Here is a 57,278-nt window from a genome sequence, read left to right as displayed (position 1 = left end):
ATTTGTAAAGCATTGTCACACGACTATTTTCCTTACAGACTACGAGATCGAGGAGTTTTGTTTTTCTGTTTATCTTGGTTTACACCAAACATAAATATATAAATACAGAAGTTTGTTGAATAATAGTCTTATGAACTTAGTTCATTATATTGATTTGTTGTTAAATGGCGTTCTCGTGCTAGTTGTTGCGTATTGAAATATGTAGTTGGCTCACTACCTACGCAGTCAATATGAAGTTTCGGGAAACGGCTACCTTCCTGTTACCTATAAAAAGACGTACTTCATGCTTATCTCGAAAAGTCAACTGTTATTCTAAATCTTTGCATCAATTGGTAGAGGGGTTAGCTACGTAAAAGTTCGTATACTGCACGGCCGTTTCATGACCTGAGCAAGTTATCAATGCACTGAGTGGCTCGTTTCGCAGAGGTGCGAAGTCGAGAAATCAAGTGAACGAAATAGTTCGTATTCCCTTTTTATAATCAGCTAATGTAGGCACAGCTTTGTGAGGTATGTAACATTACCATAGCCGAGAAGTTAACAATTTCAGACTTATTGTGAGTGGCCTTATGTCTTTGGGAGTTGGCTAACTTATCACATCGGTTTTCTGAGTTCATTGCAAAAATGTCATGTTCCGAAAGGAGTCCTTGAGCTAGTTTCCGAAGGCGTATGTCGTCGCTCTTAAAAGCAACTTGGTTGCTATTAAAATTGTGGCTAGATGGTTGTCAACATTTGTAGTGGCCTGACATCTGGTTCCCAACTGAATCAAATCGAACTAGACAACTCATGCTATTGTTTGTCACTAGTTGTCGGGCGCACTGGTGTATATGTAGTTAGATGCATTGTTTGGTGGCTTAAATCCTCATAAAGTTGTGGTGAATTTAACGCTTTCCTGTCCTTTCAAGCGACCTGGATGTACTAGCTGTCGCGCTTATACTGGAGAATTGGTCTTTGACGTAGCGTGAGACACCAGTGCCTTCCTTGTACACTGATGATTAAGTCGGTTGGGTAGTTACTAGTTCGAAAATATAGTAATTAAGGTTGGACGGCGAATATGTACCACTGATTTATGGTGGACGACAGTGAGATGCCTTCGTGTGACCAAGTAGTTCTATCGATGCTGCCTTCTCAAGAGATAAAGGGCACTAGGGAAGATTAACATACGCCAACAGACCTGCATTACCGACCGTAATTTTCTCAATTACCAAGCAAAGCAATGAGATCATGAAGCTGGTACATTGGCTAAGTTGTAGTTAACTTACATCGGTGTCTTGAGGGTGTTGTCTAAACGCCTTCCACACTTTCTTATGCCTGAAGTGGTTGGATAAGCATAGACACGATCATTTTATAATTTAGTTTCTTAGTATGAGAAATATTTCCGTAGGATTGACATCTACAGGCCCAACAATATTCTGTAGTTGGTATTACAGATAATGCAATTCATTGGCTTGAGACGTCTTCAGAAACAGTTCATAATTGAGGTCACCGGCGGAAATTTTTCCTACTTCCTCCATAAAAGTAGGGAGAACCCACTTAACCGTAAGAAGTCTTCCGTTCTATTGTTATACGAACTGTACCTTATATGATGAATCATCATTTTACGTTTATCCTATTTTAAGACCATGTTCTCTTTTTTATTTCTTCGCAATGTTATCTCTATTTCGTAAGGTGCATACTGTTTTTAGTGCTTGGTCCTATTAGACTTTGATGTATATAACGTAAAACAAAAACATTATTTTGGTACGCTGTCGTCCCTGATTTCCGACATTTCGCCAAGTGATCTGTATGGGGTATTTAGGACCATGCTTTTGGTGTCCTGACTACTTTAATGGTAATATATGAATTCAGTTTGAGGTTGTGGACTTGGTGTAAATGCATTATCATAGTTATTAGACATTATGATATTCACATAAATCCCCACAAATCATTGAAGTGATTGTAATTTTTACCAATTTACCCCAAAGCCGTAAGCGATTGTAGAGAAATATGAAGGAAAATGTATTGTTTGTTAACGTTTCCATAGATAACTGGATTTTTGAGGAACAGGACACGGTCGTAAACTGGGGTTTGGAGATAGTTGACAGGAAAATATGAACCCAAGTTTTTCACTGTTTTCCATTCGTTAACAACAATTACCTGTGATCTTAAGGGTACTGGTTTTCACTGGTGGATTCAATCATATGTCTTAGTGCTGGTCCGATTCTATCCACAAAAGATCGGATCGTTCAGGGGCATCACTGTCCTTAGGATTACATGTACACCTTGCTGGTGAGTACTTAAAAGTACAAAATCTGGAATCATTTTTCTCTCAACTACTTCCAACCACCGCCTTACGTCTCAACATTGTGCACGTGATGCCGAGTAGATTAGACTAGTGGCCATGTTGCAACTTGATCGATAGAATTCGGTTAGCTCTAAATGGGCTAGACAGTCATGACATCGGCCACTTGTGAGTGATCAGTCAATTTTTCAAGTTATATTTGTATCACCCTAAGAAAGACTTGATTAAAAAAACTAACTGGACTGTCCTTTAAACATCTTCCCAAATTTATTCCACTAATTGTTGGTTGAATATATTGTTTGTTTTTTCATACGAATAGTTAACAGTTTTTAAAGTCATTTGTGCATTTTTACACGAATTACGTTCGAATTTTGTCAGCTTCTTTAAATAAATCAAAAACTGGTTACCAGTCGTCATTGTTATGATCAAGTTTAGTCGTGGATACCAGTTGGAATCAATCACTTCAGTGATGAACGCCAGTAATAAACATTTCCAAGTTCATAAGGACTTGTATTCCCACATGGATGATATTCAGTTTTATTTGATCAATCTGTGCTGGCATGTATATCCATCCTATGTACAAACCTTTACATTTCCTATAGTTAAAGTTCTAATAATATTTTTGGGAGTGTAATTAGAAATGGGATTCGAGATGTGTCCTAATCTTTGAGTTTGTACTTGAATTACATATGTTGGTCTCTAGACCATGATTCGAACTCAGTACTTATCTCTCCAAATTACGACACACAATCCACTAAGCTACTGAGCTTAAAGATGAAATGATGTATTGCTATCATTTAAACAAAATGTAGTTATTTTAAACTACTAATGTAATAGACAGTCATATGTTGTTGGAGCTTCGTGTTAATTGAACGACTTTAATGGATTTATCTATCAGTAATTATAAAATACAATGTTACTGAAGTATTTTGATAGTTTGATTAATTCGTCAATAGAAAAAAAACAAGATTCATTGCATTTGTTGGCAAACTTCTAGAAAATTACGTTTCACTTTACAGGCACTTACAGATTCCTTTCCTTTATCTCGGAAGAAATCTATTCAATAATCTCTGAAAGTGACCGGCAAGATTAAGATAGACCTACAAGATTTTGAAAAGTTATAATATGTAAGTTAGTCAAATTTCGTGTAATTAGTCCATCCTCCTTCTTAACCCTTGAGACACCACCGTAGTTATTCATACCTCCCCAGAATCAAACGGCTTGATGTCCATTTTGGTAGTGATAAATTTATACTGTTGACATATTCCAATTTATCTATATTTTGATAAACAAGCCAAATAGTATTGAAAAATACCCGGACTGCACCACTTATAGTCATGGTCTGGAATATATCTTATCTTTGTCTGGGACAAAAGAACAGTTGTATAAAAGTGCTAATAATTTGCATACCTAATTATTTGGTTCGCCAATCTCAGCTCTTATCTGTTATTTATCAGTTTTTTCTCTCTTTCTCTCCCTTTCATGACAGGTGCGGGGCTCAATTTACAGGAAACATGTGTGTATCTGTATTTGAGTAGGACAACAGTAGAATATGACAAAAAATATTGTTTATGTATAAATATACGTTTTAAGTAATCTTTTTGAAATGTATACTATCATCATTATTGTCAGTAGTTTTGATTAATTCATCTAAATATTTCAAATGATCTAAAATAAAAGATTCTATACAAAGTCTAAGAAAATGTTTACAACATAACTCCTCAACATTTAACAATGGTTCCGTAATTAAATGTTTCATGGGCATATCCATTATTGTTTCATTCATTACTGGTACACTAAAATAGATTGATATAAAAATCATATAATGAAACGTATTTAATTTACATATATATATAACATGTATGAAGGGTTGCACAGTGGTTAGCAGTGGAATAGACGACTGGCGTTTATTGATCTTAGTGACCAGTTAGTTGGATATGAAAGTATTCATAGTAATACCCACATCTAGGATTGCACCCAATTTCTTTCGCTCCAAATGCCCAACTGAATATCATCCAATGAGCTATTGAGTTCAAATATTTACCAGCTTGTGAAACAGGTATGAATTTTATTTCTTTAAGGATTTCTAGTCTCCCAATATTGATGGTAAAGATTACAATTAACTAGTTCATTTATGGCATATTTGTGTTAGCTCTATTTTGGCATCTAGTCAAAAGCTTTTAGTAATATGGGAGATTGAAACGTATTCAGTTGATGAGTTCCAAATAGGGCCAAACACTCACTCTGGATTCCACGGATAGCTAGTATCCGATAACACTAAAATCTTGAAACTAAATTACAATTAGAAGCAATTCATTTAGGTTGTACATATACCAATAGAGATTGACCAGCTAGAGTCCTTACCATCAACAACGGGAAAGTACAAACCCTTACAAATAAAATACATTTCTTAATTTGAGGTTAAATGTGATTTTTATAAATTACTAGACTATTCATAAGTTGCAGTGATGCACTCCCATGATATAGCGTTAATTAGATTAATGTCAAGCGGTTGGACGTAATTTCTGAGAAGTACTATTTTTCCTAGGTTACCAGATAATTGGTAATTGTAAGGCCTATATATCTAAAATATTGAGGGAACATACAAACCAAGTGAAACGAGACAGATCATAAGATCTATCACATAGTCGATGAAATACAATAATTGGTAAAATGTTTTTTGTGAGGGAATTATCCATTAAGCGAAGGTCATAGTCTTGGTCAGCATAGCCACTGAGTTATTATTATTATTATTTGGTTTTTGACAAGAAAAGCTTTCTACTCAATCCCCTGTTTTGATCAAATCCAATCGACTAAGTTTAAGTGTTTGAATTTCAATTCCTCGAATAAGATTCAGTCGATAAGACAGAATTTTCCTTATTTTAACTTATAATTCATAAAGATTTCATTACGACAGGCCTCATAAAGTAACTTCTATCCTTTTAAGCCGTACCTGATAACGTCTTAAGCCACTGATCCGCTATGATTTTCAAGAACTCAACCAACAGGTCGTGGAGGACTGATAGTTATATCCTATAATCACATACCCCTAACAAAAACTAACCTCTCTGATTTTCCCACCAAGATCCCACATTAGAAAATAGTGTCGCTTAAGCCTCTAGGATTAGATTCGTAAGATTTATTCAATCCAATGAAGAAAGTGTTTGAAAAATGTGACAAAAGTTGGATTACTACTACTGTGCTGGGAAATACATTAAAGAACCATGGTATTACTTAGATATCCATTGAAAATTAGGGAACTATGGACAGTTTTTTCACTTTAGTATGTGATTCTTAAGCAGTAAGACAAGCATCACCGTCATCAATAAATAACTCACACAATATAGCGGAGTGACTTAGGAAGCAAATGTGAACCAATGTGCGATGATTCAGTGACCTAAAAATTAAGCGCTCTTCGTGAACCCTGAAATTTCTTGGTTCCACCTATGGTAAGATTGCGAGAGAGCAACTGTTATGGAGGCCAGTCTTATATTAAGACAAAACATTCGTCCAGTACTCTACAAATTTCTATATTGGTCTAAATATAGTCAATTTATGACGCAAATTTCCTTCAGAACTTATTAGACTAGTTGTTAGATAAAGAGGTGATGGGGTTCTTATTGTTTACTTTTTATTGATTTAGTAAAAGCTTATGTATTGAATTTACTGTTTAGGATGATAATTAGCGACATATATATACAAAATTATCCAATTTCCAAGTGTAGATACTATTCACTGAAATATGTTCGAAGATAACTTTCCAAATTCTATTGAAGAACCGTTTTCTCATTACTTTAGAATTTTTACATGAAAAATTAAACAGATGGGAAGTCAGTATAAATGAATGAATATTTTTGGCATAGATTAACATAAATAACTTCAACAAAGAAGCTTTTGTTGAATCCATCGACTGGTTTATTAATGTTGTTTCCATAAAATAGAAAGCTCTAGACAATCTACTAATTAATGATTAACCGATCGTTTTCTGTTTTTGGATACATTGAATAAAAGTGACATTGTTGTGGAGCTTACATTATCGTTAAGGACAACATCATTACCTCTTTAATTCATGTGAAGGGGATGTTTTTAGTTATTCCACAAGTATCAGATCGACTTATCTTGATGGTCTTATTTGTACATGTTTGTTTTTGTAGGTTTTATTTTATACCGATTGAGAATACGTTGATGTTCTAGATCGATAAAATACCAAGACATCGGGAATTTCTGGAAGCGTGTCATCCAAATAATCAACAATAAATAGGCGAATGAACGTAGGTCCTATCTAACAATCCATATAGATAAGGCCAATCAACCACTAAGTCAGAAGTCAAATAGACAAGATAGTCCATAGAAATTAATGGGCAAATCAGAATAATGGAAACTACAAAGAGAATCAATCATAAATAAAGCCATCAGGATGGACTTTTTTTAACTCTTAAAACATAACTAAGAAGCTCACTTCTACATGAAGTAAACGCTGGTGATGTTATCCAGGACAACAATGAAATCTCTGCAATCAGTCCACTCAACTCAGTAAAATAAATAACACTGAGACCATTTACCTAAGCTGTTAATTGTCTCTATCGTTTCATTACTTCATCTACTAAGGAGGCCGAAATTTAAATAAAACATGTATATGTACTGCTTTTCCGATGACTATCAAGCTGTAATCAGTCAGTGACGATGATTATACTCAACAGATGGTAATCAATTAATGTAGTGGAAGTCATTCAATCAAATTACATTGATATAATACAGTGGATATCAACAAGCCAGTAAAACTGGTTATGATCATCTTTCAAACAATATTTCAAGAAAAAAAAACTATCAATGATTTAACTTACTTAGGTATCATTTGAATTATACTTTGAAATAAATGACCATGATTTATTAATAGTCGATTTTTGATTCGATTTAATAAACGTGTTATTCGTAAACCACGAATAAATTTATTCATTAAACCGTTTTCAAATTGTTTACTGATATCTTCATTGGGCAAATAATCACCTAAATATTTTTATAAGTGAAGGAATAGACTTTATTTAAGAGGTCTTTTTAAGAAGTTTGTTTAATTTGTCAGTAATTTTCTGTTACCAACTGATATAGTTAAATTGGGGGAAAAATAGCAGCAGATCAATCAAGGAGTGGTATCACCTTACAAAGTTGCTGATTATTTAGACTTAATCGTGTGAATAGATGACAAAGAGGAAGGTCAAAGAACACACTGAGTCTGGAATTGAAAGTAGATATGAAAATAATGAATAGTGACCGAACAGAAATGGAAACGACTTCCCAGGATAGAGTTGGATGGAGAACGCTGGTGGGAGACCTATGCTCCTCCAAGAGGGCTAATAGGCGTAAGTAATTAATGCCATTAGATACAGGTTGCCTGGTTAGAGTCAGCGCGAATGCCGTAACTAATGATTAGTAATATTGAATGAAATGACTTAGAATAGGTGATAATGGCGCGGATGAGTTTATTCTATGTCTTCCATTAGATCATGAGTTTAAAAATGACCCTATGCTGCTTATCAAAATATCTAATCCTTCCTCCTAAATCATACTGTCGTTTATGTTTAATCTTTTTCCACTATTGTTACTACTTCTGGTTTTACTACCCTGGGGTCTATCTTGATCCTTTCATCGCACCGTCAAGTTCTACTTATGACTAACAGACTGATTGGCTAGGTAACTATGAAATACCTAATATAGGTCAGATTTTTCACATTTCTATGAAACTCAGTAGTACACGAGCTGACTGCATTTCAAAATGTAAACCTTCAGGTGGCAGTTTAGTAGCTTGTATTGAAACATTCCTAATTATTAATCACCATATGGGTTGCAAGTAGGGATCGGTATTGAAGAATCATATATTAAGACTGAACAGTTATCTATTGCATTTTGGTTTTCAATTGTATTCTAACTGACGTTATTCTGTAATGAAAAATACAAAAATCAAAGATGGTTTGACAGTTTGTCTTTCTAACTTTCTGAAATATCTCAGCAAATAATAAACATAAACTTTTCCAGTTTAAAAACAATAAACGAGAAACCAGAAACTTAATGAGTACATTTCAGTTAACTTGTGAAAATCAGTAAATTTTTCTTTCATTTCAAACTGCTTTAATAGAAGAGAGATGGTCAAATTTCATACTTTCCTTTTTACTATCGATACATTAAGTCTGGATTAGTAAATAAGTAGGGATTGATAATTTGGTTATATGCAAATATGGTGATGTTTATTTAGATTACTTTTGTAGATATTTTGTGTAATTTGACCAATTTTGAATTATTTGATCAGTGATATATAGATTTGCACTACTGAGGTTTCCCCAAACTAAGAAGAAACCACTTATTAATTACTGGTTTCCAGTAATGATGAATAAATTTCCATGACTCATTTTAACACTTAATTGAATATTTAATAATTCAAAGAATGTTTTATGCAAAATATAACGTTGATGACATTTATTCAACCGTAAAAATTCATCATTATGGACTAGCTTTAAGTGAAGTTTTAAAACGGATAATAGAAAATTCTAACCTCCAAAGTTTCTAATTATGTAGTCACCATAAAAATAGTTTTGGTGAGACTATAATTTATGAACGACCTTTGAGCGACGCTAAGGTGACCTTGGAAGTGTCCACCTAATAACCAGGATGAAATGAGGGTTATAAACCTGTGTGAGAATTAGAATTATGATTTACAGTTAATGATTAAGGTTAGGAATTAGACTTGGCGTTTTCATCTGGAGGTACCTGAAAAGGAAATTGGATTAGAGGTGGTCTTAGTGACCTGAGAGCGTGACCGCAGTGCCCAGGGGACAACTGCTTGAGGTCGGTCACACACGACCTTCTTATCGGTAATTTTTATGTTAGCTCCGTACTTGTTGAGACCTTACCGCCGGAGACGGATATCCGTGAGATAAGGCGAGGCGTGCATTTTTAGGGTCGACCTTTTCTAACCCACCCCTCCTTGTGGGAAGGCAGCATCGCTGTCATGCTGGTTGTCTGAAGGAAACACCTTACTGCTGTCACACCTCTGTACAGTCAGCAGTACGACTTAGCCTTCGGACCTTGAGTTTGTTGCTTTTAGTCTTACCGCTCTTCAACCGACCTGTGTGATATGGTAGGACCTTGAGGAACGGTTGTTCCAGCCAGTATAGCTCGGTTGCTTCATTACGATAGGCAAGCCCGACCACCACGTCAAGGTAGCAACAACGTTGTAGCTGACTGACTGGCGTTTTCATCACTAACTGAAATTAGCTATAATGCCAAAACTCTATCTCAATGGATGAGTGAATTTCGTGCCAAAATCCGAAACCTATTATCTTATACATGATTGGTTCGTCTATAAATTATAGTCTAGCCATCCTTTTTTCCAACTCCCTATAGGGAAATGTAATCCTGCAATGTTAAAGAATTCGACAAACAACAGTAAAAACTGTTGTCTAGTAGTTCTCTAACATAAATAATTTCGTGTTATAATTTTCACTGGTTAATACTTTCCTTTACACGAATGTTATGTATTCAGTGGAATATTTCGTTTGAAAAAAATATTCTTCTTTTTTAACAAAAATTAAATAAAATAAACTAATGAACAAATAAGTAAAGATGGATAGTGACTAGCAGTGGAATCCAGGACGCGCATTTCGTCCTATTTGAGACTCATCAGCTGGACGTACCTGTATCCTAGAGTTGATGTTCAATCTTTGCTTTAAAAAGCTTATAATTTAAGGCTATAATCAAGGCAATCCGCAGATATACCAACATGAAACTGATCAATTGTAGTTCTAAATAACAATCGAAAGATACAAATAAAGCAACAACAGGTGAATTTAAACTTCACCCTATTGCACAAGCAGGTGGCTATCAGGGCTCAGTAGTTAACGCGTAGATAACGCGTTGGTATTTGAAGCAAACGGTACTGGGTTCGAGTCCCGGAGTGAACATCAACTCTGCGATGCAGGTACATCCAGCTGACGAGTCCCAGCCCCGAGTAGGACGAAACGTGCGTCCTGGATTCCACTACTAGCCACTATTCATCTTTGCTTAGAATGCTTGTGAAGCAAGACAATATCAAGGCAATACACACATATACCAACAAGAGAGACTGATCAATTACAGTCCTACAAGTAAAACAACACCAAAATGAATAAATAATACCTTCTAATTTAATTTCAATTTTCATTAAATTCATTGAATTCAAACAATTCTTTATTATTGTTTGTATCAATTCATCATGTCTATATACAATCATTCTTTTATTATTAAAACATTGTATATTATAATAATATAATAAATCTTGTTTATCTAATGTATTTGAATTGAACTGATCTAATTTATTTGTATACATTATTCTAATGGATAATTCATTTGCTAACATATTCATACATGTATAATAATTCATTAATGTCATTTGATTTTGTATCATATTTTCATATTGTTTTATATATTTCATTAATTGTTGTTTAATTAATAAAGATTCATTTAATTTCTTATTTAATAATGATGGTAGAATTTCATTCAATGTACAATAATTCCAATGAATAATTGGTAGAAAACATATTTGTTTCGGTATAAATTGATAATTAGTAGTATTAGTAGTAGTTATTGTCGATGATGATAGTTTTGAATTGTTAAATTTATCATCAACATCTAATAGAATATTCATTTCATGTTTACCTACTTTGATGTTTGCCTTGAAAAAGAAAAAAGATATTTACAACATTATTTATTTAAACACATAAACATTGGTACAAGGAGGCACCAAATAGATATGCGCCACATAAATCATTCGATTTGTGTGAGGGCGGTGATACTGCTCGGATGCCCAGACCGAATCAGGTGGTTTTCTTAGGGGGCCACTCCCCGAGCCTTTGACCTGGAGGTCTGACCCACAAGGCAATGGAGCATCGTGAAAAGATGCAGTCACATGGTAGCCGCTGACCAACGATTGGTTCACACGCCATTTTTTCCCTCAGGATCCTGGAGCCCATGTGGACCATTGGTTTGGGATCCGGTTAAAGCGCCGGACATTCGCTTTTCGTCCTCTCAATTTCGTAAACAACACCCCCACCACGGCAAGGCAGTGAGTAGGACTTCCCTGGCAGAGGCTGTATACGCATGGCCGTGTGAGAGCATTTCGAGATGGAGGGCGGGCCCACCTCACTCTCGGCCATACCATGGCATTTGGGGGCATTTAGAACAACACATATAAGCGAACGCTTCTACTTAATGTGCCATCACTTCGTTTGCTTAGTGTGACGTCAAGGAAGTTCAGGTTTTTGTTATACTCAGTTTCACCAATGAAACTGATCGCTGGGTGAACATTGTTGAATTGTTCTAGGAGTTTATTCTTATTGGTGTTTTGATCTACGATAATGAAAGTGTCATCAATGTAGCGAGAATATAAATTATTATTATTTATTTATTTTATTCTATTTTTGTTATCATTAGCCTTATTTTTACATCTAGTATTTGTTTGTAATTTTCCACCTCTTGCCGTTTGTATTCTTCACTATCTAATTATTTACACACATCTTATTACGTAACGATTTTAATGTTTTGTGATTACTATTCCTAGTCTATTTACCCATGTTCGACCTTCCATTCCCAACGTTTAACTATTGATAAGACTTTTGTTATCGTATTTTATTATTCTTACTACTATCAGTACACCTGTCTCCCTACTATCAACTTGTATTTTTACTTATTACGTATGGTGACCTATTCTATTTCATTGTGATTATTGACCCATATTGCTTTGATTAGTTTAACATTTTCGTAATAAATATTCATGTATATTAGAGTAAAGCCTGATGACGATCTAATTGAAAACAATTGTTCGCTTATATGTGTTATTCTAATTTTCACAGTGGGAATCTTTAAAATTCCGAAAATATATTTTACTGAAGGAGTTTAAGAGTTTGAGATAAGAAGTGACGACACTACACAAAGAAGAAATTCCTTTACAACAGTTATAATGCAGTGAACGACAACACTAGTGATGATAATCAAATATGTCTTAATACAACACTACAGAATATCTTGATAAAATTTGAGAATCATATTTACGAAATATACATCAGAACTGTTTCAAACTTTGTTGTTCTTTGGTTTCTATACCAATCACTCTCTGTTTATGTCCTCTTCTCATCGATTTTTTCAACCTTCTGACGCCAGGTATTCCATGTTCGATTAATGATATATACTATTTATAACTGTCGACATCAGTAGCACACACCATAATAAACGTGTTAAAAAGTGTTACTAGTAAATAAATAGCTTAAAATTTTTTATTAATCAAAAAAACAAACTTAAGCGACTAACTGGGACGTTTTCAATGTTTAGTAAATGTGTGTTTAATTCAACACATCTAGTTATTAGTTTTTTGTTTATTTAGTAAATAAGTGCTGGAAATTAGAGAGTGTAATTTTCGTAACAGATTTCACTATAAAATTGTATTACACTTGTGTATTTTATCTAGTATATTGAATTGCGCTACTACATCGGACATGTTCATAGTAGACGGTTAAGTGTCATTTCATGAGATTGAACAGAAATTCTTAGTGATGATGTCATTTCAAAAAAATTCACCTACTAAAATAAACAGGGTTAAAATCGTTGGAATTAATGGAAATAAAAGATGTATTGAACATTAAAAACGTTTGTTAGTGACTAATAGCGGAGAAAATATGAAATAATGGACAATCATTGCGCCTCTTTTTTTAAAACTCCGGCTGATGATGATGGAATCTACGAAACACAATATGAACTGCCCAACAAACACTGATTTGTTTTAAAACTAATGCTTCGACTTTTTTTCTCTTACACATTAACGCTTTATACAATTAATAATCGAAAATTAATTATAATCAGAAAGGGATTTTGTGGATATTATAGTAATCTAATAGTTCGATTCATGAGTTAATTAAAGCTAGACCACCATAAAAAACCTGGAAGCAATGGACGACCGTTTCGTCCCACTAGGAGACTCCTCAGCAATGCTCATTTAGGATTAATTAATTCCCGCAGTATTCATTGTTGTATTGGATGGAACCGTCAACATGGACATCTTTGTTATTCTATAAGTGTTTATTAAATCAGTTCGTTATTTTAAAATGGGGTTTGTATGTTATTTAGTTATCTTTATAGGATTCGTTATTTTTATTTAGCTTGTATTCAATATAGTCAGTCGGCAACTAATAGACAATTCAACATACATTCGATCAACCACTTCATATGGTAGTTCAGATTAACCAAATGATCAACGATCAATCCAAATAAATAGTCGACTTGAAAGTTTACAAAAAAAAACACAACCTCCAATCATGATATGAAGTTGGAATGCTACGTATACTGTGAAAAGTATAAACATGTCGTGGAATAACATTAGCTAATAACGAAAATAAGTTAATGATTTAAGAAAAGACAATTTCAAAGTAAAATACCATCCCGCACATGGGGCTCGAATCTAAAATCTTCAGTCTCGCATGCCAACACTTTACCTCTAGACCACTTAGCCAATCTGCATCCAAAGATATTAATGTCTAACTTCAACCAATCCGCTATGTTGCGTGACCATCTTTTATTGTCTTCGATGGGTAATCGCTTCACTCCCGACATGGTTGAACCCTTCTGGTCACAGCTTCTTACTAGAACCCCAGAAATTCCCTCTCGAAGTTTGTCACTAGTGAACACATGATAATTATCTACATAGGGTTGCTGTGTTCCATTGAGATCATGAACCGATCAATGTTAGTCCGTGTATGCGCACTGTTGAAGAGTCCCATACTAAAACGAGACGGCCGTTTAGTGGTTCTCAGTTGTCGACGGTGGTCTAACTTAAATCGATTCTTCATCTCAATAGAATTTAACGATCTTCACAATCCCTTACTGAAGACCCACATATATGTAAAAAAACAAACGAAGAGAGAAAAAGTAATAAACTTAACAGTGATGAAACGAACTAAAACATCCATGTAAGTGTATCAACACAGTATAGATATGTAAGTTGCTTGATCCAACCTACGAGCTTTTGAAATGATTGAGTAAATGTAAACTGTATAATTATTTGTTAGGATTTGTATTTTCCAGTTGTTGATGTCAAGAATTTAAATTGATCAGTCTATATTGGTATATGACCATTTTAAGCAGGTTAACTCAATATCCCTAATTAGTTATGTTTTAATTAAACGAGAAAAGACAAATCCTTACAAATAAAGTCCATAGCCTTTAAATAAGTTAGTAATCGTATGTACTCATTAACTTAGTAAGTATCTCGGCGTTTAAAGCAAAAAGTACTGGGTTCGAGTCTATGCGTGAACTTTAGCATAGATGTGCCAGGTACACTCAACTAACAAGTACCGAGTAAGACGAAATACTCTTTCTGGATTCAATCGCTAGCCACTATTCAAATTTATTACAAACTATATCACATTATTCAGTTATATTGTACAAAAATAAAAAGACAGAGTAATACCATGCAATATCGATAACCTTGAGAGGTCAATAAAAATTAGGCTGTAAGATGCGCAAATATGAAACGCTGCTTTGGACACATGTTTCTAAAGCTCATGACTTTCACTACATTTCATATTTCTTAATGATTGGATGATGATTTCCTTGTGAAATGAATTGCCAGTGCATGTTTAGGCTAGGATTGTCAAGGTTAGAAGAATTAGTGTTGAAAGCGACTGGTATGAAGTATTGGGGTTAGTAGTCTGAGTCGAGGAGGTGTAGGTTTAGGAGGTAGGGATAAGGAGTTTTAAGTTTAGAAATTGGGTTTCAAAAGATGTGGAGATAATAATTAGATCCTTTCCTGACTACAGAACTATCATATCCAACCTGAATAATCTGTATTTAGCAGTAATAAGTTGATTAGTGATTTTACAACTCCCAATCCTCATTATTTCTATAGTTTTTAATTGATCGAACTCGTAAATAAAAGGTGCTTTATACTGGCCATTCTTGATTGGTTAACCTCAAGACCATCCATAAATTATAAGTGAGAAAAAAACACCTAACCCATAAACTTGACCAAATTAGATAACTATATAAAGGAATGACATCTAATTCATAAGTATCTAAATATATCGAAACTTGTTGACCGACTTTTAGATAAGTCCAAGATCTTATCATCTTGTATAGGATTATTTATTCCCTTTGTTAAGAAGTCATAAAAATAAAACAAATGTTCAGTAAACCATAATTTATAACAGCTTTACAACAAATGCTAATTAGTAATGAAAACAATCCATAATGTACATGGATATCAAGTTAATTTTTTCTAAAATTATAAACCTACTATTGACTTTGAATTACTTGCTTTCTTCAGATCCGATCCAGTAGTGCATGACAAATATTTATTAGTCGAATCAACATAACACATTGAATCTTGGTCGTCGCCAACGAGTTGAGTATTATCATGACCACCATTTTGATTAGTACGGGGAAACGATACCGGAAAGATAGAATTATTATCATAATCAGTAGTTTGTATTCGTTTATTTGCATGTTTTAAATTTCGTTCAATATCTAATGATTTGCATTTCTTGCCAAGTGATAGCTTATCTGTCATCTGTTTCGTAACATTACAATTTTCATTTAATGAGAATTTACATGGAGATGCTGGGGTTGAGTTTACTTTTAAATTAGCATCATTAAAAGATACATGATTTGATGGTGGTAATGTTGACAATGTTGACATACTTTTCATTTTTCTATCCATTGATGATTTAATAAAATAATCATTTGGTAAGTGAATTCGGTTTGTAGAATTTCCATTGGTATGAACAAAGCTACTATCGTTATCTATATCATCATCAGAATCATTGTTATCACTTGTGTCACGGTTATCTACACAGTGTGACCAAACTGCAGTCAAATACTGTTCAACCTAGAGTAATATTTAAACAAAAAACACCAAGTTCATTCTGATTGGTTAAGAAGTTCTTGATTCTGATTGGTTGTCATCTTCATATGGATAATCAACTATTTTTAAAATAAGAAATTTATTATGATTTAAAGTAAAAACAGTAATTGGAACCACTAAAAGGTCAATAAAGATGAAGAAGAAGCTTTAACTTGATGGTTTATAACCAGTTTTATATTCTTCATTCATTAATTTTCGATCAAATTCTAACTTGCTGAAGTGTTTCAACATCACAGTGTATCTTTGAAAACAATTGATAATAAAAGACCTGTTTAACCAATATTTCTGATTAATTAACACTCAATGTCAAATAACTAAACAATAATGTTTGTGACGGTTACATTGAGTGTGATTTTTACATTCAACATCGATTCCTTCAAGATTAAGGGGAAGTCAAGCAAACGATTGTCAATTAACATGAAAAATAAGTTTAAAGATCATTCCCTACTTAACTCCGAAAAAATAATATCAGATGAAATGATAAAGAAATCGATAATTGTGGATTTATGAAAATGATATTTTGAGAATTTCCTTAACTGGAAAAAATGAAGAGTATGCACTTAAAGTATAACCGAACTTCATCCATAATACTTGATCTATTTCCATTAACTACAAATAAAAGAATATTCTTCCCCGTTGACTGATTAGGTCAACTTTTACAATTTGTCCGTTGGATGGTATATTTACTAAATACGGTATTGTAGTCTGTATGCCTTTGCTTGTTTGCATGGATTCCAATGTATCAGCGTCTCGTTTTACCAGAAAATATACAAGGAGAAAGATGTGAATGGAGTAATTCGTTAGAATGTGATAAGATAACACTTGCCAGGAGTTTGTAAGATTTTAAATGTCTACTCATAATCATATTCATAATGACCTCGAAAGAATAACTACACACCCTGCTAACTGTCTTCAGTACTCTCCATAATACAAAGAAATCATTTGTCAAAAGCTCGGGAAAGAATAATGGAGAACAGTCAATAATAATTAGTGATATGTAAGAATTTACAAATCGTAAAAGTAAACGTCGAGTAGTGCTAAAAACATGTAGCCACTTTATATCATAAGTCAAACGGAAAACTTTCTTTGATATCACTTACATACAAGCAGTATACAATGAATTCAGAAGTTGTATAATCTTAGTGAAATTATTTTCATCATAAAGAAAATAAATCCATTCATTAACCAAATTCATAGAATACATAAATGATTGTATTTACAACTGTTAGTAGTTTTAGTTTAAAATAGAGTAATGAATTCGTTTAAGAACGAAATAAATACAAATGATATGTGTTAATTCCAAGTTGTACCGACATCTGTTGATCAATAATAAATGAAATTACATTTTCAACTTTATTGAAATCATGAACCGATCTAAGTTAGACCAACAATGAAAACTTGGAATCACTGGATGAGCGTCTCGTTCTAGTATGAGACTAATCAACAGTGAGCAGACTGTAAACCAGATAGGGTGCAATCACATTCCTGAAAACGTGTTGTCCTCTGAGTCGAAGCTTACGTAGAATGTCCTGAGAGGTGCTGACACTTACCATTCATTCTGTCCGTTCAAAATATTTGCTTTGGCACGTTCATGTAAACTGGTATACATAAATGAAGGTGATGTTTACACACTTATTGCCCTCTTTTCATTAATGTTGATAGACGGGAACTTTGCCGATATTTTGATATGTGAAGTATATACATTTATTTTGAATGATGAATACTATTTTAATTAGAGGTTATAAAGAGCTGATGAGAAACATTGAAATATAAATGAACTAACATGTTATACGGCCACATTAATTGTGCTTGCTTCAGTTAAATTAATCATTAGGAAAAATTGTATGAAATTTACAGTGCTAAACTGTAACACCGATATATTTTGTATTGTTATTATAATTTGGTTATCAGTTTTCTTTTCATATTACGATAAATTGGTTTATTGTATCGCCCTCTGTGTTGGTATTTTGATTGTTACAACAGACTTGTGAAGTATACAAGAACAAGATAATTTTGAAACTCAAAGTCTCAAGGAAGATAAAGAGTGAATGCATATACACCATTTCGGCTCATTTTTAGTCATGTCACTCAAGATCTTCAAACTTTGATTAAGATTATTGAATAGATCCTAATCAAGTAGCCTGTATTTATACCAATACGACACAGACAAGCAGAGAATTATTTCATGAACTGATAACAGTGTTTTGATATAAGACGTTCAATTAAATATCACCATTCTACATATCTCTGTAAGAAACTTAATGTACATAACAAACGTATCACTTACAGTAAATGTACTTTAAGTATTCTACTACTCTACTCTTCATTATACGTAAACATTTAAAGTGACTATAAATATTATTGAAGTATTTAAATTATGAAAATAAGTGAACTGACAACAGTTGAAATAAAAAATGATAATGAACAGTTCCTTGAAGGGCCTACAAATCAAAGAATCAAGGGAAATAGAGGAATGCTTTTGAATTCCCATATTAATATGAAATTAATGGATGAATGAATGGATCTATCGGCTTACATTTATTCCAGGCTTCAATTTTGATTCCTTTTTTATTAATTTTGATAATTCATCATAAATATCATCTTCCTACAAAAAAGAATTAAGAAGAGAGTGACATGAAAAAGAATGACAAGGAATGTAAATTTCAAAGTAATCCCGATATAACGAAGTTTGATAGGTTGATATTATTAATAATGCTAACTTACTAGAGTTAACTGCTTAACTTATGTAATCTTGTGTCGGAACTACACCGTTACATGATTACTTATTCTAGCCAACTCTATTGGCATTCAAACTGTCTAGCTTCTTTAGTACTCTTTAGAGAGAAACTGAAATTTTAGCAGATATTCATGTGAGATTTAAGCATAAGGTGGCAATAACAAGCTCTATAGTATCGTTTGATTAGTTGCCACGTTAAACAAATCATTCAATATCCAATGACCAGACCTCGACAATAGAGGTAAATACAACTTGATGGGTAATTTGGATAAGGTTCAATGAAATTTCATTAATCATATAATACACATTTAAATAAACTGAACTAGTGCTATGCACTCTTCAATGACAGCGATGAAGATGGTAAAGACCAGTTTTACGAGGGGCTGCGGTCGATCGTAGTCAAGTTTCCAGGAAAGGACCTGACCATCCCGATGGGAGACCTAAACACCAAAGTCGGAATGGACAACACTGGATATGAAGATATCATGGGACAACATGAACTGGTAGAAAGGAATGAAAATGGTGAGAGATTTACAAATTTATTTGCATTCGACAAAATGATAATAGTCGGAAAAGACATACACTGTGAAAATAATAAAATTGCATCACAAGGCAAGCGCTAACTTAAAATCCTGAGGGGAAAATGAAAAGAGGAAGACTAAAGAATACATCGCGCCGGAAATTGGAAACGGACATCAAAAGAAGGAATAGCAACTGGAAACAACTTGAAAGGATTACCCAGGACAGACTTCGGTGAAATATCGTTGTGCGTGGCCTCTGCTCCTCCGCGAAGGTTACCAGGCGTAGGGAAGTAAAGAAGTAATAACTTTTTATCCACTAGTAACTGGATAACAGATAAATTCCTGAAATTCTATTTGAAATTCGTAACTGACTGAGTTCAGTTATGCTGAAAATAAAAGTTATCCACCAGTAGTTTTTTTGGTTAGCACTTTTTAAAAAAATGCTGGTCGGCGGCCTATGCTCCATTAGGAGTAACATGCGCAAGTAAGTAATCAGTAGTTTTGGAAGATTGTTCATGGGACATTGAGGATTGATTCAAGTTAGGCATGTGAATAATTGAATCTCAACCTAATTATCCAAAGACGAAACACTCACACCTTGAAACTCAAAAACCTGAGATTTAATCGTTTGATTGAGGTCACCTAGTGGTTTACTCTAGTGAGGCTTGTCACAATAAGATCAAACGGCCGCCCAATGTTCATTTTAATGAAAACGTTTTCCTCCATTTGATTCAGTTCATAAAGAAAATTAACTTTTCTAAAGCAGTTGGTAAACATTTTAGAAAATATATTCATGTTCTATCTCGAAATTAATTCAGCTCTGTTAAGTATTTAATTCTAAGGGGAAAACGATGTACATCCATATGCACACTTATTTTTTTTTGCTGCTCTAAAAGTAAGAAGTTACACTTAATTTTTTCAACCGATCCTCGCGTTGGATAAATGCTGAATAAATATCACTGATAAGTTTTGCTATTGACACGCTTAATTTGTCTTCCTATCCTGTTCTGACATCTCCAACCACTTCTGCTCGTCAACAGGAACACCAGAGGGGAGGTGCGTATTTCCAGGAAAGCTTTACTCCATGGTTGGTTTATGTACAGAAAAGAAAGTGTGTTTAAAGTATTGAGGACGTCTTTTGGGCTCTTGGAACCATACTGAATATAATAGCGACGTATGCAATTATCCAATCAGAAACGTGACACCTGACTCCCCACTTTCTAGATGTTGCCAAAAAGCTCCTACTCAATGCTGATTGGATGAAGTGTTTCCCACAGTTTTTCGGACCCTTATGGACTTTTCCGAGGAATAATTTGGAACTCCCCAACAATCACAATATATTATTTCGTTTATTTAGGCAGTAAACTGTCATAACCAGTCATATTAATGTAAAAGGTGAATATGAGGTGAACTTTTGGCGTTGCATGAACAATATGACGACGAAATTTATTAGCATATATGTACATGTATATTTATATATTGATGATGCATGTCCCATCCTATCTGGTACTCATCATTTTTACACAGCTGCATTCAAGTTCCGATACACACACTGAGACTCAAAGCCAGTACCTTTCTCTTCAAATATCATTGAGTTAACCAATGAATTATTTAATTCAAATAGCCATTGACTTGTTCAACAGGTGTGATATTTTTATTATTATTGGTAAAGGCTCGAATTAATTGATTTATTCTGAAGAAAAAAACGGGAAAAAATGATTCCATCAAGAGAATCAGCTAAGAATCTCCATGAACTAAACAAGGTCAATCATAATTCAACGATCAATATGAACAACAGGATAATTTAATCTTTTCCATTCATAATTTCATCAATCAAAATGTTTTAACCATAAATTTTCTTAAAATTATATAAATACTAATAGATAAGAAAAAATCATGATTGTTATGGCTTTTGCTCAATTAATTATCACGTGACTAAGTCGCCAATCAGATCATTGACTTATATGATCTTGGCACTGTGCCGAACCAATGACATGTCGAATAGCACGAGCAGCCTTGAGTCAACTCTGAGTCCTTATTGGTCCTCCGTATGTTAACTTCTCGCCTATACCTGTCCATTTGACTCCAGAATACAATCACAGCTTCCACTACATGAATCATGTATTTCAGACATACGTTGCTTATATACAAGCAAATTGGACTTCATTACACTATAAAATAAAAAATAATCATACAAGATCATGCCAAAAGTGGTTATGACTGTGAGAGACTGGGTATAACTTGAGTATAATAAATCGTATAATAGTAGCCAATAGGTCAATTGAAAGCTTATGATAAAAGGTATATATATATATATATATATATATATATATATATATTCTAGCAGTTGACGTTCATTTATTTTTTGTTAGGACAACAATGATGATGTGCAGTTTATGAAGGTAAGATGTGATTGATTACTTAGCGTGATCTGATAGACATCAACCATTAAATATGTGGTTTCCTCTTGTACTAATGATTTCTACTTTGGGCTAACCAAGTAAAGACTGCTTGCAATTTTGTTGAATGAAGTATTGTTTAAGCTTATCATCTAGTTCTCCATTATTTGTCATCAATTAGATATACGGCATAACGTGATCCAGTCACTTTGTATATGGCCTATTAATCATGTATCCAGTTCAGTGGTAGTAAAATTTCAAACCCTGGTGTTAATATTGTATTTTATGTTAAAACATTTATGGAAATGTGAAGATATCTTTAATTCACTGTGGTGAAAGCAAACTCAGGTGAAGAAAACCAATTTCTCTCTAATATAAAATTATCAGTAGAGGGTTGTGGAGATTGTTGAGTTTAAATTGAGACCAGGCGGCCTGCTTAAATATCTGGGCTACCTGTTCCTGCCATATGCATATTTCAACAAGTTATCTATTTTCTTGTTTGTTTTAACACATCATTATGTCTATTAGTCTCATAAACTATTCATTTACATTTGTGAAAAGTTTACGACATTTCGTTGTACAAATTAAAGAAGAGCCCATATCAGAAACTTCGTGGTTGCTGATAATATGCATTGAAAAGAATATACACTAATCAAATGTCGATTCCTGAACTGCTAACATCTAACTGGCGAGGATGAATCAAGAAATAAGAAATGGAAACTTGTTGAAATAATTTACGCTGAGAATTCTATATTGCATCAGAAATATAATACGGAATAAAACCATTAATAATAATAATAATAAACCGATTAATATTAGACCGCCAATGTAAACCTGGAAGTAGTGAATGGCCGTTTTCTCTTATTAAAAAAGTTCTTATACAAAAATACAGTGTCTTCATAAAATATGAGAATCATACATTAAACACATTATTTGCACATCTTCCTTCAGTTGTTCCCTATAAACTTTCATGATTCTTTCAATTCTGTTATTATTAAAATTTCTCTCAGTTTCCTTACCTGTACTTTACAATTCAATCTTCCACTAGATGGTATTCCAATTTCAATTAGTGCTGCTATGATGATTAGGAGTATTTGAATTATAGTATGAACTAAGAATCCCAGAAATAACGTAATCGGATCAAGAAGTACTAGATATGCACAAACGAATGTACTGTATTTAGAATTCGACAAGTGCAAAGGAATCATTAGTTCATTCAAACACCACAGCTACATACTACTTATATCTATCAACATAAATAGTATATATCACAATATTATATTAGATTTAATACTTATGAAATGCATTACACTGAGTAAATATACATATTCAATGAATTCTATAAACACAATACAATGTTTACTTACAGTTATTGGATTTAAATAAGTAGTTTTTATTTCATTCAATATATCATTATGATTAGAATATAAAAATTGTTTAAAACTTGTCATAATTAATGATGCATATTTTGTTTGTAATGTTGAATTATCAGATGGAAATATTCGATGCCAATTACCACAATTATGATGTTCATAGAATTCAAGTGATAATTGTTGACGTATTCTAGATAACTGTTGTTTCTAATTAGTTTTAGAAAAAAAGAAAAAGAAATAAACGAGTTATTTCCATAATGCTCTGGTATGACTGAGAGTGAGGAGAGTCCGCTCACCCTCTCGAAATGCTCTCACATGACCACGCGTACATAGCCTCTGCCACGGAAGTCCTACTCACTGCCTTCTCGTGGCGGAGATGTTGTTTACGAAACTGAGAGGACGAAGAGCGAATGTCCGGCGCTTTAACCGGGTTGGTGGACACGGAGAGTTTACTTAGGGGATTTGGAAAACCCTGATTCCAAACCAATGGTGCACATGGGCTCCAGTATCCTGAGGGAACAAATGGCGTACGAACCAATCGTTGGTCATCGGCTACCATGTGATTGCATCTTTTCACGATGCTCCACTGCCTTGTGGATCAGACCTCTAGGTCGAAGGCTTCGGGCATGACTCACTAAGAAAACCATCTGCTTCGGTTTGGGCATCCGGGCAGTATCACAGCCCTCACACATATCAAATGAGATTTGTGTGGCGCATATGTATTTGTTGCCTCCTTGTACCAATATCTATGTGTTCAAATAATAATATTAATAATTTCCATAATCAATAATTTTCTTAATCAATATTTTATAAAGTGACGTATAGTAAGTTGAATACGGTGGAAGTATATCCTATAATTATTAGTAGACGCTCGGACTATTGTATTTTCTATATTCCTCTATTTCTAAGTTTTTGTTTGATTCATAAATTGTCGTCAAATGTTTTTTTTTCAGATTTATCATGAATTAACTATTCTCCCTAATACTTTGGTCTTGTATCACATATAACTAAGTTATATACATATTGTAAATTCGTGTTGCTCTGATCTCAGACAACTCAAATACACTATTGTATGAGTTTTGATTAGTAATTAAATTCAGTACGATGGAGAATTGATCTGCTTTCTATCATCATCTGATTAGAAGGAGCGCGAGAACTAATAAGCGTTAACGTCTCGGTTGTTGTTGATCTGTCAATATGTCCATTTGTGTAAGTAAAAGGTCACAGTCGATGAGTGAAAATGAAAGTAAATGTGATTAGTCACGATCGGGTATTAAATATGTATTAAATATGTCATTTCCTCTCTTTAGTGATTTGTACTGCGGAATCACTAAAAGTGACTGCCCGTAATTGTGTGGAATAAAGTATTTTCTAGCGTTACTCTGATTTTCTATTTTGGTTATAGATCGTGCGTCTGATGTAACCCGATCTAATTTCTAATACCATTTAAGCATCAAACCTAGTGGTATTATAAACTCTATTACCCAGTTCAGTTTTATTTTCGTGAATTCATGACCTAAATTTCAATCAATCATAAGAAATGTGGAGTTTGGTACTTGAATATGCATAGAATGCTACACTATATCACTACAATGAGGTGGAATTATCTAAAATAATGTCAAAGTAGTGTAGTAGAATACAGACAATATAACTCAAGAAGAAAAAACTCATTTACTTTTGATATGAATACGTGACCTACTTTTCAGTATATTCTTACTAACTGATATCATTTTTTATTAAGATCATGAACCGATCAATGTTAAACTACGGTTGAAAACGTAGAAACACTACCGAGTGGTCCCATACTAGGACGAAACGGCCATCCAGCGCTTCCAGGTTTTCAATGGTCTAACATCGATTAGTTCATGAACTCAATAAAAACGACAATCTTCACAACCCTGTACCGGTGATATCACTTTATTATCCAAAAGATTTTGGACACTATATTTGTCAAATCCATACAAACAGTTGGAGTAGTCAGCACCAGTGAATAATTGATAAATAGGTGTGCGTACTTTTTAAAATAGTGTCAAGTATGCTTAAAGTTTACATGTTATAGTTGTAATTTGTGCATTGGTTTAACCGATTGGAGATAATATTTACTATCCTTTGTTGCAAGATCATCGAAACTAACTGTTTTTGTGTTGGAAAATACATTGTTTGACAAAAATTCCAATTACAATCAGACAAAAACGTAGTTTTAATGACAGTCATCTTGAATTTCTTAACCCTTTGTCTACGTAAATGTAATAGCCGACTCTCAAGGCCATCCAGAAACTGTATAAAATAAATTTCTTCTAAAGTACCATCCTCAATCGGAATAGAAAATAGACTTTTGATTGTCTTCTGTTATTTCAGTAGTTTAAGGGCAATGTCAAGAGTTCTTGGGGACATAGAATTTAGTAAAAAGGAACAAACTACATAACTCAGTAATGTAGTTACATTTAAAATAATGTGTAACTTTATATATTTTAATCAGTGATCTGTTCAAAGAAAGTATCTTTATTTAAAAGACTCGCTTTGTTCACTACATAGAGTCATTTCAGTCTTGTCCCACAGAACTAGTAACAGATAACAGTTTAATTCATTTTTTTTGTTGGTTATTTGAATTTTCTCATTGATGTTTAGGACTACAATTGACCAGTCTCTTATTGGCATACGTGTATCCTGTGCGGACTGCCTCGATACTGTCTTATGTAAGAAGTATCATAGGCAGATATGAATGATAGCTAGTGGTAGAATCCAGGACGCGCGTTTCGTTCTCTTTGGGACTCGTCATCTCAATATACCTAAATCTGAGATAATTTTTACTCTGGGACTTGAACCCAGTACCGCCCGCTTCAAATGCCATTAGGTTATCCACTTAGCTACTAAGTCTAGATAACCACTAACTTGTGCAGTAGCGTGAAGCAGAATTCATTTTTGTGTTGGGATGCTAGTACATCCAGCTGACGGGTCCCAAATAGAACGTAACACCCTACCTGGATTCCACTGCTAGTCACTATCCATTTCTGCTTACAGATAGCAGTTTATATCAAAGACATAACAAAAGACTATACTATCAAGAAGAACCTGTATTTTTTGGTAAGACATTATAGTACTTATCCACTGTTATATTGTTGTTTAGATGTGGGTTGCCAAAATTCGGTTATAACACCTGAATAGTGACATTGTGTGATACCCTATTTTATTCACATAGAAGAAATTAGTTCTATGATGATTATGGATACAGTATGTTAAAAAATGCTAACTAACACAAAATTCAAATCAGTTAATAAACACAATCTGTAAATATCATTTTATTGCTTGATTACAAGAACTACATTTTCTATAAAAACAAAACAAAATCCTCAGGTCGTGGATGCACACAGTTAAGGAATCCCATACTAAGAATAACCAGTTGTTTAGTACCCCCTCAGTTTCCAATGGTGATCTAGCCAAGATCAATTCATAATTCAAAGTATAAAAAAAAGATAATCATAATATAACTCAAACTTACTAAACGATCAATTTTCCAACTGAGCTTTTTATCCTCCAATTGATCTTGGTTATTAATCAATTTTAAATAGTCAATATCTGAATGGTTTGCAAAAGGTGATTGGTAAGTTGTTTTTAAATGGACATTATCACGACGAAACAATTCATGGTTTACATGTTTTTTGGTAGACAATCGATTATTGTCGAAATATTTATGAATCTTATCATTTTGATTATTGGAATTTGATTTATACATCCAATTTCGTGTTTGTACAGAGTGACTACTATATAAACGTTTTCTTGTAGTTAATTTTTGTTGCTTTTCCACACGAGATTTATCTGATGGTCTGAAAAAAAGACCGATGAAATGTATGCGTGTGAAGCTATCGTAGAGAGTCATAATGGAAAAGGATAACTGATATCAGTCAGTGACTATCCAGTCATTTAAGGTGATAATTGGAGTTAGTCGACAGGAAACCCTAGACCTCAGTGTTATTTGACAATCATCAACAAGGTGTATCTGAAATCCTGAGGGAACTGACGCTCCACGGAGAATTCGATCCTAGGACCTCAAACTGTCTAGTTCAATTATTTTAATGAAAAAATAGTTTTGATGTGTAAGGAAGTCTGGGGTTACTTTTCTCAAGTCAGTTGATCAAAAATATATTTCAGTCCTACAGGAGGTCAATCGCGTTACGAATAGCTCAGCGTTAATTTTTCTTAGTGTGAAGCTAGATAACACAAGGTTGAATCCTCCAAGGAGCATCGAAATTACCAGTACGCCTTGCTGATAAATGGCTTGTAGAGCGAAAACGATCTCTAGAAATTCTTATCGACTACTTTCGACCATCATTTAACATCACAACATAGTGCACGCAATATCAAGTCACGTAGACTAGTGGCTACATTGCAACCTGATCAAAAGAATTCGATCTGCACTAAGAACGATTTCTGAAATCACATTCTCTACGTTTACTGTCTTTTTGAATATCATTTATACTGTCACTAATTCAACTACTTTGGTGTACATCTGCTTGTGCTGATCACATGGTATGACAATTTAGACAGTGTCGATATACACATATATTCCTGATTCTAAATTGCTTATAGACGAATAACTGATAAATTACTACTGAGGAATCCGAAATTTATCACTTATCAAAGTCACTAGAAACATAGAAAACTCTGAGAAACGATTTATCAGCATTGTGAATAGAAGCTTATTAGAAATATCGAAAAAGAAAAATGAAGGATCATTTGTTTTATTTATGATTGAATCAGTCATTTACAACGTAGGACCAGGCACATATATGCATCGGTCCAAGTTGCCATACCTCATTAGCATAACAAGATGAACACCGGATTCATAGAAGCAGTTAACTCAATGGTGTAATATATGAAAGAAATATTGCATATAAGGACATAGTACAGGAAGAAAGAATTGGTTCGTAAAAAGAAGCGATTTTAATCCCATAGTTTAAAGGGAGATAAAGAATGTATACACCTACACCACTGTGATCGATTCTGAGCTATGTCACCAAGAGTCTCCAACCATTGTTTACGATAGTCACGCGGATCCCGACCAAGTAGTCTGTATCCATCAACATTGCTCAGACTAGAAGTTAGTGACTTCAAGCACTGATGCCACATTTTGGTTTGGCCGCCCCTACATTTCTTCCAACCAACCCCAACACTAGTCAGTCAGAAGTGCGGGTCGTGGTAATCGGTGTTCAGGCATATGTAACACGTGGTCCAACCATCTTGGTCGATGAAGATTCATAATCTCATCAACTGATTTACCATCATTCCTTAATACCCTGCATCTAACCTCATTATTACTTACCCGGTGATCCCAGTAGATGCGAGCAATCTGTGGTCAAATACTAGCAGCTTACGAGTATCTTCAACTCTTAGTGGCCACGTTTCTTAGTCGTAAAATAGAACAGAACGAACTACTGCTCAGTATACTTGTCCCTTAATTGATAGACGGATATCTTGCCATTGCCATAGGTAACGTAAGTTGGCAAAAGCCAAACGTGCTTTTCGAATCCGCTCAGAGATTTTGTCAGACACCAACCCATTAGGGCTGATCAGATTTCCAAGATAAGTGAAGTTGCCAACACGTTCGACTACTTTACTCTCTATCCTTAGTTCAGGTGTTGACGCAGACCAGTCCTGAAGCAAAAACTTGCATTTAGAGAGGGAGAAGCGCATCCCAAACAACAGCCGTTCATAAATCCAAGAGGTGTTATCTGTTTAATTCATCTACAAAATATATCCTCAAGGAATTCAGATTTGTTTCAGGATAATGAGTTTGAGATTATGATTTAGTAACAGTATTAGATACAATCTATAGGGACAAAACTAAGCATATGATATGTTTAACACCATCAATTTTACTTCATGATGTCATAAAGTAATTCTTATTATCATTTTAAATGTACTTCAAGTATTACATAGTGATGTTTTCCTGGGTTTTGAATTTCGTTCAATAGCCTAGAAGTTATGTTTTCGATTCTAATTGGCTTATCCTTATGCTGTACTTTTACCATCTTATGTTAGGGCGGCTTCAGTACATTAATCAATTAACACAATTAGTCAGTTAAAATAGATTTAAAATAAAAAAACTGTTTTGCGATAGTCTCAAAATTAAAAAATAGACAGCCTAGAAGTTTAAATATATGGCTTTATTATCAAGAATTCACAACATTATACCTGATAAAGACATTTATGGTACAAATCTAAATTACAGAATTATAATTAATTTCATAGTTAAATTCATAAGTTGATTAAAGCTAGACTACCATTGAAAATGTGGAAGCACTGGATGGCCGTTCCGTCCTATCATGGGACTTTTCAGCATTGCTCATCCACGGTCCTGCACCAAAGGGACTTGAACCATAAAGTAAAGCCCATACTTTGCCTACGTTTTGTCTATTATTCAAGTTAACATATAGAAGTAGTCTGAAGGTTATAATAAGCAGTTAAGAATATCAATATTTAAACGTTCCAGTAGCAGATTAATTAACTATTTAATATTTTCAGAATGGGTTTTGTGGAGATTTTTAGAAATTTCACAGGTTGAAATCATGAGTCAATTGAAGCTAGATCGCCATGGAAAACCTGGAAGCATTGGACGGTCGTTTCTTTCTAGTATAAGACTCCTTAGCAGTGCGCATCCACGATCCCACACCCCGCGGGATGCGAACCCAGGACCTACTGGTCTTTTAAAATATAATAATACATAACTAAAAATAAATTATCATTATTCACATTATAAAACTAACTTAATATTTAATAAACGAATTGTATCTGTTAATAAATTATATTTAATTTGTTGATCTAATTGTTGATCTGTATTAAAACTTGGTGAACGATTCACTTCAATTAACCATGGATTTAATTGTTCATCAATTAATATATCAAAACCTAATATTTCAAATAAATTTGAACAAATCAATGATGATGATGATGTTGGATCTTGATCAACTTTAGATTTGATCATTAATGTTGATGTTGTCATAGATGTTTGTTTAGGATCATGATTAACTTTATTGTATATGAATTGTTTAGTATTCATTGTTAAATCTTGTTTACTTTTATAATATCCAGATTGTTTTAGACTGTATTTATTATTATTACTATTATGATTATGATTATGAATGTAATTCTGATTTGATTTATGTCGTGAAATACGATAAAAATGTATTAGATGTGGTAATGCTATAATTAATGTTTTAATAATTAAATCATAGATTTTATCCCAAATAATCAGTGGATTAGATTGTTTTATTTTATGTATATAATGATTCAAAAATGCAAATGAACGTTTACTACCAGATATATCATCATTGGAACGATTATATTGTGTATGATGTTTATTTATGGTATAATTAGTTAATTGTCGATAAATTGAATCCTGAATAATTGAAATATTAAAAAAGAAAAAAATTGTTCCATTACAAATTAAATTCAGTTAGATAAATATTGAAAACCAGAAAGTATTGAATAACTGTTCTGTGATAATATGAGACTCTCTAGTAGTGCTTATACATGACCCGATTGATGAATGAACTCATAACTTTCAGGTCTTCCAAATGGTGCTCAACTTGGAGTTGAAATCCAATGGGATGGATTGCTTACTTCAATCAATTTATGATATAATGTGTAACCATGTTCGAATATCACTGATCATAGCTCTTGAATAGAACTCCTTAAATTATCTCTCGGATAAAACTGTCGTATAAGAATTAATCATTGAACAGTGATCAATGATAGATATACATGATGTTTAGGCTTTAGTTATAACTGAGACCTACAAAAACCAGGTTTTCCATTTGATTATATTGTTATTCACTTTTTTCCTCTTCCTGTAATCAATCGAAAATCCAAGAGTCTAATCAAAGTGTCAGAGTATTATAGATATCATTACCAAGGTTTGATTTGATAATTTCGAATAAATTGAGCATTGAGTAGATTGTTATAAATAAATAATATATTTGTAATATCCCAATGAGTAGAAAAATTAGATTTTCTTCACAGAGTGGAAAGTTATTACTAAAATTATTCTACTGTGATTGACTTGTAGAACATAGATATTCAAATTAATTGATCATTGAGTAATTGACGGATATTAAATTCACCTAGTCCTTAATGTTGATCAAATTCTACTAATCAATTAGCTATGTGGCAACTAGTTCAGATGGCATAGAACTATTTTTAGATGTTTAAAGAAATTGAGATAATCTCCAGGATACTCTGGACCTATGTTTTGTGCAAGTTGGGACTATTAGACCAGGCTTAATACATTATTATCAGACTTAGAAATTTCAGATTCCGTATTTATGAAAACACTTCATACAGAAAAGAACTTTTATTGATCACATTTAGACTTACTCCACTTGGTTCACTTGGTTTAACATATTTCTCAGCGCTTAAGCGTACTAAACCTTCATTATATATGAAAATTTTTAACGGATCACATGATGTAACTAAAACATAAACTCTTAGATCACATTTATATCCGTCAATAAGTAATGGATGTTCAATATATTCTTGGATAACACTTATTATGTTATCATTTACATTTCCTGATATTTTATTTATATTAGAATATAAACGAATTCTGAAAAAGATAAAGGTAATGGGAGAAAAAAGAATGAATGGAAATAAACAAAAACATTTGCATATATTTGTAGACATTATACTAGTAATATATTAATAATTTATTGAAAAGACAGTATAGAACAGTTGGATTGTAGCTAAAAGTACAATCAGTGATGGATGTTTTTTTTCTATTTAAGACTCTTAAGCTGAAGTCACCTATATCCTAGTGTTGATGTTCATACCGAGAACATCACTGAGCATCAAAACTCATGTCTAGGTTTATCCATAAAACAAGTCTTAAATAGGATGAAACTCTCTCTCTTGTTTATACAGCTAACCTCATTCCATCTGTTCTAGAAAAACTTGTGATGAGATTGTCATAACGACTTAATTTGAATAGGATGTACATATATGCCAACCAAGATCATTCAAAATCTAATCCTGAATATTAACAATGAGACAACTTAAAATTTAATTGATAAAGATATTTAAAAGGCTTTGTAAAGATTTGTTCAACTTAAGGCTAGTTTTCCAATCATAATCAAAGCGAATTCTGGTATATTTGTGAATCATTTCAAGAGCTCACTCTAAATTAGTTATCTAGAGGAAACTATCATGATAGATATCAATGTCAGGATCAATAATGGTATTATTAGTGGTAATAAAAACTGATATATCCATCTAAAGTCCCTTGTGATTGGCCGACGCGTGAACACAGACATATCTGGAATATCATACATATATTATACATACTTCTATTCTTTGTACTTTTTTCCATAATGTACTGTTGTTGTGGTTTAAATTTAGTTATAGATCGAATCGTCAGATGATTGAGTACTAGTGTGTTACATAATTACGCAACAATAATGTTGTAACTAAAACACTAGGCGGAGAGACATAATGTATCGAGGAGAGAGAATGTTATTATTTACAACAATTTTACAGTACCATTCATACAAATTAGTCAGAAATTTAATAGTTTACATTTCCAAAGTTTTTCGATTCAAGATATTTTATAGTCATACCACAGTGTTATCCATCAGTTATATCTTTCTTACAGTCATTATGGCTAAACTTTATTAGTCACATCTGATTACTAAAATAGCGTTTAATCATAAGGTCACCTAAGTCCATTGTTGAAAATATACGCGTCCTGGATACATGCCTAATCCAGCTACTCAAGTGGGAAAGTCGATAGTGAGTAAGAAATTTTTAATAATTAACCTGAATAAAAGATATGTGCATAACTCATTCATAAATCTGTCCGTTTCCTTCAGAAAATATGTAATATGATTGTAGACCGACGAATTTCTAATAATAATAATAATAGTAATAATGGAATACATAGAACAATGTAGAAACTATTTCATAAACTTAATTTGCTGCACCTCTTATTACGTAGAATGACTAGGATCAAACCGTTAAAGTATTCAGTGTAATAAAAGTAAACAATTCACAGTTATCAGTATTTATTTGAAACGTCTTTATAGATCTAAACCCTCTAGATCATGTTTCAGTCGTGATGAACAACGTCTTTCACGATTCATAAGATCCAACAACTTTCTGTCATTATGATATGACTTTTCTTTCACAGTTCATAAACTACGTTCACTGCTTGACTAGTTTTATTATGGTTTGCAAGGTTCACAAAATCTAGTTGACTATAGTTTTAGATTCTTGCTAATAGTGTTGTTCATGAGACACTTTTCTATTCATCAATTGGCACTGTATAATTAAATTTACCTGCTGAGAAACTCAAACCTATTATCTTTCACTTAAAACATCAACCATCTGTTCATCAGGCTAATGAGTCTAGATAGTTGCTAATGGATAAGATATTTATCATCATGATCATTAATACTGATGATGGTTATAATAAAATTAGCTTTTGAAGGTTTGTTCTGTAATAATATTGATAATTACCACTGATATTACTATAATCCATAATTTCAAACTTTAATTCCCATTGCCTCAAAATCGGATCTTTATCTTTTTGTAAATCTTACACATTTCATAGTATCGTGTATATGTGGTTCGAAATGATTGGTAGAAAGTTCTCTAGCTTGAAGGAAGCTCTTTTGAAAATAGGCGTTAAAAATATATTTCTCGTCTTTCAACTAGCTTTTGACCAGTGAGGTAAACTTATACTGATGTGTATGTGTGGTTATTACATTCGTCAATAACGGAATTTCAGGAAATTAAGAATTTATTCATAAGCATAATGCCAACACGTTTCCAAAGGAATATTCATTAGCTTTGATAAATAGAATGATTGTATAGAATTCAAATGTTTATATATTAAACAAACTTTAAATTCAGGTATGAGGCATTTAGCCATGGCTACACAAGATCGAGGACTGATTGAAGTTAGAAATAAAAAGTAACGTATTCCGACTCTGTATTTTAAGGGTCAAGCACTCATCTCAAGACCTGAAGGTCCTTGATCTAATTCGTGGCCGGAATAGGCACCTTCCGCAGAAGAGTGCAACACTAGAACGGAGTAGCTGTCCAGTCCCCCATGGTTTTCAATGGCTACCTAACTAGGGTCAGTTCATAATGTAAACTATAAAACAGGATATCTGATTGGTCGGTTGTCTATATTAAACGAAAATTTTACACAGACTTGTCCGAAATCTATGAGATAAACATAATAGTCATCATTTGTTTGAAAATGGCTTCCAAAGGTATTGAATAAACAAAATTTCAAAGTAAATGGTAAATTGGTTAAGATTCGGTAGATTGCTCTTTTCAAACCATCTTAGTCATCAATTGAGTTTACAGTAACAACTAGATGTGCAAATCTATCTATCTACAGATACTTATCCTTCTTATTTGTTATGTGCATTAGTTGCTCAAGGAAGATGTACAAACACGAAATCAAAATGAACGAGCTTAGTCATTGGTTCTGTTATATCCCGACGAGAATTATGAATGGTAGCTTTTGAGAAGTTTATGGACCAATTTGATACATATAATTTTTATTTTATAATTATTAAGTAGCTAAACTATAAGTATTCGTGTTCCTTTTATTAAAGGCTTTATTTCGATTCATAGACTATTATTATGCGATTCACCGTTCTGGAGTTATGCCCAGTTTATTAATTACAGTCTCATATATTCACAGCCACTCTAGGCTAGATCTTGTACAAATGTTATTTTCTATTTTGTGGTACGATGTGGTCTGGTTGGTCTGTATATAAACCCAGTATGTTTGAAATACATCATTCATATAGGAGAGGCCGATAAGTACTTTAGACTGTGTGTACATGTATGGTGTTTGTATGAACTAGTGATTTTCTTGTACTTGTTGACTGCTTGATTTCGAATTACAAATACAATACTTTCATTCATGATCATCTAATACTTCTTAGTTAAATTGCGTTATTTCTAGGATTCTTAGTCTGTACTATAATTCAAATACTCCTAATTATCACAACGGGTTTTATGTGTCCTTTGGCCCGATCGATAATTCACTGTTCGCCGTTTGACGGTATCAGTACGATATATATTATTAGTGCACAAGGCCACAAGTTATAAAAGATTAACTCAAAACTAGATACACAGAAGTGAACTACTAACAGATCTTTTCTCAGTAAATATATGTTTTTGAAAAAAATACAATATCTAAGGTTACTGCTTTGAAGCCGGGTTTACCAAAGAGTTTTTTCTGCGTTTTAAAATCAATATGGGTCTGTAATCTGCAGGGGATGCTAATTTATTACTTATAAGTGAACTTGACTGCAGTTTATTGATTATCATTGTAATTATTTTGAAATGACCTCAAAAGAAAGATGTACTTTGACTAATTTTCTTTCTTTATTTTACAATTATAAACAAAATAATATGGAAATCTTAATAATAAATTTCTAAAAGAAGAATTTTTAAAATTTACTGGGGAGAACTACTTCTCAAAAAACAGATATGCTTCTTTGCCAAAATGATTACTGTGGAGTTTTCTTGGGGTTTGGCCCAAAACTAACTTAGCAAATTCAGCAAGAAGCAATATAGCTATATTTAATTCCATCGAGATGATTTCACGCGCCGAAAATTTTAATGATCTCAAATCAATACAAATCCATCCGTCCTACTTTAAATCAAATAAATTCCTGCTAGTGGTTTCCATAAGATGATGTTATTCGTAAAGTATGTAAGGTAGCGGTTTCCAAGTAACAATAGTGACATTTATATTATTGCCACAAAGTGGCAGAAATGACAGAAAGTATGAATTAGTGATTTGAAAGTGTTCAGAGATTCTAAGGAACATTTTGGCCCAACTGGAGGATTTTAGAGCAGAATAGTTTTCTCGTGAAAGTATCCTTATTTTTCTAGAAAGCAATGTCACCACATATCTCAGAAACTGAACCATTCAGCTCAGGGAACACAATACTTGTGAGATGAAAATATCCTTACTCTCCAATTAATAATCGCGGTTATCGTGTGGAACAGAACCATGTAGTATGGATGTAGGAATATGGCTGAGACTAACAATCACTCACTATAGACTGATGACACACTGCTTATATTTATGAAATTGAATAGACATGCTATGAAATTATAAATATAATAATATATTGTAATAATATTTAACCAGTGTACTAGTTAAAAATTACTAAAAATTACAGCTCTCAGATTTATCTAATAATCAGAATTGGTTTGATTTAGGATTCTGTTACAGATTAGCTTTAACTAGAGATCATTTGAAAAAGACAGGGTACCTAACTCGTATTTTATTTTAGTATGGAACTCAAGCGTTCATACCACAAGCCTAGTCAGTTAAATGCAGGAATTTCAGATATAATATGGGATCGGTGAACTAACATATGATGATTTAATGTCATTCGTCAATGAATACTTCATCACATACATAGTCGGACTCTATCAAATCGCAAGTTTGTTTAGAAGTCACTCATTATTGTTTACATGACTGATGTTTGAGATACAAGTTTGCTAAAATTGACTTAGTTCGGAGTTCGATTGTATCACATATTGATTTTTCATCACCATCCATTATAATACAAATCATCAATTGAAATCGATCTGTGTGTAACTTTAACTTGAACTAAACTCCATAAGTTGACAAACATTGTTTGCTGATTGTTCAATAAATGTAAAACCAAAATCACCAAAACTGCTTACTAACTGATCTACTGACATTTATTAGATTAAATAATCAACTAAATGACAACAAATAAAAGAATCAACCGGTTAAGGAATTCAAAATTATTGGCATAAAAATGTTCAAATCGTACTATAAGTGTACTTTAATGCAGCTATAAAATTATTTGGTAAAATCCTGAGTATTTAAAGCTAATAAAGATTTAGATTCAAAACTACGTCAATTAATAAATATTTTTAGCGATAGAATGGTTTATTCTGTGAAGTGACAAAGACAATTCAATGTTGACGTCAAAAAACATATGACATCACGGGCAGTGAGTGGTTTAATTTGATTAGTACAGTAAATAAACATAAAATTGGTCCAATGAACAGCATAACATTTAAATTAAACTTATTGTAACCAAGTAAATGATCACTCAGGATGTAAATATAAATCTCATTATAATCAAGATCCATCAGAATAAGGTCCCTAAACTCAATATTAACAAATTTTTTACACACCTTGGAGTCTCTAAAGTTTGTCGAACACAAACGATTGATGATGTAAAGTTTCCATAAAAACCAAACTAGTAAACTAGTAAGTTATCTATTCAAACGAACCACATATTGATTTAAACTTCCTACTTTATTTGAAGCAATCATTAACTTTGAACAATTATTCTTTTACAATGAAAATAGAAACAACAAAAAGATAAATATTTCATTTACTCACCCATGTCCCATAGCTCCATTAGCTGGTTTTTGTATGAAGCATGCGTTACACCCTTGTCGATATAATTTTCTTGCATAATTTGAAAAGTATCCAAATTCTTGTGGTAGAACCCATGTATTTGGCATAAAATTATATTCATCTGGCTCAGCCTTCTGCATTCTGGCTAAGGCGAAAAATAATTAAATAGACTTTGGGTTCAAACTTAAGTAGGATTTTGTATGAAAACAAAGTGGGGAATATTCAGTTCATCCACCTAGCAAATCGATATAAACGTAACTAGTTACAGTTGAATCGAGATATAATCAAAAGTAAATACCTATATTTAGATCGATTATTATTCCTGCTGAAGATAGAAAGAAAGCTGGTTTGAGTTATGAACCTGCCCATAATATTTTTAATTACCATCTATCACCTATTTACGACTACCTCAAACACCTGAATAAAAAACATCCAAATACGTTTACTTTCCAACAAGTAATACGTACGATCCTTATTTAACGTAATACGAGATAATCATAAATACGGTTTATAATCAACAGCAAGACAACGCGTGTAAATGTCCTAAGGTGCTGAAATTCTAGTTACTCCGATTTGTGTTATGAAATGTATGTGTTTAGCGAGATATATGAACCAAGTAATAAACGATTATGACTAGTTTATTACTAACAGATTATTACCAGATATCAATGACACAGGTCAAAAATAACAAATATGGTTGACTGAAACTTAAGTGTTCATTTAGCTTGAAAGTTGGCAAAAAAATTCAATAAAATGGTTGGTATTTTATAAATATCACTGTGCCATAGCCAAAAAGTGACATTTTTAAGCACTTGGAATACTACAAACTCGATTATTTCAGTCAACCATAAACAAATTAGGATTCGATAAAATTGTCTGCCTGTAGGAGTGAGGCAGTGAGACACTTCACATAGTTCTTCTGTTGCTATACTGAAATTCGAAAGGAAGTAAATGTTCAAAAAGTTTTTCAGGTCAGATTTATCTACTAAAATAAGACGTTTACCTTTAAGGGCATATCATTTCATCTGATAAACATGTAGTTCTACCCATTTTATGATCCAACATTCTAGAAGGTACTACTCTTACGGCCATAAACTACTCAGACACACTTTATCTTTCCTCACAAAACTAAATTCCATTATGATATAGAAGAATCAGCAACACCTAGTGGCTTCAATAGCCTATTGCTAAATGTTTGAATTCAACATTTCAAAACTAACCATACTTTCTTCAGATATCACTGCACTGAAGCTTATTATTTGTCACCAATATGTACCACGATTTTTACTTCATGTAAGTTGTAGAGATTAGTTTAAGTATTGCGTATCTTCAGTTACAAAAAACACGTGGATCAATCATACAAATCCTAATGTATATCTTTGAATACTAAACACTTATTGATGTGCAGTTGATCACTTTAGCCTAAAGAACTATGAACACAGCTGTATTTGTCATTTTAAGGAGGCCTATATCATTTTAGAACCTCATTCTACTAACACTATGAAAAAACGACTTATAAGCTCACAGAATTTAACAGCTTAATTGTTGAAATGAGATAATAAATATAGTTCAAAGCGTGAGCAACTTAAAAGCCGTGAAAGTTTTACAAATAATTGGAGTTATTCATGCATTAATTGCGTATATCATTGATTGATATATGCTTTGTTTTCGGTGCAAAATACACTAAAGTCTGAATCTAAAGGACTTTTCTTGAGCAAACAAGCCACCTTGAGGTATGCATTTAATCTATTTTGAAAAAAGGATCGAGAAAATTCAAACCTTGAGAAATTCTTGGTAAGGAGATCCTTTCGACATATTTCAATCATACCAGGAAAGTGATTGGCGCGTTGGTACGGCTTCAATTTCATGATCCTCTCCAAAGGCAAAAAGTTGTCGCTCCATATTAAATATCTTAACTGCATGTTACATTTAATATGCACATTACGCGTCATTGTTATCATCATTCTCAACTACCGTGAATCCTGCCTCTCTAATGCACTGATCCACTGAAACGACATAGAGTTCGGTTTAAATTCAAACCTATTTTATAGCGAGAATCTTTCAAATTGGCTTTGATTTTATTCTTTTTCCTTTCTCTTATGATTTTAAGATCATTGCTGTTGTGCAATAGTTTAGTGTTGCCACCACACTTCCATTCATTTTTACTATCGTGAGCGGAGATGCTTGTTAGAGTGATGTGATTTTTGCTTGGTGAATCACTTTTATCTAACATCAGGGAGAGTTTATTAGACCTGAACACAAAACCACGTAATCATAATTAACTTTCGTTTACTGCGCTATTGACCGCTTATTTGAAATTATTCAATATAAGTGGCTGAAAGCATCTGTGCAAAGGTTCGTCCTGTCTTTAAGAGAGCACATAGATGAAGTTAATGTCACTTGATCTAGTGATTCGTCTCAGTAACTGATCACTTGATGCAATTGGAATAATCCTGCACTAAAATGAATTTATGATGAACTTCTAAGAAATAGCCTTGAAAATAACTAGCCCCGAATTGTAACGAACCACAAATCATCTTAATATCTAGATCACTATTTCCAAAACTACACGTGTATGTTTCCAAAAAAGACATTGACCTAATACTTGTTGTGATTTCATTTCGCTTTTGTGTATTCGTTGCACCAAATCATACTTGGCCTACTTTAACTCAAATTATTCCAGTTGAGGTTTGAAAGTTTCTTTAAGTCCTTCTCGTGGCAATTCTTTCTGGTAGGCTCTTTGGATAACCAAATCGTTATTTACCCGTAGACGCAGGAATACAGTGTGGTGAGTGTAAAAACGGGTTCCGTAAGATATGTACCCGTTTAAGCCACACCACGTGCAAAAGACTCTTCAAGCTTGACTCGCATTAGCTTGGTATGATTTACTTTTCGGGTAAGAAATTACTGATCCAGTGGGCCATGAGTCTCTTGGCTTTGGCCTGAAAGAAGATTGATGATGTTTTCACTGATAAAACAAGTACTGAGGCGAAGAATGTGTCAGTGTAGTATGCGTTATTACGGGACGTGCCAAACATCCAGCTGTAGTTCACGGAAAAGTAAAGCCCTCATTGAAACTATTGCAGAGTTAAATACCGCTTGGTATTAGTAGTCATGGTTCGAAAGTAGAGACTGAAGGCCTGGTTAAAATCTTCACCGCTCCTGATGTCCAGATATGGCTGTCCTGAGTGACGGAAAGCGGATTACCGTGAGAGAACAAGAAAAACGCCACAAACACCACCCGCTTGGTTGGTAAATATCTGGAAGACTCCCACTCCGCGTCATAAAATACAGCCTGGGGGTAAGACTGAGCTCCATCATAGCATGGCTGTGAAAAGCGTATTCTCATCGAATATTATTGTAGGTAATTTGCTAGAATCAAACGACGCCGGTTCAGAAATTAGACAGGCGAGTGATTTGGGAAGTTCGAAGCATTTATTCGTAACATCGTACTCTACAGGAGTTCAGGTAAAGGATTGATAATAACATGCAAGAGAACCCGCTACAATATCAAGCCCCTACCATAAGTACTCATTAAGGGAGTTTTTTTGAAAAGGCTCGTATTATTGGAGATAAACTCTATGAACAAGGAACATTAGTGGGTAGATTACAGCTGCTCATCATAGCTGCGACGGGACTTCGATTGGTCCATGACTTAGGTGTTACACCAGAATTATCCGGATACCACTACTTAAGGAGTGATAGATGTAGGAAAGCGGATGATGTCCTTATATATATATATATATATATATATATATATATATATATATATAGCTAATAACATGAATATCCTCCCCTTTGCTTATGGGTCCTACGATAGTGGCACTGGCGGAGCCATCAGCTGTGTACTGACTATCAAATGTTTACATTTATACTTGGTGTCATCTATTGTAGCCCAATCTGCTTAGCTGGCAACTTTATTTCAAAGCACCTTCAGCTATGGTGTGAAAATAACAGACGCTTGTTATTAGGTTTTAATGCACCTGATACTAGTTGAACGGAAATGGCCGCCGTATGGTCTGAAGACTTTCAATAGCAGTCTCTTGATGACGTTAATGTAGCATTCCTTAGTATAACATCTATCCAAAGCCAAACGTCTTGGTTAAATCCAAGGATATTCCTTCTTAGACTTAGTAACCACTCATGCAACTGAGGATATTGCCTATCTAAATATTCTTCCACCGTTAGCTGATAGCGACCATGCTGTTTTGACATTCGTGTTTAGAGCTCGTGATATAATATACGATCACATTGACCCTCTCCGAAATATATGGACAGCTAACACATCAGCCACTTGGGAGTGCACTTCAAAGACAGACTGGTCAGTAGATACGTAGTAGCATTGGACCCTAACTACACGTCCTCTGAAATCAAGTATATGGTTATTGAGAATATTTATATCCAACAATTGACCAGAAGAGGTTAACAGTAGTGAACGCAAGAATATATTGAATTCAGTTCAACCAGATGACATGGCTCAGCCTTGCAGACGTGGTCATTCTGTATAACGTGTCTCTGCTCACATTAAATATTCCATCTATCTCTAACCTTAACGTGTTCCTTAGAAACTTCGAAAATCATATTGTTAATTATTACGATACAACGGGTCAGCGTAGACAATTATGTGACTTCTACGTAAGATCTTATAGATTGGGAAGTCACATTATGACATACCTACAACTTTAGAATAAGGTCTATTATTATAACAATAATGACTAAACAGGTCAAGAAACTTCTTACACGCAGGATAAAGAGTTGGAATATGTTCATTTCTACTGGCTTAGAACAATGCATATCCACTAAGAATGCTTGTAAAGCGTTAATAAATAAAACTAAGTAGTCATCAAAAACAATTGGATAAGGATTTTGAAAATAATCCGAAAAGTTCATCCTCATATATAAGGAGGCAGAATCAGAGACAAGATGGAATCTCACCACTTTTGGAACAAGAAAGTCTGTTGATATTTATAAGAGGTGATGTTGAAAAACTGAAGCTTTGTTGAGATATTTTGGTAAGGTATTTTCTATCAGCATTGAGGATCAACTAACCATGAATTGTGATCAAAACAGCTTGTCTACTGACCCTGTAATCATTGAAAAAGAAAATGCCTAAAGATTACTTCAGCATCTCAAACGAGATAAGTTCAGTGGTTCTGGAGACATTCATCGTAGAATTGTAAAAGTCCTGTCGAATGTAACTGTAGAAACTTTGGCCATGCTGAATTATGTCTTAGTGGCAATTCAGACTGGCAGGAGACTCGAAAGACGCCATAATCAATCCAATGTATAAGGAGGGGAGAAGAGTCTATCGACCCGTTAGCCTAACCAATGTAGTTGACAAACTAATGGGGAAATAATTCGGATGGTTTTTTAGACTATTTGGAAGGGCTTACTCTTTTGTCCAGCGAACACCACGGCTGCAGCAGAAGAGATAAATATTCCTGTAGATTAAATTTTTAAAGACCTAAATAAAGCGCTTGGTAAAGTCCTTCATTTGGGACTCAAGTTAAAACCGGATAGTTTTGGAATTCATTATGAAATTATAAGGTTGGTTTATTAACTTTCTAAATGATACGACACACTGAGCAAGGGTAAGTGGAACCCCTTCAGCGTGACAGTCCGTTAAGGGTGATTGAAATGAAATGAGATATAAGATCATGTGCTTCGGCACAACATTCATCCAAAGTTTTGGTTTATACAATGTACTAGATCATAACTGAAGTTTCTACTTCATCTATGGATTATCCTGGTTGTCCTGAAGTTAGGATGTCTCCACACAAGTTTCGACTGTGACGCTTTCTATAACTCCATCTATAATTTGAACATAACAAACCAATTTTTAAATGACAGACCTAACCTAATCCCTCTTTTCGTTGACGCTGTTAAACAGTAAGAAGCTGCGAGCAAAAGTACCGTGATTTCTGAGATCAACAGTTTAAGTAGTCTGACCGAGTTATATCCAGTAAGTTTACCTTGATGTTAACGTACCATTGAGTAGGGAAAACATCATTTTTCGTTTCTTCCATCGAGATGAACACTTCTTCCTTTGTGTTCCAAGTTTCGAAACGTTAAGAGTGTTATTCTGGACATATTTCTGAGTACCAGTTAGCGAGAAATATATTCTTCGCAGTCACTTGTGAGTCATAAGTATCAGATGCTTAAGTGATCTTAAAGCTTTTGAATGCACTCATATAAAAAGTAGACAAGCTGACATAAAGTTTACGATGTAATGACAAAGCCATGATTTGCATTTCTTCATTCAGCCAAATAATAATAACTGACCAGTCTCTGGAGAAAGCAAACCCACTGTATTACTAGTGGCTATGGGCACGTTTTTTCTTCATCCCATCTTACCGCATAAGATGCAGGTTTTAAGCTGCCCGCATGTATAATAAGCCTTCTTTCTTACGTTTAATCCTTTTTGGCTCACCTTTTCTGGACAAAATTCATTAATTATTAGATATAAAAGATTAAAGGGGATTCTCGCTAATTTTGTATTTTTTAAATAATATTGAGCTTGTGCATTGCGTTTGTTCACTCACGTGAGAATTTGTGATAAAATTCTTGCATACACCATGAGATCCTTTTTGAAAGTTTCGTGTATGAAATTCCCTCCGTATACACAGCATTGCGATTTATTTCTCTTAATTACTTTGGATGTACATTTTGTGGGTTTTCGGATTTCATTTGAGATGGAACTATTCTCTCTTTATTGTACCTTTTGTTTTCCTTACATTTTCAATTAATTTCCATGCTTCCTCTGAACTACATCTATGTTTTTTCAGTCGACATTCAATTATGGCGGTCGCCATATTTATTTGCTTCCCTTTTTTGACTGTGTCGCTTAGACTAACTGAAACTGTACAATTTTGGTTGTGAATCAAAGCATTTTCTCAGAATTGAAAACGCCCCGTGTTATAGTTAAATTAAATTATAGATGTCGAATAACCTGTTCGTGTTCTATCAAGAAACGATAGAATGACATTTGCTCGTTGCGTTTGGTAAATATTTTATATCCTTGATCAATTTATCTAGTTAGTGTAATTTATATTTGACTGTTCATTGAACAATCGTTAGTTGAATAACCAGGTGGTAATATTTGTTTGGGTTATAATGTAAATTTTAGTTCTCAGTGAAGTTTAAAACCGTCACTTACCCATTTAACTTGTTTTAGTTTCGACCGGACGATAGCGTGTATCTGAACTAACCTAAACAGTTGTTCAGCATTCCGAACTCATCCAGTTTAGAGGGTGGAGCATATTTCTCCTTATCACTGTGCCGTCTCTTCCATCTGTTTGCACCGTTTCTTGAACTTTTGTTTGTATCTCTGCATGTTTTGTCAGGCTTTTGACTTACCTACTGTCGTCATTGCTGTATTGTGAATTTCCAACTTGTGGTTAGTTTTTGGACGTTGTTGAAGTTTCAACTACTATGTCACTTTCGTTTAACTTTAAATCTCGGTTTCCAAAAGTCAACATATTAGACAACCGTCCCGGCCGTAATACGAGACAATGTGGGAAACAGACATTCAACATTCGACACAGAGAAAAACCCAACGACGTAGAGGGCGGGAAGAAGGAATTGAATTAATTGGAGTTGATCGTATGGCATGGCTCGGCCATGCAGGCGTGGTCCCTTCTGAATGTTACCTTATATCGTTTATTCATATTAAATATACTGTTCCAAACACAAATTCTTTCAACATCCAATAAAAAGTGATGGGAAATACAATGCTTGTAAAAAAATGTTTTGGCATTACTAGGGTTTTGTGTTCAATTCTTAACCAGTCAACCTGAGTTATCACAGGAGTACAATATATCCCTCATCTCAGTCACTCCTATTACCCAATACCTTTATCATTCCGTTGCTGAAATGGATAATAAAGGCAATGCACTTTTCCTTGCTTAGAAAGCAGTATAGAACTCAAGCGACAATCACTTCACCATTTTCACAAGACAAAAATTAATCAGGGTTGACCTATCCATCCTAGAAATTCTTGCTACACCTCAGAATTGTCAGCATTTATAAAAACCTTATGATGATGTCACAGGTATTCAGTGTTTGACAACGCTTCTACCAGTAACACCTTCTAATATAATTTGTACCCACCGAGAGAAATAAAAAGACAGAGTCAAGGAGATCGGAAGAGTGTATTTGGCGATGACCAATATATCGGAATTCTCTGATCTAATCTGGCTAGCGATTGCGGTCGATGTTGAGCACGGCGTTACCACACGTGATCTGGTGCGGATGCCTGGCCGAGCGCCTTCAGCTTGATGAGTCCACTAGAACATATGGTCAGCATCCAATGTCGAAAACTTAGTGCTATTTATTTTGGGGATTTATTTACCGCTACACTTATATCAAGTCCATCTGATAGTGGAATGACAATATACCTGTTCATATTGGAAAGTCAGTCTCCTCTAAATGCTTTACAGCCACTCAACTTTCCGCCATAGAGTGTACACTCAGCATCTTCAGTAGACTGAACAATAGAGCCAGAAACCCACATTGGAACGGCTTAGGACGTATTCAGAAGTTTGTGCACAAATTCTAGGCACCGCACATATCTTGGGCTACACTAAGGAATCCGAGAAACTTCCCATCGTGGTTCCGTAAAGAGGTTCGCACCTTTCTCCATAAGAGAAGAATGCGGGAGAGATTTAGGTTACTTGGTACTGACGAGACAAAATCTCAATATTGGACGGCTCGATATATTTGTGCCTCGACCCACCACAAGTCTATAAGTTTGTACAAAAATAAGACCTGTTGGGTCTATAGAATATCCTGAAGGCATATACTAGCATATAAACTAAAGGACTAAATGAAGAGGACATATTCTGGCATTATGGAGAGACAGGAGTACTGGGGGACAATTATGATAAACCTCAGGTATTTGCAAATTTAGCATTGCGTACGCAGTAAAGATGCTATCGCCTTCAGTTCACACACTGGCCATTGTGACCATCGAAGAACTCGATGTCCTTGGTATACAAAACGAACTTGGTATAGACAAATCCATGAGAACCGACGAAATTCACCATAGGTTACTTAAGAAGTCGGTTAACTTTGTCGCAAATCCCTCAAGCATACGTTTTAATCTGTCTGTAATCCAAGATTGATTAGCAAAAGACTGCAAGAAAGCTATAGTAAGTTCTATCTTCAAAACAGGTAGGAGACGTAAACCTGAGAACTGTCTAACAGTAAGCCTAACCAGAGTGCATATTGAAATTTTAGAAAAGATTGCTCGGAAGTTGCCTAAGTATCTCGACTGAAACTGTATCCTTTACAAAATGTAGCATGGCTATAGAACAGGTTATTCATGTCTCGCTAGCTTATTAATAGCTCGTCAACGTTGGAGAGCTCTAAATGATCAGAAGTCACCCATAAATGTAGCCCACACTGACTTCAGTGGGTCCCTTGACAAAGCTCCCCACAACTAACTGTTATCGAAGTTAGGAAATGTCGGGATTGGAGACAAATTATTAATGTGGACAAATGACTTCCTAGTTGGGCGTCAACAAAGAGTGCGGGTGGGCTCAAAGTTTTATGGATGGAAGAATGTGCATAGCAAAGAGCCACATGGTACATTTTTAGGGCCAGTGTTGTTCCTCCTGTATGTAAATGATTTACCTAGTCTCCTATCATCATCGATTTTGTTGTACGCTAATGATGTCAAGATACGGAAAGTGATCAAAAGTAAATGTGATACTTTAGAGTTACAACATGAACTGAAGAAATCGTCTGAATGTTCTAGAATCTGGCAGTTGCCTATAAATGCTTCCAAGTGCATCATGATGCATATTGGCCATTAATATACAGATACATACATGGTGAATAATATTGAGCTACCTGTTGATCAGACACACGACAACCTGAAAGTCATCGTTTGTTAAGATCTCAAACTACTGCACACTGCCGTGCAATATCCGCCAACGGTTTTGGAACTATATTGTTAATACATAGAATTTTCAGATACACCGACTCTTATGCCTTTTTGACCTTGTATCAAGTGTTCGTTCGTCCTAAACTGAAGTATTACATGCTCTTGCCTGAACAGAAAGTGAGCTTTTGGAAATGGTTCAAAGAATCCCAAGTAAAATGATTCCCGGAATCGCAAAGTTCCCTTATGATGACAGACTGGCTAAGCCAAATCTATTTCACTTCTCGTATGGAAAGACTATAGACCAAATCGCGACCACACGGGTCACTGTTGAACAATTAATTGAATGAGATTCATTACTATACATCAACTCCATAGACCATGAAAAAGTGTTCGACATTGTGGATAGGAGAAACTTGTAGTGGCATTGGACAATAGCCACACAATCCACAAAGCTGTGAACACGAGACTACTCAGAAAATAGATATTCAATATTTAACCCGGGGAAATGCCTAACAATGGGGAAGGAGCGGAAAATGAGTTGAATGGACTGGGGTTGATCGAGTGGCATGGCTCGGCCATGCAGGCGTGGTCCATCTCAATGTTACTTTATATCTTCTATTCATATTAAATATATTGTTCTTTCTCTAGCCTAACCTTGTTCTACATAATGTATTGGTAATTGATACGATACAGTGAGTTGGTGTAGTCGATGGTGTGACTTCCACGTAAGATCTTATAGATTAGGCAGTTATATCATGACGAATCTACAAATTTAGAATTAGGTCTATTATTAGAGCAGTACTAATATCATAGTAGACCATAATTCTACATTGGTGAGCCCAACTAAAGAAACGCAACCTATTATTATTAATCCTTATTTCCACTTCAACTTTCTCGATCGATTTTATATTTATGTTAACCCTGTATTCTAATAGTTCTCTGATTAATGCTCACATGCATCATTGTAATGTTATATTGATTAGTCCTCATGACAAACTAGCTCAATTGATAATAAAAACTGGTCGTCTATATTAACTAATTAGCTTTGATGGTTTGTTAACAAGCTGTAATAGCATTTACATGCTTCAGCGACATAGTCTTGTTTAAACATCAAGCTCTAGCAAATATGACCTGTAAATAGCGTAAATATACATTGACTAACAATGCGATCAAGGACTAAATAGTTATCTGGATCTAATTCTCAGTGTTCCTTTACTTAACTCCTCATCCTGTTTTAAACGATGCACTATCCTGTAATATCTTTTCTTCCGACCACTGCCTGCCTAATTTCATATTCTCGAGTTCCATTGCCAAACAACAAGGATGACACTTCTCCAAAAAATACGTTCATTTTAGATGGCTCATTCGATGGCACACACAATTATCTGGATTCATCCAGTTGCTCCGATCAGAGCGAGTCCCAAAAACCTCAACAGCATCAAGCACCCTGGAAGTGATTGCCATACTGCCCTTTTTATTCTGGATGCTTTTGGATCATTACTACTCCTCACGAATGTCGTTATATATGTCGTCCACTGAATAATCTAATAATCGAAAATAACCCAGGCGAGTTCAACTATTTTACTTAGTGATGTTTTTTTGTACTTAACATGTATATGTTTTTCAGTTGCTTTTGCCATATATTTGTAAGTGTCACTAAGCTAAATGCAGTAACTTCTTATGGAAGGTTTATAACGCATCATATTCCTGCCTGAAGTTTCACAAGCAGTCTTAACTTTAAAATTATTTTCTGGTCATGTTCATTATTTTTAAATTTTTATATACGTCAACAACCTGCATGTTAACCTGGCCCGTACATACGTTTTACTATATCTTCATCTTTTGAATTTAGAAATCATCTGAATCGCCTTTAACATTTATCAATAAACCCATCATAGTCGTTGTTGCTAATCGTATTTGGGTTTATGGATTGGTTTATCATATTAGCAGCCTAAAATGCGAACATAGTTTAGATAATAAGATTACAAATTTAGGTACTATCAACTGCACTAGTAAAATAACTAGATCCCTAGGTAGCTGTTGGCTAAACAAACGTTTAAAATCAAAACTCTGTGGCCTACTAGAATTAACACTAAACGAATATTTCTGAATTAAAATTTATAATTAAATTAGGCGTCTCGGATTCTTTAACGTTATAAATTTCTGATAATTTCGAATCACCTAAAGCAACAATACCTATTTTTCTACTGACTAATCCTCAATCAACACTATAACTAGCTAAACGTAATAGTTTCAGGATATCGTCATAAAGCATTGTCATGACTTGACAATCACGTAATATGATTGATAAAATTAATGAAACTATTAACAAAATCGGTCAGCAAATCGACTTACAATTATCACTAGTGTTCTTTTTCTTTTATCTTCATTCACTAAAGATGATTACAGTATGTTTCTCTATCGGTTGCTTATTCAGTAAATATCTCAAAACCTTGTCAGTCTAATTGGAGGTTTAGCGACACAATCATGCATGCAAATAATCAGTATAAGCAGTCGAGCAAATCTCCTGCAAACTGAAAACATCAATGTCGAATTTACCCCAACACTGACTAAGGTTCAAGCCATTATCATAGACATGAGTTGGGAGTGTACTCCCCTTGGTTACAACTTATGTACTCCCTGATAATCACATGAGCATCACTCACTGTTAATCATCTTGTAAAAGCTTATTTAGCCGAATACATCTTGCAGCACCACATCACTTCGTAATATGACACAGGCCTAACTGATTTTAATAACTTATAACCACTATATCTCAATGAAACCTTATTCCGCCTTATGACAAACTGCATACTTGCAACTAACTTGTATGCACCATCAGCCGGTAGGTATAAATAAAAATAAATATTCTATGGCAGATCAGAACATTGAGTCTTGAGCATGTCTCTTACGAACACACTCATGTTTAACGATTTTTCCTAGCTATCTGTCCAAAATCCATATAATTACCACTCATGTATTCTAATTTTATTTTGATAAACATTCATGTGTATTAGTAGTATTACTAAATCCTATCACGGTCAAGTAAAAATGAGGTTGAGAAAATCTCCCCGTAACTAAATAAACCGTATCAAACTAACTGGAACACTAGTTGGAATTCTTCTCCACGGTATACTTTCGTTCCTTCAGTTAGCCTACTAATACAGATGCAATTGGAATTCAACTCATATGGACAACTTACCGGCATAATCGTTATTTGATTTCATAGTTTAAACCAAAACTAATACCAATATTAACATTTCTACAATATTCATTACTTTAATATTTCTAAACACAAAATGATTACTGCCTATAAGTCAATTTATTAACACGCATCGTTTTATTATTATTATTGTAATCCCATTTTTTATAGTTCAAATAATCTTCAACCAAATTTTCATTTTAAGCGTGTTAATCATGAAAGCAGATATTTTAAGATTATTACATGTATTTCCCGACCAGATGCTGCCGCTCTCTTTTTGATTTATCTTTCAGCTTATCAATACCCGGAGGATCCTTGGTAGCCTCCGGCGCGCGACGATCCCATCCAATTTGGTATCGAACCAACATCACGTTGATTCTGGTGGGAGAGTAGTGTAGTGGCATTGGACAATAGCCACACAATCCACAAAGCTGTGAACACGAGACTACTCAGAAAATAGATATTCAATATTTAACCCGGGGAAATGCCTAACAATGGGGAAGGAGCGGAAAATGAGTTGAATGGACTGGGGTTGATCGAGTGGCATGGCTCGGCCATGCAGGCGTGGTCCATCTCAATGTTACTTTATATCTTCTATTCATATTAAATATATTGTTCTTTCTCTAGCCTAACCTTGTTCTACATAATGTATTGGTAATTGATACGATACAGTGAGTTGGTGTAGTCGATGGTGTGACTTCCACGTAAGATCTTATAGATTAGGCAGTTATATCATGACGAATCTACAAATTTAGAATTAGGTCTATTATTAGAGCAGTACTAATATCATAGTAGACCATAATTCTACAAACTTATGCAATCTCCTATGGCACTATGGTGTGTATGAGAATATTGCCAACATCATATGGAATCCAAACGATGGACTACACTGTAAAATGGTGAATGAGGGGATGCTGACAGATGCGTTTTAATTGAAGGCCGATGTCAGAAAAGGCTGTTCACTCTCTCTCTTTCTCTTTTTTTGGTTCTTGACTGGATCGTGAAAACATTCACATCGAAGGGAGAGCACGGAATGCAATGGACAGCTTGGATGCAACCAGACGATTTGGAATTCTTGGATAACGTGGCCCATTTATCACATACACACTGAAAAATGCAGGTCAAGATAACCAGCGTAGCAGAAGCCTCTGCATCAGTAGGATTCAACATATATAAAGGAAGATGCAAGATCCTCAAATACTATATATAGTACATCAGCGCGATCATACTCACTGGGTTAACTCTGGAAGAGGTGGAAACTTTTACGTATCTAGGCGGCATCGTTGGTAAACGAGGAGGGTCTGATACAGGCAAGTATTGGCAAAGCAAGGGTCACATTTCTGCAATTGAAGAACATATGGAAAAACTGTAAACTAATATCAGAATCAAAATCTTCAATACGAATGTCAAGACAGCTTAGGTGTACGGAGCTGAAACTCGGAAAACTACCAGAACGATAATAAAAAAAGTACAGGTATTTATAAACCAATGTCTACGCAAGATGCTCAATGTCCGTTGACCGAATACCATTAGCAACAGCCCACTGTGGGAGAGAACAAACCAGCTCCCAGATAAATGGGAAATCAGGAAAAGCCGTTTGGGGGAGATAGGGCGTACATTACCGAAATCACCAAACTGCATGAAGAGGCAAGCCCTGAATTGGAATCCTGAAGAGAAACGGAAAAGAGGAAAGCCTAAGAACACATTTCCCGGGAATCGGAAGCAGACATGAAAATGATGAATAGCGGCTGGAAACAACCGGAAAGGGTGGTTTAGAACAGAGTTGGAAGGAGAATGCTGGTGAGTGGCCTATGCTCCATCATGAGGGGTAACAGGCGCACGTAAGTTGTAGGTAATGAAAGAACTTAGTGTGACCTGACCACAGTTTTAACCACCTAATGATAGATTTTCATCTGATACGGTTTCACCTTTCTTATCTTTCAGAACAGACAACTTACCAGTATACTATAAAAAGGTTTTAAAGCCCAGAACAAATTATTTGTCAGGTAGCTATCGACCCCTCATCGAATTAACAATGAATGGGATTCATCACTTCAATATGTGATTGAATCTCTATCTGTTGACACTTCCAAAGGAAAGTTGGGTCAACTGGGAGACCACTGTTGCCAGGACAAACACAGCCACCCACCCTCCTATCCTTCCAAAATTGAAGCCAAGACTAAGGACACTTATTTTAACTGCATGCGTTACCCCCACTTTAGAGTTTTTGAAATAAGTTCAGATGGACCAGAGCCTCAATTTAAATTCTCTCACTCCTGCCCAGAAGGGACAATTAATGGAGCAAATGAAAACAGAAGTTGCTTTGGCGAGTGCCAGAGAACTCTTAGAGGTGGATCTTTATATCGTTATCCCTAATTATCGTAGAAAATGTCTGATAAATGCTTCGAAAAATGTGTCACTAAGCCAGGAACAAGCCTTGACAATTCTGAACAGGTAATATACATCTCAAACGCTTTAATCTTGGCTTAGAAATGCGTAGGTTTATGCATGGATCGTTACGTAGATGCTTGGAATCTAGTCTCTAAAGTTTTCGCGTCACGCATCAAACGTGAAGCCGAAAAGTTGTAAAAATCCCAACATTTAACGGAAGTAACGTGTGATGTATATAGTTTTCTTAGATAAAATATCTTTTTGATGAACTATGATTGTCTTTTTGTCTTGTTATTATAATGTTAGTGGGTTGGTCCTGACGCATTGGTTTATTACCTATACTAAATTAGCTAGTAGCTTTAAGAATGTTCACTTTTTCAAACAAACTACGCCCTTAACGTCACCTTGCACTATTTTTAGGGCTTGGTTTCGTGGACCATTTACTATGTGTTCTGCTCTCATTCCCAATTGTTTCCGTTTTGCACGTCATATTCTACCAGGTGTTTTTCTCCTATTGCCATGTTATTCATACCCCAAACCTTTTACATACCTATCCATGTAGACTTGTTTGGAGAATGACAAAAGTTATTTATTTTAAACCTATGATTGTTCACCACGTGTCCGTAACGCGATTTTAGCGGGGTCACACCTCGTTTTTTGATTTCCTTAAAACTAGAACAGTTTGAATCCGAAGTGCCTACTACTAAATATTTATTCATGTTCAATTAAGTTGCAACATATGTATCGAGTTGGATAAATTCACTTTTAAAAAAATTATCGTTGTATTCCAGATAAATTTTTCTAATATAATTCCGACGTTAATTTATGTCACGAGGGGATTTTTTCATTCCCTTTTAGTTTGTAACAGAAACCTTTTCTGTTTCAATTTGTACGTTAACAACTTGTAGCATAGATTGCCATGTATTTGTGGAATAGATAAATACCTTAAAAATGTGTTGTAAGGTCATGTAATGTCAATGATCCAATATCATTATCTAGGTAATTGTTTTGATCACTAAGATTGTATTAAAAGACCCAAGTTTGTTTCAATCATAATACTTTAAGGTCTAAAGTCGTCTTTGGATACTGTAGATACCATATATATATCGACTCACTGAAGCGATTTGTTTCAGTTAAGTAAATAACTCGTGAATACTACGTATATCACTCATAAACGAGATAACTCGGATCCTAAATGCTTTCGTTTTCTATAGAATCGTAAGGTAAATCTTTTTATTAATCTTTATGTCTAGTAAATGGTCAATCATTATATATTGATTAAGTTAATCGATACATTATACAAACCAAGAGGCATTGTAACCTGAGTACTATAAAAGCAATGTCATAAAAGTGCCCAGAAGAACTGTAAAGAAGAAATATGGTGGCTTTTCAAATAAAGTACTCACTGGTTTCTGTTCTTGATCACTTAGTAGCCTGTTAAATCACTCTGTGACGTAATTTCAAAAGATACTTTCTTACAATCTGCTAACAACTATCTTTTACACCCTGGCGTCACTTCCGCTGTTGTCTTACCAAACGGATGTCATATCTAATATATACCCGCCCCACTTAACCGATGTTTGAGAATGATAAACTGTTTATATCCTCTCCTAAAGCTCGTACTTGGTACCAAAATTATTTACTGGATGCTACCTCCAAGTAAAGACAATACAACCATGACAATGGTAACAGAATATTGTCATATCAACGAGACAAAGTGTAGTAAACATAGAAATACTCTTTACAATGTCGTGAGTCTTGAATTTTGTTCAAGTTCGCTATCCTACACAAGGAGTTTTAATGAGCAATCATACAAAAGGGATATTTTGCCATTTACACTAACTAGCATCAGATAAATATTCCAGGTACCTATGAAAAGCCGGCACTTAGTATATATTTCCACCAAATGGCCGAGGGCGGAAAGAGTCCACTCTCCCTCTCTAGATGCTCTCACATGACCACGCGTATGCAGCCACCGCCAGGGAGGTCCCACTCACTGACTCCTCGCGGCTAGGGCGTTGTTTACGAAATTAAGAGGACAAAAAGCGAATGTCCTGCGCCTTCACCGGGTTGGTGCATATAGAGGATCCACCTAGGGGAGTTGGAAAACCCTGACTTCATACCAATGGTGCACATGGGCTCTAGCGTCCTGAGGGAACAAATAGCGTATGAACCAATTGTTGGTCACCAGATACCATGGGACTGCATCTCTTTACATTGCTCCACTGGATTAGACCTTTATGTCAAAGGCTCGTGGGGTGGCCCTCCAAAGAGAGCCACCTGCTTCGGTTTGAGCTCCCGGGCAGTATCCTAGCCCCTACACAAATCAATGATAATTGCTACTGGCTTCAATGTTATTGAGTTGGGCATATGTATTTGGTTCCCCCTTGTACCAATGTTTATGTGTTCAAATAAATAAATCCACAAGAAATCAGCTTTGTGATGGCGAAACACTTAGTACTTCAATAACAAAACTGTGAACCAAACGAACCAAGTAAAAATGCGACGACAATCGATGAGGATTTGTTCGACACCAGAAATGAATCAAGATAATTTCCTACGATTTGCTTACACTGGTTAACAGTCAGACTTGTCTAAAGTAAACTCAGTAATACTCGACACTAATTTATCAGTAACTGCATGAACATAAATGTACAACTAACCGTTTATAGTCAATGTGACCTCTCCTTTTTAGGATGTAATTACTCGTTGAACAATTTTGCATAATACACACCAATACCAAGCAGTCATTCAACATGTATATTACTACTAAATTATGTGTAAACGGATATTTAACAGTTATTGATAAAGTTGTATAGTACAAACTGGCTTCTTAACAGCACGACCTAAGTAGAGGTTCTTGGAAACTTTTTCTGTGTTCATTTCCTCATTCCTAGAAGCTTAAACAATAAACCATAAATAAGTTGCACGGCTTTAAACTCTACTTGAGTTCAGATTTCGTAGACAATGTAACTAAGTTATATATCAGCCTAAGCTACCTGGAATCGTCATAGTGAGATGATAGATTAACAAAATAATAGCCAGAATACGAGGGTAATCATAATGAACATGACTACCCGCTGAAATATTTAGTCTGTCAGTTGTGAAAATACTTTAATTAATCCACCTATTTTAAATCAGGTTGAACTGAATAATTCTAAATGACAAATGTGTGTACACATTTGTCATTTTATAAGTCTTATGAATCATTGCAATGTTAAATGCTAGGGAATTCAGATGAAAGCACTGCAGTTGTTGCCGTCTTTTCCTACTTGTCTACCGTCTGAAGAAACGACTAACGAATACAATGTAATTCATAAATCTTATTGTTATAGCGGAAAAGAATATTCTCAGTTTGCTATGATATAATACGACCTAGGCGGTAGGTTGTACAATCACACGATTTGCACATTCACGCAGTATCAAACCTACGATTAAAAACCAAATTATAGAGACAGAAAGTTTATTCAATCACAGCGAACTTCAAAGTGTAAATCGATCATCGGAAGGAATTTACAGTATCGTATTTTGTCTCGAAAATTTACCGTAGTTGGATGTCTGTGTTTGTATTCACTCGTCGACCAGTTACATCTAACTTTCTCTAACCACACATCAGTTATATGTATGATGAATGGGAAAAATGTAGCTGTAAAAAGTTGAACTGGTAGAAAATTTTCACCATTGATGATGAGTGACAGATACTATCTGTTGAGAAATATATGTAGAAAAACCTTTTTTTGGAATAACTATAATCCGAATGCATGTCATACGGGGACTTGTTGCAGTACTTTACAATTAATCTTAACGAATACTCATTGTAATGGGAGTTAATATGTTAAATAAAGATATTATTACTGCATAATATGCATTGAAGAGGAAAGTTAAGTGTTTGTAGTAACTGTGATGGAGTAATGTAAAATATGAAATGAAACTGAACTCAAGATGTAACGAAAAGTCGATAATTAATCAGTTTAACTACATAACTGACTGAGCAGTGTGTACGATGACCTGTGTTATTTCTATCTGGTCCTTTAGTGTTGATCGATCGAAACTCCGGATGTTAAGCTGGGTGACACTGGTTCGAATCCCAAATAAAGCATCAGTTCCCTTGAGATTGCTTGTAT

At 34.4% G+C, this 57,278-nt stretch overlaps 1 protein-coding gene across 2 annotated transcripts; it reads right to left on the bottom strand.

Moving 5' to 3' along the window:
• Positions 1-3,790: 3,790 nt before the first annotated feature.
• Positions 3,791-39,977, bottom strand: TTLL7_1 (Tubulin polyglutamylase ttll7; the record flags this gene model as incomplete). Of its 2 annotated transcripts, XM_051217369.1 has the most annotated exons (12): positions 3,791-4,074; positions 7,123-7,285; positions 10,445-10,979; positions 15,588-16,178; positions 18,751-18,819; positions 23,239-23,451; positions 26,744-27,068; positions 30,009-30,640; positions 31,618-31,846; positions 37,658-37,816; positions 39,455-39,586; positions 39,621-39,977. In XM_051217369.1, the coding sequence occupies 11 exons, from the start codon at positions 39,541-39,543 to the stop codon at positions 3,867-3,869; spliced, it is 3,213 nt and encodes a 1,070-aa protein (XP_051064759.1). In that variant the 3' UTR covers positions 3,791-3,866. The 2 variants fall into 2 exon arrangements, with proteins under 2 accessions (XP_051064759.1, XP_035590270.1); XM_035733483.2 differs by having other exon boundaries at positions 39,455-39,639.
• Positions 39,978-57,278: the final 17,301 nt, after the last annotated feature.

This window comes from Schistosoma haematobium, chromosome 5 (genome assembly GCF_000699445.3).
Source record: "Schistosoma haematobium chromosome 5, whole genome shotgun sequence".
NCBI lineage: Eukaryota > Metazoa > Platyhelminthes > Trematoda > Strigeidida > Schistosomatidae > Schistosoma > Schistosoma haematobium.
Note: the sequence above shows the minus strand (reverse complement) of the source record. Positions and strands in the feature narration are given on the sequence as shown.